Source organism: Sardina pilchardus, chromosome 5, assembly GCF_963854185.1.
Source record: "Sardina pilchardus chromosome 5, fSarPil1.1, whole genome shotgun sequence".
NCBI classification, from domain to species: domain Eukaryota; kingdom Metazoa; phylum Chordata; class Actinopteri; order Clupeiformes; family Clupeidae; genus Sardina; species Sardina pilchardus.
The window spans coordinates 18,778,014-18,835,513 of NC_084998.1; the positions used below are offsets into that span (position 1 = coordinate 18,778,014).

At 42.8% G+C, this 57,500-nt stretch overlaps 4 protein-coding genes and 1 long non-coding RNA gene across 7 annotated transcripts in view; 2 read left to right on the top strand and 3 right to left on the bottom strand.

The window, feature by feature from the left end:
- The window catches only part of adamts2a (ADAM metallopeptidase with thrombospondin type 1 motif, 2a), a 42,784-nt gene extending 34,265 nt beyond the window's left edge, over positions 1-8,519 (bottom strand). Inside the window, exons 1-2 of the mRNA XM_062536796.1 lie at positions 8,359-8,519; positions 4,887-5,362 (exon numbers count right to left, since the gene is read on the bottom strand). Of these exons, the coding sequence (XP_062392780.1) occupies positions 4,887-5,362; positions 8,359-8,443 (561 nt within the window). The 5' untranslated portion in view covers positions 8,444-8,519. The remainder of the gene's footprint in view (positions 1-4,886; positions 5,363-8,358) is intronic.
- Positions 8,520-18,752: 10,233 nt separating this feature from the next.
- cnot6a (CCR4-NOT transcription complex, subunit 6a) lies at positions 18,753-29,982 on the bottom strand. 2 transcript variants are annotated; one of them, XM_062536797.1, is made up of 13 exons: positions 29,881-29,967; positions 28,156-28,200; positions 27,804-27,925; positions 27,501-27,687; positions 26,484-26,569; positions 25,946-26,047; positions 25,592-25,660; positions 24,378-24,535; positions 23,891-24,045; positions 23,551-23,705; positions 23,108-23,341; positions 22,543-22,745; positions 18,753-22,044 (listed from the first exon to the last, which is right to left on the bottom strand). In XM_062536797.1, exons 3-13 carry the CDS (start codon positions 27,913-27,915, stop codon positions 21,832-21,834), a joined length of 1,674 nt encoding a protein of 557 aa, XP_062392781.1. In that variant the 5' UTR covers positions 27,916-27,925; positions 28,156-28,200; positions 29,881-29,967; the 3' UTR covers positions 18,753-21,831. The 2 variants fall into 2 exon arrangements, with proteins under 2 accessions (XP_062392781.1, XP_062392782.1); XM_062536798.1 differs by lacking the exon at positions 28,156-28,200 and having other exon boundaries at positions 29,881-29,982.
- Positions 29,983-30,608: 626 nt separating this feature from the next.
- LOC134080383 (uncharacterized) lies at positions 30,609-34,382 on the top strand. Its single transcript, XR_009939200.1, has 3 exons — positions 30,609-30,740; positions 31,357-31,449; positions 34,303-34,382. It is a non-coding gene; the product is annotated as an uncharacterized LOC134080383 (long non-coding RNA).
- Positions 34,383-35,272: 890 nt separating this feature from the next.
- adra2db (adrenergic, alpha-2D-, receptor b) lies at positions 35,273-37,252 on the top strand. Its single transcript, XM_062537391.1, has one exon. The coding sequence runs from the start codon at positions 35,273-35,275 to the stop codon at positions 36,524-36,526; it is 1,254 nt and encodes a 417-aa protein (XP_062393375.1). The 3' UTR covers positions 36,527-37,252.
- Positions 37,253-51,037: 13,785 nt separating this feature from the next.
- The window catches only part of slc34a1b (solute carrier family 34 member 1b), an 8,803-nt gene continuing 2,340 nt past the window's right edge, over positions 51,038-57,500 (bottom strand). For both annotated transcript variants that reach the window (XM_062535649.1, XM_062535650.1), the window contains exons 4-12: positions 57,488-57,500; positions 57,212-57,323; positions 56,452-56,647; positions 56,129-56,224; positions 55,933-56,002; positions 54,452-54,619; positions 54,062-54,178; positions 52,414-52,538; positions 51,038-52,258 (exon numbers count right to left, since the gene is read on the bottom strand). The exon at positions 57,488-57,500 is cut by the window's right edge and continues 131 nt beyond it. In XM_062535649.1, the coding sequence (XP_062391633.1) occupies positions 51,716-52,258; positions 52,414-52,538; positions 54,062-54,178; positions 54,452-54,619; positions 55,933-56,002; positions 56,129-56,224; positions 56,452-56,647; positions 57,212-57,323; positions 57,488-57,500 (1,440 nt within the window). In that variant the 3' untranslated portion in view covers positions 51,038-51,715. The remainder of the gene's footprint in view (positions 52,259-52,413; positions 52,539-54,061; positions 54,179-54,451; positions 54,620-55,932; positions 56,003-56,128; positions 56,225-56,451; positions 56,648-57,211; positions 57,324-57,487) is intronic.

The window sequence follows — 57,500 nt, forward strand, 5'->3', positions numbered from 1 at the left end:
GCTTTTGTTTTCCTCTATCCTGAGGAGGGATTCCAAGAAGTGAGGAAAAGGCCTAAATGAACCTATCCATTTCCTCCCATGATAACCTACAAAGCGCAAAGCGAACACCCTCCACTCCACGCATTCCTCTCCAGGAAGGAGGTGAGTATGTACAAGGCCTCCAGAGACTTGGATAGGAACACAAAGGGCCTCTCTCTCCCTCTTCCTAAACTGATCGCTCACGTGGACACTTGCAGTGATTTCACAACTTCTGCGCGGCCAAAATGCTATTATTCGCTCACTGCAACAGAGGAGAAGCTGCAAATTCACAACGCTGGCCAGAGGAAGATGGTGTTATGCTGCTTCATCTCTTGTCATGTCAGTATCCTATCACTCGTTTTCACGTGAACCTGTCTGGGACTACAGTGTGGCTTTTAAAGGCTCAGCTTCAGTTCTTTCCCTTAATGCTTCCCCCCCCCCTTGAAATGTCAGGCTGATGGAATGTTAATGGCATCATCAAAGGCTACAAAAAGTTCCATGAAGACAGGTGCCAGAAGATTCTGGAACACCCTGCCATGACAAGAGTTCCTCTTTCATCCCACGCTACTGTGAACTGCGCCCAGCAAAGCGCTATCTGCTGAGGCAGAGCAGGAAGAACGACAGGCTCGTTGGCTTTGGTTCGTTACAACAGAAACCTGGGTCCAGTTTTGATGCCTTTCATGTCCACAATCACAGAGATCATAAGACCACCCAAACACAGGCAGACAGGCAATACTGAGAGATGACCATGGTCCAATGACTGAGCCTTAACATCCCTGCCATCAAACCCCTAATAAAAAAAAATGGCCACGAATACCTGAACAATAAAGCAATCGCTGAAGCGCTCTTTGATAGAGTTCATGTACTATTTATTGAGCGGAGCATTCAATTTCAAGTTATTGCTGCAGTTTTAGCACATAGCACAGAGGTAAACTGCAATAATTACTTAAAAGAATGAGCGAACCTTGTAAAAGTTTGGCTTCAACCGCATTCTAGAGCAATGATGTTTTATTTCAACTCGTTTGAGTTAATCACTAACGGGCCGCGGTGACATTTAAAGCGATGATTTCCAGATGTTTTAGACGAGCTGTTTATCCTGTTATCATTGCACAGGAATGAGGGAGACGTTCCCCTGTCACCTCTTTCATATTAATCAAATATGTCATCAGTCGGGGTGAGAAACGGCTCGGAAATAAAGAAAAAGGACTCTATGTCTCTCACATTTAACAGACCCTCCGCTTAAACATTATAATAATGTTTTGTAATGTCACACGTTGTGTATGTATCAAGATATATTTCAGGAGTTGGAAGGGAGTGACGATGCACTGACATTGACACGGGCATTCTCTACAGTCTACAGGATTAGATGATGACCGTGGTGACAACCTGTCACCCTGCTGGACACCTGAGGTGATCTCCCACACATCCCTCACTCCGAGCGAGCGCCTCAGGGCAGAGAGATGGCCACCTGCCCCCTCTAACGACAGCCCCTCATTTACAGAGTCTGCAGGGCCTTACCTGCTGCTGGCAGCAGGGACACACCTATGGCTGCAGTGCTTGCAGACCCTGCTTACAGGCAGGAATGCAGAAAATAGCACTAACACCACTGGCAACTAAGACCACATGCTATGGCTTGCTTACAAAGGATGTTTACAAGCAGAAAAGGGGAATATAGCAAAGTAAAGTCAATTGACTGGTGTTGTTTAGCAGACACCATCCCAAGCAACACAGATCCCACATCAACGGATCGGGGAATCTAACTTTGGGGATTCTAACCCACAGCAATGCTACCGTTGCTCCATCACACTCAATAACACTGAGAACTCAGACCACTCGGTATGGCTTGCATTGCATGGGGTGTGACTGAGGAGTGGACAGGATGCGGCTCTTCTGTCTCTATTCATGACTACTCTCATGGAGCCAAATGTAAATAAAAATATACTGCAGGACACAAGCACGGGCGCATCGGCCAAGTGTTGGGTGGGAATGACAAGCCTGTGCAGTGTGTTGTGTTCGAAACCCCAGATCCAGTGCAATCCAGTCATAAGTTGATGTCAGAGTTCATTAACTTGGTGTGGACTTATGTGCAGAAAATGGAAAAGGGAAGTGGTTCTTTTGGCTTTCTGGTTGTGAGCCAGATTGAAGGGGAAAAACCGGCCATGTTTGTGTCAGTGCACACTGCCAGTTGAAGACGTAGTCTCCAAACTTGTGCTCTAACTATCAAGAGTGTTCCGGGACTGACCACGCTCACCAGAGAGAGATCTGGTCACATTGAGGAGTGTGATCCGGCATGAACGCAGCGTGCTGAAGCATGCACGTCTATGCAGAAATCATGAGGGACCCATGAAGCTATGAATTCTTTCACCATGATGCACAAAATTCAAGGTTATAAAGATCACATCACGTGAAACAGTGAAACACAAGTGATAGTCACGCACCAGTACTACATGAGCACTACAGATACTGGTCACGCCTATTGCAACATGTCAAATTATGGCAGCTGTGAAAAACATAGTTACAGTGTGTCTTATACAATGTATGTAAGTATGTAATATGTATGTAAGTCCCAATATGATAGAGAGCGAGTCTGTTGGAATCCTGCCCATACATTACATCACCGTTTGGAGGAGTCTCCTTGTCATATCGTGTGGAATGTGTGGACATTTTGGTGATTTGACAAGCATAAAATAATCCGTTTCTCAACTCCTGCATCAATCCTTGGGTGCCATAGTGGTGCCTGATAGTGTTTTCTATCATCTGTTTGACACCATATCATGGATTAGGAGAGAGGAGTCTTCTCTGATACTACACTCAAGGAGTTATTTTAGGATACACTCAATGCTGGTTGAAATACACTGGTATTATGCTGACGTTTCTATTTTGGCAATTACCTGTATTAAAATAGAATCACTGTTTATTCAACAGCGTAAACAAAATGAATTGTGTTTTTGCTTGTCTTTATTTTCTTGCAAGGATTTCTGTTCGATTTACTGTCAAGATACACAGTATAGAGGGACTAACCGATTTCTATCAGAGGACTAACTCAGACATACATCACCACATGTGCAGACAAAAGGATTTCAGAACACATGTACACACATGCATGCTACAGTTTACCTAGTGACACCAGTAATCTTAGTGATGAATGGAGGCCCTCAACATGTAGCCTTGCCTCTTAACATATGGCAACTCATAATTGTATTCAACAGAAGGCCTCTCTCCGCCATAAGGATGCGTTTACGGCCTTGCTAATTCCAAGTGAAGTTTTGCAACGAATCGACGTGATGGCAACATATGCCCCCCTCCCTTCCCAGCATGCAGTGCAGCGCTGTGAGTTCACCGGGAGGCTATCTCTCCTCAGGATGGGTGTGCACGGAGAGAGCAGAGCAGAAGTGTGAACAGAAGCCTGTACTTGTGAGGTCATTAAGGCAGTGCACTCTCTCGCTCGCTAGCTCGCTCGGTTTGTCTGGACATGCTTTCCTCTGCACTTTTTTCCCATTACAGAAACGTGTGGCTGTCCTTGCTGAGGAGCCATGGCAACCCGACGTACACAGAGACACCGTAGCCCATGCCTGCCTCAGAGGGCCACAGAAGGCCATTATCTTCGCCATTCTTCAGGAGAACAGTCGATTCTCTAAAGTAAATTTAGTGTCCTTATTCTAGAATTTTTTTCTTCTTTTTTTTCTCCGTTGTTTGTGCTTGGCCATATTTAAGAGTCACACCAGCTACATTTTTAATCTACTTTCAAAATGAGTTTCTTTGACGTCTTAAAGCTACCTGGTCAATGGAAACTCGGTCATGCGGTAAGATGGTTCTTTTGATTTGCTGCTTGCTTGCTTGCTGCTCCTCTTGTAGGTCACTTTGCAAAGAGTCTCTGCCAAACGCATTGATGTAAATGTAAAAACCAAAAGACTCTCTGATGAACGTGACTCGGAGTGATCAAGCCCTAAATTATTGATTAAGGTCAGCATAATCAATTAAATGTGGCAATCTGAATTCCACTCCATGTGCCGTTACGGACAAACCATTTTCAGCACCTAAGATTTCCACAGAGACAAAGATGAAGTGTTAGCCGTTAATAACAGCCGGAAACACATTAAGGCTTATCAGGAACTCTGAGATGACTCCAGCCCCATCATGTATCTCTGTCTTCGAGACTTCCTAAAATAAAACCTCGGCAGAACTGTATGGTCCCATGATCAATTCATCACTAAGGAAAACTGATTTTGCACCCTCCAGCAGAGAAGCTGTCGCTGCTTATAGACTGTCAAGTCACATTTGGGCCCCACAGGAGTCCTCCTCTTGGTGGCTCTTCAAAACTGTTCTCCCTTCACTACAGTACCACTAACTATCAATTAATGTGTATGAACAGCATCATCAGTATTACCAGACTTTCAGCCACCAAACACTAATAATGTCCGCCACGGGGGAAGATTCTCTGTTATACAACAGATTGTATAATGACCAAAGCAGACCTCCATTTGGCAAAATGACCAGGAGTCTGCAACCCCATCCCCAAACTCATGTGGCGTTCATATATCAGTGCTCATTTTTCAGTGTGCTTGCAAATTTTTATAGCTGTTTGTTTCTTTTCAGTGAAAGCTACAGCTGTTTCTTTTGTTATCAGTAATGTCAGTAAAAAACTCTTACTTCATTAGTAATCGTAAAAATAAAAGGAAAAAAAGAGGTTGGTATTTGGTTATGCAAGAAACACTGAACTAATTTAGTGTTGGAACATGGGAAATGCAATAAAAGACCAGTTATACAATATCCTCACAATTAAAATAAAAAAGTTCTAAGTATTACAAAAAAAACATTCTGAGAACATTCAGCGCAGGAGGACAAAACGCTCGGGACGAGGGACTCACCAAGCCGTCACAATTGCTGATGGCCACTGAGGTGTCGGGCAGATTTGTGACGTGCCCCACGTACAGGCAGTCGCTGGGCAGAAGTGGCTCGTAGCGCGTCGTCGTCCCGTTGGCGCCGTTCTCGTCGTCGCGCCACTCCAGCGTGGCCCCCGGGGCGACCAGGCGCGAGTTGCGGCGCAGCTGCATGTGGAGTTCGCGCCCGAACACGGTCACGTTGTAGAAGAGCGTCTCCATCATCGTGGCGTGTGCGGCGGGGGGGTCGGCCGCGTGGTGACCCCCCCTCTCCTGCTCCTCCTGCTCCTGCGTGGCCTCGCGCCTCCTGCGCCGCCGCTGCTGCTGCTGCTGCTGCTGGGCCACCGCGGGCAGCTGCTCCCGGAGCCGGCCAGCCGAGATGGCGTGCAGGAGGAAGCGTCCGTCGGCATCCGTGCTGACCGGATACACCAGGCTGTACTCCCTGAGCTTACCCTGGAGGGACTCTGCAGAGAGCAACATGGCAAAACACACACACACACACACACACACACACACACACACGCACACACACGCACACACACACACACACACACATGCACACACACACACACACACACATGCACATACGCACGCACGCACACACACACACACACACACACACACACGCACACGCACACGCACACACACACACACACACACACACACACACACACACACACACAGTCACACACACACACACACACACACACACACACACACACACACACACACACACACACACACGCACACACACACACACACACACACACACACACACACACAGATGAGTTAACATGCAAGAGGCAGCCTCCATCACCACCACCATCAACCCTCAAGGACCAACTGAGTATATGAGGCTGCTTACCATGTTTCCATTTCCATAATTGAGGCATCATGTCATATACAGTATATCCTACACATCTAGATACAAATGTCTGATGGCTTTGAACACATCAAACAACGCATGAGAGATACAGTTGTGGCAATATCAGTGTAATCTTACAATAACAATATCACGAGATCTGCCATGCCAGTTCTATGGACAAATATACAGTATTGTGATATACTACTGAGACACACACTGCAGCAATTCATTGCAGATCATGCCCAAAAGCAAAAGGGAACCAAGAAATCTGCAGTACCATATCAGTGCCATTAGAAACTACAGTAATTACCTTCAACTTACTGTAGTACATTACACTCAAAAGACTGAAGCAGTCCTTTACATCTGATATACCATAATGGGATATTGCACATATTCTAGGTGCACTGTCATTACCGTACACACCCTACTCCATATCTAATTCTCACTTCAGTGGCACAAATGTCATTGCTTAATTTATAGAACCTTATAGGTAGAACCTTATATAGAAAGACAAAATCATATCATTCTCTCCTCCATTTCTCTGCATACACATGTTCTCAAACAGAGAGAGTGAGAGGGGCTGTGTGTGTGTGTGTGTGTGGGGGGGGGGCATTGGGACAGAGAATATTAATAATGGTGAATCTGACAAATGAGTTGACTTGCTAATCGGGTGTAGGCTTTATATAGCTGCTAGTAGCAATGGCAGGACCCACTGCATCACTGTGTCCCTGTGACTACGTATGTTCCCATGGGAACAGAGGAGGGTGTCTGGGACAAAACATGCTTCGAGCTTTGTGAAGATTTGTCTCTCTGTGGAAGAAGTAGGACTCAGGTCATGTTTGCATTGATAACTATAACATGAATTCAGGCATATATAAAGCAGATACTTCATTGCGCTTTGAGGTTTGTCAAATGTGTCTGGGTTACATCTAAAGGTTAGGGATTATATACACAGCACCTCTCACTAAACACCATCTGTGCACCCTGCACATAGGCTTACTTATCTCTGAGTGCCATGGCTTTTACTTCAGTATTTGTCTCTTTCTGGCATTCCTCCTGTCTCACTCACTGTTGCTCCTACATGACACAACTGCCCACTTGAAGGTAGAAATGCATGCCACGATGCAACTCTCTGTGGAATACTCAGGTGTGCTCAGGTTCAAAGGGGATAGTTGTACCAACTACCAAGAGCCTTTCAAGTCCAGGGGCATATAGAATGAATGCCTGAGACTGCTTATTTCCATATAATCTATGAGTCCCCTGAAGACGCTTAACAATGTAATGGTTAACTGTAACTGAGCATTTCATTAAAAAGTATAATTTTCAGGTTATATCCATAGGCTGTCTAAAATAGGAGCGACATTTCCATAGATAGGCCATGCATTCTATAAAAACAAAACAGTTGTATCTTTAAATAGACAAACAATTCAAATGCGTCTTCACCCTCCTCACTCAATTAATCTATGGAAATGAGTAGACTGACACTGAGGTGGCGTCTCCTGTCAATTGAACTTGCCCATTGGTGGCGCTAGAGGGATTGAGGGGCAGGTCCCAGTGCTAAACTTCATGTTGGACACACAGCAAATGAGCTTAGGGTCATTTAAAAAAAAAAAAAAAAAAAAAAAAAAAATTTGTTTGCAGTATAGCCTACCTCCAGGGCTAAACAACAAGGGCATACACAAAGATGACAGTAGGTCTCTGCACCTTCATAGGCCCCCCCAAAAAAATTGATGCCTGTAAACAACCAACAACACCCAGCCGCAGAGTGGCAACTGACTATACGGTAAGTGATGGGCTACGTTGTATCCTCGGAGTTGCATACTGTAATCATCCAGATCTAGGTTGTGGCTAGTGTCAGGGAGCCAACCCTCCCCGCCCGGCTCGAAGGCAAGGCATGCCCTTCACCTCACTGGAGAGACAGACCATCGTGCAGCTTCATCGTTTATTTATTCATTTCTCAGGCATACCAGAGACTTTAAGCAATTATTTCACGGTTTCTATGTATTGAGTTTCATCGCTGTGAAAACGTCTGCATGGAAAATTGCATTATTTTCCACGAAACCTTTAAAGCATCAGAGGCAGCAACGTTATGCATGAATTTCAAGTGGGATTCTTATTTTTCCAGACAAGAGGTGCTTTGCCTGATGGCACTCTAGATCTATTAAATAGCCTAACTGCAAACTGCAGTTAAATTTAAGTTAAAGCAGAACGCCCGTTTTCGAAAATTGAAAAATGGACAATAGTGGCATACTTTATGTCATTTAGGCTACTGTTTTACAGGAAACAGAACACGCTAATAAATAGACCACAATATTCAATTTCGCTTCAGCGGATTGTATAAAAGTTGTCATAACGCGAAATAAATGGGCAAAGGAGGATGACAAGTAGCAGACAGAATCATATGACTGCCTTTATGAGCTATAATATCACTTTGATTGCTCCATAGTTCTCTACGAGCAAATACAGTGGAAAAGAAAACTTGGAATCACAACGTTTTGCCTCGAAATGTGTGCCTGTAGGAACGTCAGTTGATACGCTTTGAACTGGCTTTGCAATAGTATCAAAGAGTAAACAATGACGAACAGTACTTCTTACCTTTTGTATTGGTGAGATATAAACCGTTCGTGTGTTGTAACCGCAATAAAACAAAAAACAAAACATATCCCAGCTTAACATCCATGTCAGGTCCGACGAGAGGTAGATCGCACGGGAGAGAGGCGGACTTTGAGATCTCCGATAAGCGATCTAACAGCAAATGCGTGGTCCCCTCTCCCCTCTTCTCTCCCTCCCAACCCCACCGCAAAGTGCAGCATGGAGGATCTCTCTCTCACTCTCTCACTCTCTCTCTCTCTCTCTCACACACTCTCACATACTCTTCCCCTCCCTCTCTCCCTCTCTCCCTCTCTCTCTCTCTCTCTCTCTCTCTCTCACTCTGCGTTGCTGTTGCTCATTCAGCACTTGAAGTTTTGGTGGAACTTATCCCAACATTCTTTTTGCATGATGGTGAGAATGCCTATTATAAAGCTTCTGTTTGTGCTGACAGTCATCTGAGCATCATCTCTAATGTGTTCCACTTTGCTTTAGGCTACTTCCTCTTGTAATTTAATGTTGTTTACTAATCTGTTTACTCTGTTGACAACAGTAATAGGTGAGATGCTTGATATCATGTCTCTCTCAAGTCGTAGATGACAGTGGACAGGATATACTTTACTGAGCAGAAAGTCACTGCCCACCTCGCCCCCCTTGTCTTATAAAATCACCAACCCATTGTCAAGGGACCATGCGGCTATGACCAGTTGCAGTCCTTATAGAAATCCCTCCAGTTCATTTAGTGAGGTACTCTCTGTCCCAGCACTGACCACAGGCTCATTGGGCTCCGCGCTCAGTGAAGAGATGGCCTAGCCTGCCCAATCGGTTCATTATTGGATATTTCAGTATCACAGGTATCAGTTACATGAGCCAGTGAAGCAACAAGAACAACAAATAACCCTAGTAAAAATTCAATTGTGCATAAAACCATCTCCCTAAAATATCCCTAGCAGAATGCACTAAGCCATAAAAAATACTGTGAGGAATCACGTGGTAAGTGTTTGTTAATCATGCGCATAGGTAGTATTTCATGAAAGTGACTCTAACGTAAATACTGATAAATGAAAGGAGAAATTACATGGACCATGGTAGTGATAACTCCTTCATAATGTAACTTCCATGTAGTGAAGTACATTGCTGGGTAAAAGTGTTTAGAGGCATCTGAGGCGGATAGGCATCATTAACCATGCACATATCGCCAGCAGCGATTATGAGGTGAAAGAGTAACGCTGCATATTAAGGCTATGCATTTTACATAGCCTGCCATCGACGTGACTGTAAAAATATCTACAAATTGAACTTTCTGACCTCTAACGCAGGGAGGTCTGTTAGGCAGATGGTCATCCATTTTAATCCATGATACTGCACTCAGGGAACTTTCCGGGGTGTGCGTGTGCACTGTGCAGTGTGTCTTCCTGAAACTGAAGGAAACAACTAAGGTAAAGAAGCTCATGCTGAAAAACAGATCACAGTTGAAAAACAGGAGATAAACCAGAGGCTAGCAAAATCTTTAAGCTTTATTGTTATGGTCATGGTTCACTTATTAGCAAGGGTGTTGGTTAGCCTGGTGTTGGGCATACAGAGATGGATATGATGGCGTGGGAAACAACTGTCACAAACACACCAAACAACTGAGACAAACACACCAACTGTCAACAGCTGAAGAGAGCCGTGGTGTTGACCACGTATTGTTGTGCTGTCATACTCTCCTGGCTGAATTCAAACGTTCAATTACATCTAGTTTCTATGGTTCCCATTTAGAGGCTATAAAAATAGCGTAATGTATTTGTAAAGATAATTACATTGCACACTTATATAAGAAAAACCTCCACTAAAAGCTGTGCTGGCCTATTAGGTTGTCACTTATTGGCGTGCATGCAGAGGCTCTTGGCATCGGGCTCGTATAGTACTCTGCTGTGGGCCATCAGAGGGCTCCGAGGAGAGTATGATGGTCTGGAAGGACCCCAGCGCCCGGGGCGAGACGGGCTTGAAGGACTAGTAGTGGTTGAGGTGTAATGGAGACAGGGGACTTGTTAGCGGAGTGTGTCTATGAAAGAGTGGAGCCGGGCTCACGTCATCGTTGGCCCTTAACCGGAGCACAGCCGAGCCAGTGTGTCCCGCCAGACGTGTGTTTCACATTTGCTCTCCTCCTCCTCCTCGTCCTCCTCCTCCTCCTCATCTTCCTCTTTCTCCTCCTCCTCCTCCTCTCTTTTACAGGGGAGATTGCACCGGGCCTCTTATATGACATGTGCAGCTGCAAGCCAGTCTTTTCATCACTGTAGCTATTTCACTTTCTTTCTCTCTAACCCCTCCCCCCCCCTCTCTCTCTCTCTCTCTCTCTCTCTCTCTCTCTCTCTCTCTCTCTCTCTCTCTCTCTCTCTCTCTCTCACACACACACACACACACACTAAATATACAGGATAACTCACACCCAGATAGATATGTAAACATTTGAGTGATTCACTGCATACAGTAAACAGTTGGCAGTTTTTTGTTGCACTGCTCTACGCTGTCAACATAATGTCCTCTTTTCATTTTCATAGACTGAGAACGACTGAAGTAGCCAGTGATGTAATGAATCGCCATATGGTAAAACTGCCATATACAGACTTCACCTCTGGCTATTATTTTACTGGGCAGACATGTTTTTCTTTCGCTTTGTGCGAGCTAAATTAAAATGTTAACAGCTTAATAAAGCGGTGCAGTACAAAACAATGAACTGAAACAAACAGACCAGTTTGGTCAGTGGATGGCTTCCAGGGAGCCCAAAGTCCTCTCTCTTAGACATTATGGCATTTACTGGTCCGTAAAGGAAACACATGGCTAGTAAAAAAAAGGGCAAAACTGGCATCCTTACGAAAGCTGTCCTGCTTTTCCAAATGCATGATTTACATACACATATGGTCACCCAGGCATGTGCTGCGTTGCCCGCGCGCTGCAGATTCCCACCGACAGATCAGCACATGCAGGCCCCAACTCATGATGTATGTGCAACTTTTAAGGCAGCACAAAACCCTCATAAACCAGAAAAAGCCATATCTTCAAAGTCTCCCCCTCTGGTCGTCTCCCGTCTGGTTCCGATGCTACCTGACACACATAGTTTTCCACCAATAAAATATTATGTCTCCGACAGAGACAGCAGGCACTGACACTTTAAAAAAAAATCATGTGGAAGGGGGGAAAAGAGAGCGAAAGAGAGAGCGAGAGAGAGAGAGAGAGGGGTAGGTTGATGTATGAGAGGCCTAACAAATGTCAGAGCTCCGCTTAACAGGATGGAGACGGTGCAACGCGGAGGAAAGTGCAGGCGCGGAGCCGGCGCACTTTGATGGCGCAATCCTCAGGCGGTTCACGTGAAGGTTATCGGCCACGCCACGCCACGCTGCAGACCGTCAGAGAGGAGATGGGAGGTCATCAGCCTCCCTGCCGGAACCACCAATAAATCCCACCGAGCAGCCATATGCTGGATCAGTGGCATTCCTAAAGAGGTCCAGCAGGACCTCAAGGCTAGCCGGTGAGACTGGTGGAGGAGCCAGTTCAGCAGAGCTGTTTTCCCCCTCGTGAGGAAAATCCTTGCCTCCCTCATTGTGTCAGCGTGCCTCAGATGACAGGGACTACAATGGCAATTATCCAGCACCTCAACGTATCCAGGAGGAGGAGGAGGAGGGCTGCCAAGAGACACAGGACGTAAATCTCATTAGGGTCTTGTCTGTGAGACGGGCGTTGTTTTCTTTTCTTCTTTTTTCTGTCTTGAAGCCTCCCTCAACACAGTATCTTTGATGCCACTGAATAGGAGAGGAGAGGAGAGGAGAGGAGAGAGGAGTGGTTGCACAGAATAAGGGGGATGCCTTTTCCTCTCAGCACACAAACAAAACCATAGCACGCTGAGCATCAGGGTCTGGAGCTCTGGCAGGCAGACAGAGGCAGCGGCAGCAGTGCGCGCCACAGAACCTCGCAGAAGCCTGACAGATGCTGAGAGAGAAAGAGAGAGAAAGAGAGAAAGAAGAGAAGAGAGGAGGGAAAACGAGAGGAACCAGCTGCAGATTAACTCCTCAGGCCCCTTCGTGCCCTTCAGCACAACGCTGGTCACCACCCCTCTACCCTCCGATGAAAAAAGCTGCGAGTTTCGTCATGAAAATGGACCACACTTCACCGGGGCGACGTCGACCGCTCTTTTCACCTCCGGTGGTGATGTGCGGCGGTGCAAGGAAAAGTCGCCGGGGCTGTGATCATGCCTGGGATTTAACCAGGACCAGCCTCCAGGCCACGGCACTGGCAAACGTGTGCCAGGAATGCTGTCTCCCGTTCCATGATCAAAAGCAACGGGAAATGTTGGAGAGGAATAAAATGGAACGGGGAGGAGAGGGGCGAGCGTGTTTTCCTAAATAAAGGCTCCAAGAGTTGAACGAGTCCCAGATTTTTGTGGAACAGTTTGTTGTTTTACAGCTTACTCGGGCACTGAAAGTGTCCTGTTCAACAAAAATACGGGGAATCTGCACAGCGTGTGATGTGTGTTCAGCATCACTTCACGTCAGCAACCGAGCCTCTTCAGTGGGAGAAAACGTGGCAGTGTGACCCTTCAGAAGTCAGCAGTTGGCACAGCAGAGAATGACCGGCAGTGTGATTGGAACGACACCACTGTGGAGAATGCAAACCCAAAATATGACGAGGAAATAAATGATTTAGAGTAAACACACGTCTCAGTTTCTCATCTGCATGGGTCATGTATTTCAGATGATCTATAACTAGGTCCACACCCTTCCCCTCATTACACCCTTCCCCTACTATTACACACACACACACACACACACACACACACACACACACACACACACACACACACACACACACACACACAGAGAGACACTCACACACACACACACACACACACACAGACCCATTCAAAACCTCATTGTTTCACTGTTGTTCCACTGTTGTTCCACTGCGGTTGCTACGTTTCTGAATTTAGCGCAGCATCATGCATCATCTGGAGTGCCATTAACAGAAGTGTGACACAGGAACACATTACTTCCACCAACTCATTGGAGACCCTTAAAGGCAGCTGTCACTTGCTCTCAGAGTTAACTCCTCGCAGGTCTCTGCCGCTACATATTCTCTTAGACTCATATGTATGTTTCCGTGATACACCTCCTGAAGTAGACTGCATCTCAGGGGCCTTCGCTATACATCTGAGACCCCAGCAATGGAGCATGGTTTGAATCAAAAACACATGGGTTGACACTAGCCCTATATTCATTGAAGAGGGAAAGCAAGCCAAAGATATAACCAAAATATAGCCTTTGCGCTACGGCTTCAGATTTCATGCTCTTCAAGTGGTTCTAGAAGATTCCTTCATGCTCTCACTGCTGGGATGAAACACTTACCAATGCGCGCCGTGCCTGGCTGGGCCGCACTCACAGTGACACTGCCCAGTTCCTGCAGGTCCCTGTTTCCTGCCTTGTCCACTCTCTGACGCATAAACCTGGAATCCAGATTCTCTTCATCACCTGAAGGCAAAAGGTGGAGTCTCTGTCATGTTCCGGTAGTACAAAAGCAAAGTCGAAGCTGCAACATGGAAAAAAACTGCAGACAGATGGCAACAGTATTAACCTGCTGAATGAATATGAAGAATTAACAGGATACAACAGTTCACTAATATGTGGGCATTCACCTTAAAACTATATGTGTTTTGTTTAAGTTTTGAGCTGGTTTGTTCACCTTAAAAGTATATAACATGGTCATGGCGTTGGCCTGAGAGAGTTTTGCCACCACAGTCATTTGGGAAGACAAATTCTCTTCAATTTGAATAATTCAGGGTCTCAGCGACCTCACGGTTACACAGATAGACAGCCCGAGTCGTGGGCTGGCACAGAGGAGGGAGAGAGAGCGAGGGGGTGGGGGGGTGGGGGGGGGGACAGCTCTGGTGGGAGCTGGGGGCGTTAGTGTTGTGCTGACATTCCCCTATCCGAATGAGTGTGACTGGATATATCACTTTAAAATGAGCTCCCATGTAGCACAGGTGGCGTCAGAAGAGGCGCCTAGCTGATTTAAGTATGAAGCGCACGCAGAAGAAGGCAGAGCTGTCAATTGCTGTTAATGTCAGGTTGTCTTCATCCCCACCATAGTGTGGCCTGCTGTTCCGTACATCCTGAGGGAGTGTGTGTGTGTGTGTGTGTGGGAGAGAGAGATAGAGAGAGCGAGACGGGGAGAGAGAGAGAGAATACTGAATAATTTCAGACATCTATGGCTCCATCTTTATTCAGATTAACCAGAAAAAGAAAGACATACACAAACAAACACAAATACACAACAGCAGATGTCGGAATCACACTATCAATAGGCCATTGCCAGTTACTGAAATGCCAGATGGGCCCTGAAGACAAATCTCGGCTCACACACGCCTTCACTACTTTTGTGTATCTCTTCCAAAACTAATATCATATCAAATCATGTTGCTGCAGCCATAATGTTTAGCGTAACACTTCATTGGATGCCAAGTCATGGAGGCACTCTCCTGTAGTGCTAAGGTGTATTGAAGTGATTGTATGGAATTTCTATATATCGGATGCATGACGATTTATCTTTTTCAACATATGAATAAATCAATAAATGAAATGCAGCTGTGAAGTGTGCGCACACACACCAGACTGCTGTTACATATGTTTCCTATTAGTTTGCATGGATTGTCTGAACGCTGAACTTCCTTTATGCAGGCAGACAGATACTGAACTCTTTACTGATGTGGTTTGTGTCATGACTAATGAGGTGAATGGCAAAACTTCTAAATATACTTTACTGGGTTGTGGGAAATGCCATTAGAGACTGCACAACATGAAACAGAAGTTGTGTCAATGTCAAAAACAAACGTTTTCTAGACGGATTCATGAATAATGAGTGCATTCGAAGATTCAAGCTTCGTCATGATAGCATTCCAAAACACACCTTAAATGCTGACTTCAGGTTGCCTAACGAGAAAGAGGGATTGCTACGATAACAGAGAAAAAAAAATCTAACGCTCTGTCCGTCTGCTAATGTCAATGGAAAACAGCTGCTACCATCCCTGGCTCTCATTGGTCATGCTGTCTTAACAGTTGCAGTATGTGTGAAATGGTCACTTCTGCCTCTGCGTTTCATCAACAGGTGGATGTATCACGGTTTATTTTTAGATTGTGAGAGGACAATTCTGCATCAGCTTAGCATTCTTATTTTAGATTGTAATGACTGTAATGATTATGCCTATTGTCAAATTCAAACCGTATCCTCAGCATTTGCCACATGCGATTAATCACATGTAGTCACAACTGGGGCAGTCAGTGAGAAGGTGGGTTGGGATTTGGAGCATAATTCACTCATAGCACAAGCTGACACATGTTGGAACAAATCAAGATGTCATATCCATCCCATATTAGCCCGTGATTGTCATACAGAAAGCGTGTGCCTGTGTGGCTCTCACCGCTGAGCTGTAACAAGCAACCTGCGGCATTCAGCTGGGTCTCATATGACAGAGAACATCTCATACCACAGTAGAGCCTCACGACCAATTACTTGTAGAATAGAAGGGGCGTGAATTCAGGGTGCCATGGGACTAAGATTGCCAAGGTATCTAATAAACCACACTGTTCACAGGGCTGTGAAAATATAGCATACTCACATGTATGGCACACTTATACAATTACAGTTCTGGACCTTGGATTGATACATTGTTGCAGTATAAAAATGAGAAACCGTAAATAAGTGAATCATATGAAAGTGTCTATTTTGAAGTTGCCAACAGTCTGGCAAACAGAGCTAACTTTGAGTGTGTACTTTAATGACAGCACTGATAGATTAGCCTCTCCTCTTGTCTTCGGCCTGCAGTCAGGGGATTTCACTGACAGATGGGACTAAATGGCCTCTCTGACAGTTCAGGAGGGACATTAATATCTTCTGTACATAACAGTGCCAAGATAAGACCAGCCCCGGAGTGAAATGCATTGACTAGAGGAAATTTCATAGGGGTGTCTCCATTACAGGTTATTTTCTTGCCAGAGAGTAAGTTAAATCAGTTAGGATCTGTAGGGGAAGTCTTTCAGATAAATGTAATATCACTCGGGCCCGAGGAAACAGCGAGTCGGCTATAATGTATAAAATAAGACAATAAAATAATCAGTAATATTAGTCTTGTTATTACAAATGAACCTTATGAACTAAGCACACTTTATCACCCCATGTCTCTAAGTCAACTGCCTCAGGGTACTATTCATTATAGCGAATCATGAAATCCTTCTCCATACACAATTCAATCTCGGTATTTCAGGGAAAGCAGACATGTCTGGTTTGAATCATACCACACCGGATGTTCATTCAAATAGGTCTTTGCAGGGACAAGTGTCTAAACGTTACCATCTCTCCACGTGTGTACCGGTATGTGGACCCTTCGTTTTCTCTAATCTACTCCTGTGGGTTCTTTTAGCACTGTTATGCAAATGACGCTCAGCTAAGCTTGTCCTTTCTCCCATATGCCTTCATAACTCCAGCTCAAATCTCAGCATGCTTTTTTGATATCTCAGGTTGGTGAGGGACTGTCACCTTCAGTTCAATCTTTTATAAATGACTCAACGAGCTCCTGGTATTCCCAGCCAATTTGGCTATCTCACATAATATTAACATTCAACTAAAGCTGCAAAAAACTCAAGAGTTGTCTGCTAAACCTTCAGTATACTTTTTAGAGTTCTTTCTCAATAAATTATCTTGTTAGTTTAACAGGAAACTATCAGTCACACTAGGAGGGGGAATTAGCACTGTAAGGGAAGACAATTTTATGCATTTTTTGCCTTCAAAGTATTGATTGATGCATTATTTCACATCCATCAGTGTCCAAATCTTTCGCAATATCTGATATTTCCCTCTTGCTGCCTATAGTCATCCATAAATCATTCACTTTATCTTCTCTTGCTCATTCTGTCCATGTACCTTTATCTACGTATTTGTTACCATTTATCCATCAACCCCTTATCCTCCATTTGCTTGTGACAAGAGCTAAGCCCCAAGAACTAAGCACAAATCACCGCTTGGTCTTCTCTCTCCTTTTAGAACTTGTGGCACTGGCAAGACGATACTTGGCCAGTAGGTCAAAAACTGGGACTTTCTGGAGAGTAATAGATGCCACATGGAAGCAAATCCCTGTGGTCAGTGTGCTGACAAAAACATACCAGTAGAATCCCTCACTTTCCATACGGACAATGACCCAAAGCGACAGTGCAGCAGCAAAAGCAGAAGAGCAGCAGAAGAGGACGCCAAAGGTCAAAGAGCAAAACAGAAAGTGAAAAGATGAACCCAAAAGTAGCTTGATAAGATGTGTCAAATTCCAGGGAACTCCAAAGGGACACAAATCTATCAGGCATAACAAATAATACTCTATGTCCTGCAGGGCAAAGTCATTTGTCAAGGCAGGAGACAAAGCAAACACTTCCCAGGGCACAGGTCAGCAGTGATGTTTCACAAACCTTGAGAAGTTAAGATGCATGCAAAGCAACCCTTGTGTCAGAGACTAAGCCTACAGACTAGACTCATCCTGTCAACCCTCAAGCTCTGAATCAGCCCTCGATAACATAAGCTATGGGGCCTGCCTGAGCAAAGCACTGCAGAGGGGAGAAAGACAGGGTGGCCTGTGATTTTGTGCCCACACTGAGATCTGTCACTGATACTCCTTCATTGCCACAGTGGTGGTCCTCCCATCCAATGGTTAAAGCCTTTCACTATTTAGGCAGGGAGTCAGAGGAAATCTGAGACATTAAAATGCTGAATACATTACTACATCTGTGATAAAGAAGTGTCTTACCTTCGTTTCCCCTGGATAGTTTGGCTTTTGTATTTCCCTTGAGTAAATAATAGCTCACACAACAATAAACCAGGGGTTTGGGCACTGTTCAAAACATTATACCATTCAAGCACTTATACTACTCACTGAGGAAGCAACTCTAAAATTGTCTATGTACTTAGTTGTTCAAACAAGCGACCTATTGGGACAAAGTAAGCTTAACAAAGCATTAGCCACTGAAAGTAAATCATACATAATCTCCAATAGACAAGGAGTAGTATGGTCATCCAAACAGAATACTCTCTATTGCCACTGTTGAGTTCATCTGCCAACTGGAGTTTAGCAAGGATTTATCAGCCCCAGTGGATCCTGGCAGTCTGGTATGCACTTACAAATGCCAGTGAGGTGTGAACACCACCTGCTGGCCACGTCCATGTTTGCAGCTGACAATGACCTTAGGATCCCAAAGACTCTCACAAGGCCTAGTCATCCTCAAGAAGCTGGAGGAACTAGTAAAGGGGAGGGAAAATCTCATGCGAGACTAGCACATGAAAGACTGGCTTTCACAGTGGATAAGACCAAGCAAAATGAGGAGAGCGGGAGCTGAAACATATAGAATTTATTTGACCAAGAGTAGGAAAAAAATACAGAGGAGTAGAGGAAACAAGCTGACCCTGTTATAAACACATCACTACCAAGAAAACTGGAGGGTAACAGATTGAAAATGCCTTGTTCACCATTAGGTCTCTTTACAATTCCTAATATTCAATTTAAAAACAGCTGCCATTTTTTTTATATCTATATTCTTTTTTTATATATATTTATGTAACATTCTTTCAAAACATTGTGCAAGTGTTTTGCTGGTATTCCACAAATGGTAAACAAGAGCTTGGTCCAGTGCATTATATAGTGACATTACTTATGGAGTTACGGACTTTCAGCTGGCCATCTATACCATTCCACGACTACCTCTACTAACAGAGAAAAAAAAAACGTCAGTCAAATGGCGTATTAAGAAGAAAAAGATCAGTGGCAAAGCTAGGCGTTTGAGCCTGATCCAGACAGAAATTAATCTGTTACATCTTGGGAAATGGTTAAAAATGATGACTATTATTGCAAGGTTTTTCTGGGATGTTGACATGATAGCCTGACTCCAAATGATTTTAAAAATTACCACGTTTGCTGCACTTGATTACACCTTTAAGCTTGGTAAGGGAAGGACTGGATGATTGATTATACTGAGAAGCAAGAATACTGCATAGGAGCTAGTGTGTTACAAGAGGTCAAGCGTGTCTGCGGCTCAGGGCCCCTATAGCTCTTCCTGCCAGTGACCCAGAGTGCCCTCTGCAAAGCAGAGAGAACAGCGGGACACGACCACTACCAAGGTGCCCTCTATGTTATACCATCAGACAGGGCAAATAAAGCGTATGGGTTAATAAACAGATGTTCTTTCTACTTTGACTTTACGGTCCTAGGCTTTTTTTTTTTTTCTTTTAGCATGACGTGGGTGCATTCGAAACATCACAAAACTACCACAAACTTGGTGCTGATGCAATAGGTTCTCATCACATAAAGCTTAACGTCAAAAATGTTGGAAAATTTCTTTTGGCGACAATGAGAATTTCTTGGTGACTTTCCTCTAAGCTCTCAGTGAAGTTTTTCCTTTAAATATGTTGAGTCAAGTTAGCGTCCACATAAGTCTAATATTCAGTGTGCCAACAACTTACAAAAATTTGGTTTGAGTGTAACAAAAAAAAGAAAGAGCATAATGAAAAGAAAAAACACTTTGACTAGTATATCAATCATGATGCACACATCAACACAATTCATGTCAAAGAAAGGAAACAAGATACATAATTTATTCACACTTTACAAAAATCTCTTTCTGCTACCACAACACCACCAGAGTCAATATAATAACCAGACAAGTTGTATTGAAATGAAGCTAAAACAGAAAAGGGAGGGGGGAGGGGGGGGACAGAAAAAAACAAAGACACCGGAGGGGGACAGGAGTACCCCCCCTTTCACCATTTTTTTTTAAAGTACTCGGTGAAAAAAAATCATTCAGTTTGCTTTTGTTTTGTTGCTTTGTGGCAAAAAGACCCACACAACTTCAAAAATAAAACAATGAGTAGCTGCACCAGTGATCTGCATTAAGTGCTTGTCAATCCATTTACTTTTAAAATAACCTGACCAAGATCGAGAGACAGACAGGGAGATTTTGAGAGGGAGGGGAGAAGAAAAGGGGGGGGGAGAGAGAGAGAGAGAGAGAGAGAGAGATAAAGAGAGAGAGAACGATAAAGAGAGAAAGAGAGAGAGAGGCATGTGCATGTGAACAATTGCTGCGAATCGGAATTTTTGGGTGGCTATTTACTACAGTGCCACTATGGTGATGCAAAATCTAATAGCTTCCAAAGCAAACGGTAGTCAAAAACACATGGACAACAACCAACGAAAAAGTCCATTTTAGTTCCTCTCAGCCTCAGAAAAGATTTTTTTTTTACAGTAGCAGATGGACTGGGAGCTTTACACTTGGCCTTATGGTAGAATGCATAGGATGGCACTATATGGAAAGGGAGGGTACAGCTGAGATTTAGCAGTAGTTACATATAACAGACCAAAATAACACATTTTCTTAAAAAGAAGAGATTCGCCTGAGTCGGGGGGGAAGTGGGCTGTGGCAGGGGTGAGGGACAGGTCAGTGGCAGTACATCCAGAGAATCATAAAAAACAGCTAAGGACAAGCATAAAAGACATCAACCAAGGGCATGATTTTAGCATGATAGGGTTCTTCAATAAGACAGAAAAAGGAGGATTAAAAATCAGACAAAAAAGCGTTTGTTGTTTTTTTTTTTCTTAAAGAGACAAAAGCAGATCATAGAAGCAAACTCAAGTGAACAGCAAAAACGGTGACTTTTATGATCCCGATTACTAAATTCTGGGCCACTACTCCAATTAAAATCGTGAGCGGCAGCTCGCATAAGGCCTGTAGCACCCGAAAGGTTGGGCTCAGCACCAGTGTGTACGTAAAAACTGAACAGGACCAGCGCCTCTGGGCCTCGTACACTACAGATGATCTTCAAAACGGATTAGTGTGTGTGTCTGAGTGCGTGTGTGTGTTTGTGTGTGTGTCTGTGTGTGTGAGAAAGAGAGAGAGAGAGTGAGGGGGAGGAGGGTTGACTGGATGTGATAAAAGACGGTAAAGGTTATTGTTTATTTCAGTCACACGGCTGGCTTATGGTCCCCCCATTTAAAGTAGCTGCTTGGTCTTAACTGGCCTTGGGATGGCATGTTCCAGAATACCTCATTGTTATCAGGTAGGTTGTGACTGTAGTTATGAAAAGCCCTGCATGTGACTTAAGGTATTGCCTTATGTTTTTTCGTTTTTTTTCTTAAAAAGCTTCGATTTCTGTAAGTAAACTTACACGGAATACTCAGGACCCCTACATTTACATACAGTGTGAAAAGTATAGAACATTTTTTTCTCTTAAAATTGTGCCCCAGAAAAAAGGTGATACAGAAAAGATTGACCTTAGCGTCCATTTCAGTTAAAATCCATTGGGAAATTGACGAGTTAGCCATACCACACCGCTCTTGCAAGATTCAGATGTCTGCAACCCCTGGCCCAGCGGCAAAGGAAGAGGCCCCCGGTGTGGTGTGGCTCCCCCTGGTGGCTCGGAGAACTACCTGCGTCCAGGCAGGTGGATTCCATTGACTGAGGGTGGGTAGGGGAGAATCAGCTCCAGTTGTGCAAACAGCGAGAAATGATCGGAGGGGACGTGGGGGTGAGGACAGCCGCTGATATTGTTCTCAGAGAGCCACTGGCCATCAAGGGCCCCCAACACACCCAAGACATTGAGCAGAGGCTGAGAGAAGAAGATGTAGTCAATGATGCCCTGCAAAGACATAAGGGGAAAGAGGGTTAAACGCACCGCTGGTTAAGTACTCAAAATATCTCCGTGCCATTTAGCACACGAGGCCCAGTGATGTTGGATTGGATATATACATAAGATATAATCTACCCATGACTCAAGGGAAATCAAATTATATTAAAAACAGATCAAAACAAAGGGTCTCCTAGTTACGGTTGCTAGCTCCAAGACATTTTTACAGAGAGCTGGCACTGATGACATGACTCATAACTAACCAGTCATTTAGATGAAAGCAACTTGATACAAGCTTTAAGTGCCAAGAGAGTTTGGATACTCGACAGAATTGCAATCACACTTTAATGAGTGTACTATGAAGCTAGACTATTAAGTATTAGTATCAAATATTAAAGACTTTCCATCTTCTGTTGCTTTCATATTTAACAAAACAATGGCTAATATCACATTTCAGCAAATACCATTGGTCTTTACTGAACAAGTGTGGCATGATCTGTGGGGTCTCACCTTGAAGTCAAACGTGTAGTTGGTGTAAGGCATCAGACCGTTCTCATAGGCACTCTTCAACTTGAAGCCATGGGTGATCCTGCCGTTGGACGTGCCGTTCTTGCCATTACAGTTGAAGTTTGTCAAGCAGTCAATGTAGCGCAGCTCCTTGAAGTCCTTGTGTGTGCTGTCCACTCCGCCTGTACTCAGGTACTCCACCACACCTGTAAAACACGGATTGCTCGGTAAGGCCACGCATGCCTCATGCTGTAAGCTGCGCAGGCCAAGAGACCAAAATACACACTCACTGTAAATACGGAAGTATATTATACCCTAACACTCAGCTACTTTCATAGGTTTTATGGAATATATTTGTCTTGTATATATATATATATATATATTCTACATCTAATATGTCTGATGTCCATTCATGAATGTGCCGCAGAACTTACTACACTGAACTGAAAACCAAGTTCACCGGCCTTAGTTATGTGCCTATTAAACAAGCCACCTGTTACAGGGGGGCAAACCCGAGGAAATCTCTGCCTGGGCCCTGAGCTCACACACAGAGGTCAGTGCAACTCACCAGAGTCGGGCAGAGAGTTCAGGTCAGCACACAGGACGAGGGGGATGGGGTTGATTTCCCCGGAGACGGAGGAGAGCTTGAGGCTGCGCGTGGCCTTGTCCACGATGTTCTTCACCTCGGACAGGAACATCATGGTCTGCACCAGCTTCACGTCCGAGTACTCTGGATCCCAATGCATGTGGGCGTTGGCCACCAGGAGCAGCTGTTTCTCTATGCCATGCAGAGACTTGCCGGCTATGGGAGCGGAGATTATTTTAGGAGGATGCCGCTGTTCTGTCAGCCGCTAAGCATACCACAGTTGAGACAAACGTGTGCACTCAATGCAACGTTTAGTATCGTTTGTAAATCGTTATTCTTTAAGTGGTTTTGAATAAGAGAGTCTGTTAAATACCATAACCTTATTTATATCCAGGAAAGGAGTATGTGGCAAGAGCAATTCTTACCAGACTGTTCCATCACTTCTTTGCGAACATCCAAAAGAACTGCCACACCGATGTTATCCTTGGTCATCACTCGGTTGATCATGACCTCGGAGCCCTCCGAGTTGGCCATGGCCAGCTGGTTGAACTCCACCGTGTGTTTCTGGACCAAACTGAACCTGAAATCATTGACAGGAAAGATAGATAGATACATTATTCCATGGAAAAATAAACACCAAAAAAACACCTCCTGACCCAGGCTCTACAAGAGACCAGCTACAAATAGAGCTGGAACCAGACGGCATAAAAAGAGCCATGTGTGCCACAGTGGAGGAGTGTAAGAGTAGACGGCATTGGGACTCACTTGTCGGTTTTGTAGAATATCGCACAGCCGTCCACATGCTTGCGGTCGGACTCGGACATGGTCCTGGCTCGTGACTTTGGACTGAAGAAGCCCTCGTAGCCCTGCTCTTTCAGCTCCACCAAGAAGTAGTTGTAGTACTGCTCAGTTTCAACTTCCTGTGAACGAACCACAACACACAAGATCAACATGAGACTGCTTGCTTAGCCAGTATCCTTTCACCTACATCCCACCTCCATCACTACTGAAGTAGCAACTGAACTGGCACATCCAGATGCACTCAGTGCCATGTGACTATATAATATTTCTATACTAAATTGAACCAGTCCCCCCCCCCACTTCAACTCCCCCTAACCACTTATTTTTAAAAAAGGTTTTAATTCTTATATCAGTTGTCTAAATATAAAATGCCAGATTCCATTTGTTCAGTGATTTAAGAAAAATGCCACAACAGACTCCAGCAGAACTTTGATCATAAACTTGAGCTTGCCTGCAAGCTGATGATGTCTGCACTGCAATTCATGATCTCCTGCATGATGGACTTCTTCCTGTAGTCCCAGCTGAGGGCCCAAGGTGGGCAGTAGCCGTAGAGCTGGCGGGTGGCGTACTTGTCACAGAGCACATTGTAGCACATGACTGAGAACAGGGCTGCCGAGGGAAGAGGGGAATCAAGTGATTAATGTCATAACACTTATCATCCACATCAACCTGTACTTTCATAGAGTGGTGTTGGGTGGGGCAAGACCACAGAGCAAAACCGCTATGAGTTAAGTTCAGGTGGGCTATGACTCGAGTCATGAAAAGAAAACGCATCCATCAAAAAGTAATAATTATACAACAATTGGGTTCTATGGAGCCAGTTATTTATTTCTAAATGGCGGAGACGTTCCATGAGTTGAAATATCCCAGGACATTTCAACTCAGACTTTTCACAGCTAATAATAAATCACTCCGCGATACAATGTGAAGTTGTGAAGTTCAAAACGAATCGTCACGTACGTTGCATCAGCTGAAATACAGACGCTCAGAACATAGTATATGACGGAGATGAATTTTAGCTAGTTGGATGGTGTGTAGGCTAAATAAAATAGTGTTGTTTCAAAGCTAAAATCATGTCAGATACGATGCGAGCTAATGTTTAATTAGGCTACGCTTGACAACGGGAGAGATAGAACTAACGACTGGCCTTTGGCCATAGCTAACATCCATTTAGAACTAGTAACGCCAGTTTGTCCTGCACGAAAGACATTTGTGGTGACAGTTTTAGCAATTTAAACGTTTACATTATAATGGAAAATTAACACAAAACAAGAGGTATAGTTGTTTGTGGTAGAATTGTTGGTATAATTGTTGTTTCCATTACCAACCCCACTCGTGATCGTGGGCTTGGTAATGGATATTCCCACGGCTGTTGTTGCCTGTGGCACTCGGCCTCCGGCCTCGTGGCTACAGCCGAACAACACCCGTGGGAGTATCCATTACCAACCCCACTCTCACTCGTGCTATATTGCTTAAATAGTTCAGATTTAAATGAATAAATCATCTGATCATGAATCCTTTCCCTAAGCAGGACACTAACTATAATTTCCAAAAAAAAAATACTGTTTAAATGTGCAAACAATGGATCAGTGGTTATAAACAGATCTCCATTTTTAACAACATATTTTCTAACCAAAAGAGCAGGAGACTGTCTACGAGTAGTACCTGTTGGTCTTGTCCTATCTGGGTCCTGCAGAGGTATCCAGGAGCGTGGAGGTGGTGGCTCAGTGGACACTGAAGGGAGAAGGGAGAGGGGTCAGTCACTTTGTGCTGTCCAGCAATATCAACACATACACTCTTCCAGCACAAGCACCCACTGGGAGGATCACAGAACCACCCAATGGCGCCAATCTGATTCCCCCACCCAAAACCGTAATACTGTTTCAAGGTAAACAACAACAACATCATCAACTATGCCTTGTTGAGAGGCTACACTGACACCTCCAGCAAAGCCATACATCAGACACATGAGCCTTCACGTGACACACGAGGAAAGAAGTGCAAGGCTAAGCAACTCACCACGTTTAGTGCCTGCAAGATTGTCCAGCAGGTAGTTCAAAAGCCGGCGTGTTCCATCAGGTTCCTGGTAGAGGTTTAGGATTTCTTGTGCAAGTGGGTTCCCTGTACACACATGGTTCAACATAAGTCGATTTCACTGACAAAATATACATTATGTTATATGCAAATCATCATGATAACCGCGCTTCCTACTTCAAGTTCAGACAGAGACAAATCATTCAAATCTTCAAAGCCTGAGAGCCATGAATAGCTGGCTCATGTCTCTGCTAATGTTTAAACTCAACACAAATTCAGAATAACACTTTGCTAAGTTGAACAGTATTACACTATTCATATTCCTAAAGAGAACACACATCAAAGAACAGTGCAGTTTAAAAATTAAAAATAAAACAATGAAACAATTCCATAGTCCCCAGGACAGCACACTGTAAACAAAGCTACAGACACAATGCCAGAAAAACAGAACTAATAGTTATCCTTAAGAACCCTCCACAGGGTTTTGTGAGGTGTACAGTGGCCAGAGGAAATAAACACCCACCTTTCAAGCCCAGTGTGTGTAGCTGAAACAGCTTTCCAAGTTCAAAAGGTAGAACCCGCAACTGGTTGTTATTCAAAAGCAGTTCCCTATGTGGGGAGGAGAGACATCACAAATTGAGACATGGGAGCATAGACACTTTCGCAAAAAACGAGACAGAAAGAATAATTAACTGCAATCAAGTCAAGGGGCTGTTCTAATCAACAATCTGAATGTGGGTATATTATAATTTAAGCTTGAGTTGACTTAGAAGCTACAGATATATTTGATCACGATGCATTTCTCTAAAAGCATGGGAAAACAAATATTGTTTGTGTGTTGGCAGGCCAGTATTCAAATTGGTACAGCCAAGAGATTCCCCTTCGGGATCAATAAAGTATCTATCTATCTATCTAGATGCAAAGGGTCTCACTGATTTACTATGAGTGTTGGATAACCTGTGTTCGTGTGCCAATCACCTAATAAACATTCAAAACGATCAAACAAAAAAAGTAGAACCGAAATGAAGCCGAAAAGAATTAACAACTAACAACATTCAGTCAGTACTGTCTTCACAGAAACTACATATAATCCTCAATGGAACTGGCACACCTATACACTGCAGAAGTTATTGCCTCTCTCCCTCAAGTTCAAGTTCTCACAAGATATCCCCTCAATGCAAGTTAAGTTGTTTTCGCCCCTTTCGCCTACAGGTGAATAGACATGCTGATTTACAAAAAAACAAAACAAAAAAATAATAATAATTAAAAAAAGAACATGGGGCAAGGACCAAGATTGAGATACATCAATCCAGAGAGACTCTCCTAAAACCCCCTAGTTTGGGCAACTTGGGTTTGGGTACTGTGTTCTCTTGCAATTGGCTGAAAACACCCAGAGACAAATCATAATGTCCAAACACCTGTTTAGCTCACTTTAAAATATGCGAGGACACAGGGTAGGACTAACCCTCGTACAAAAAAATGCCAGAGTGTGAAGCTGTCTCAACTGCATCTGAAGGTCATGGCAGCAATTTTGGCATACCTGAGAGACACCATGTTGCCAAGCTCGGCCGGCAGACTCCTTATTTTATTGGACGACAGGTCCAGGTACACCAGGTTTTGTAGTTTGGCAATGTCAGACGGGATGCGTGAAAGGGAATTGTCGCTAACATACAGTGCTGTGAGATGAGTCAAGGTCCATAATGACGGACTCAGATTTTTCACTTTACCTGTGAATGACAACACACACAAGAACAAACTTTTAACAGGATATATCCATAACCATCATCTAAGAATAAAAATGAGATAATCCCACAACAAACACTCGACAGTGTCAGTGACTAACCAGTAATTTCCAACTCAGCCCAGTATGACTTCTTCCCGTTTGATGCTTCTTCACTCGACATTATTGTATACATGCGTCTTGGATCTGGAGGATCATATTTCTCCTTGGGCATCCCTGCAATACTGCACACAAAACAGAAAATGGTTGTGAACTTTTCTTCTCTCTCCAACTCTTCAGTCAAAGATGTACACTGAATGAAAATCCATAATCAGTTACAAAGTCTTAACCATCAATACACGTATGATTATAGCAACCATTCCATTACAATTTTAGAGATCATAACAACAGAGAAATAAATAAAACTAAAACAATTCTAGACCAAGGACTGTCAAAATAATACAATAATTATCACCTGACTAAAGATTAGACACTCTGCCATTTTTGTCCCAAGTTGACCCTGCAATAATTAACAAGATACAGCCTCAAGGACCCAGACATAAAAATCCAATGGGGATTCAATTTCAAGTTCAGTTACACCAAGATCTTAGTTTATTACGAATAATCCTTAGTGATATGTAACATGAAGAGGCCATCTACAAAAATAAATCTCAACACAAAGGTGGTTAATGTCGAAGACACCTTTCAGTGGCCCTCTTCATAGGACACGGTTGTATCGGAGATTGTTCTGAACCGTGGATATTAACGCACAAAGTGGTGCTAAATGGCTTACTTTCATACATAAACATGTTAGCTAGCTAGCTGCCTGGCACATTAGCAATCAGCAAAGAGCAGCTGGCTAGCCGTACTACAAATGGAAACCTCTTTTGGCATCAAAAGGCCACAAGATAGAAAGGATCTGAAAATTGACTGCGCTTTATTGCCTGTTACCTGCCTGTTACCTAATGGTCTCTAACCAATGGGCACCTAAGCCTTATTGTTCCAGCAATAAAGCGCAGTTTGATAAGGTAACAGATCATTCACACGTCGATGATAATGTTAGGAATAAGCCAAGTTAACAGTATGAGACGCGAGGGGAAGTTTCATCTACAGGAAAACAGGCGTGGGTCTGTCTGAACTTGCTAGCAAACGCTTTTTGAACGCCAACATACAGAACGGCATGTAGGCCTGCTTGTTACATACCAACCTAGCCGTGTTATATAAATCACCACTATTACCTTCACCAACACAGGGCAATAAACATATCGACATGACGGCTCTAACCTCGGGCTTCATACATATTGAGTGGCCAATTTAGCTAGCAAGCTAGTTATCGCGAGTTACCCTTGCTACATATCTAGGTTCACTGGCTAGCAAAGTTAACAAGCTAGTTAGCCGAGCTAGCTAAGCCTACCAAACTGGAATAAGCCAACATCACTGAATGCGTGTTACTTACAATAAAACTAAAAATCATTCTAAGCGATGTAATGTTTGATGTAACGTGGTGCCTAGGTAGGGGTGCCAATGCAACTTGTTTATGAATGTCTACGCGAAGCATAACGGCTCGTAGGCTAATTTCACTAGCTAGCTATATCGTCCATAAAGTGATTTTAAAATGATACTAACAAACTGCTAATGTTCAGTGGCTAATGTTTTGATTAAATGAGCTACACCACTCAATCACAAACATCCACTAGCTACAGATTTACCAGTTAACAGAGCTAACTGTAGCGGAGTTATGTAACATTCACCGTGAGCCATATATTGCTAGCTATCTCGCTCGCTACGTATTAACTTCCGAGCTAAATAGCTCGTTAGCCCATCAGCTAATGTTATCATAATCCGCATAGATTGCTAACAAGATTCAACACAGGAAGTAATGTTCTCGCTCGTAAATCATAAAATTATAAAACAGGGCCGACTGCAAAGCGGCAGCTAATCAACTCGAAGCGGACCAAAATAACGTTAATCCTCTAAGGTCTTATTGTAAAAGAACACGCTAGCCAGCTGCTAGCTAGCTATCCGTATTCACTTGCAAACAATATTTCGTTAACGTCAACTCTTGTGCTAGCTAAATTACCAGTGGATCTAAAATAGTCCATTAAACGCATCAATACCGAACATTGGACGTGTTCAAACCCAATAACGTAATATAATCAAACAAAAGGTGCCCGTTCTCGGTACCCTATGTTGCTCTTACCTGCAATAGCATAAGTTACCGATTCAGAGAGACGAGTGCGTGTTTCCTTTGTTTCTGCTCCACTTTGTATGCGTTGTTTCTCACTGAAAGCAAACAAGAATCATGGCGGCTGCAGGCTTTTCGGTCTCTGATAACAAAACTTATGGTCATTGGCTCTTCCTGAAACCTTTCTGAAACAAACAACGCTATTGGATACTCGGAGCGCACAACGCCTACACAGTGTTTACGCTGGAAAATCAGATGAGCCGTGCTGTGAAGCGTCAAAATAGGTCGCTTGTCGGGAAGAATAATTCAACAGATATTTTCATCAAGTTATGTTTGAATCGACGATTGCTTTGTGACACTATATGCTAAAATTGTAGCCAATGCTTTTACATTTTTTCCTTCAACGTTCGAATAAAGTTGTCCTAATTTGTGTGGAACATTTGGGCCCCATGGACTGACAGGACATTACAACCTAGGTTTATTAAGAAGGCTATTGTTTTGCCATACTGTTCAGCACTAGGCTATAGCCTAGTCCTATGCTATATTTATTGGAGTGCTAAACAGGTGCATGTCAGCTGTCAAAAAAAAGTAAGAAACAAGTGTGAACCCCCCTCTTTAACAAACAGTGCCTTCTGTAGGCCAAAGCTACAGGCCATTTGTTCCGTTTCAGCAAACTATGCCTCCGTGTCCAATAACTAGGCTACGGTGCTCGACGGCGTTGCCCTACATGTCATAGACTACCACGGAAAGATTGTTGTAAACTTGAACATGAACAGTTTTCGCATTTGCAAAAGAAAACATCCACAGTGCAATTTAAGGAGTCTGCGATAGAGGGCACATGAAACCAACATGTGGGGTGGTTACAGACCCGAAAGGTGAGGACCAAGATCTGCAAATGTAGTCTTTTGATAGGAGTGCTGCGTGCATCATGTCTCTCCTGTCTTTTGACCGAGCTAGGCCTTCTTTTGTCCAAGTTTGCTTTCTGTATTTCATGATTTATTTCGAGGGAGGCATATTGCTGTCATTTTATAGGCTACAGGCTAGTAGCTTGTAGACAAACGTGGATGAAAGCCATCTACATTTAGTAGCTAAGCCTCTATCATTACATGCCAGACTAGGCGTAAGCCTGGCCCTTCTGCTTGTTTACCTGGATCAGTCTGTGCTATCAGCAGAGTGTTTTAAACCTATAGTCTAGCAACCACATGGATACTGGTTAAATGATGACAAGAGTATCCAGAGATAATTGAATAATGAGGCATTTCCAGCATACTGACATCATTTAAACAGTATTGTAGTAGGTCCAACCAAACGGTCCTAATTAAGACATTCTGGTCTCCTGAGGGGACCACCTTGTGTCACTTCATCTCCATGAGGTCACAGTCAAGACTCTGTTGGTGATTCCTTTATGGTGGAAAGAATTACTGTAATGTTCTAAATTGTTGTGATTTTGTAATTTTCTGTTCACGTTGCACTTAATTAATTCTCTTCCAGATCGGTTTGTATGGTGAAATGGTTCAGGCCATGGTTCTTTGCCAACTGGACTACTGCAATGCCTTGTTAGCTGGCCTACCACTTCCAACTGAGGTAGAGTATATATGTAGCCTACACTGTCTTTATTCACACTGGTGATTACAGATGATTCAAAATGCAGCATATATGATCATTAATCTGTCAAAGAAGACACATGTAACTCCTCTCTTCAGTGGCTTCCCATAGTTACCAGAATAAACCCCCCTCACTCTGGCCTATAGGCCACTGGATCTGCACCTTGCTATTTTAATTCCATGATCCAGTTCTGCCTCCCCTCTCGCCCACTGCGGTCCTCTGATAAGCATCTGAAGTGTCGACCATCCATTAACACCAGAGGAAAAGAGTCTTGACTGTGACCTCTTCCAAGGCTGTTTGAAACTGACTTAAACTTCTGTTTTTATGCTCAGTGAGTTTTAGTCACTACTACAATGTATAGCTAAAATACAGGTTCAGGGATCCAGCAGTGTATTTCATGCTAATTAATTGGTTAAATGCTTTACCCTTATCCAGGCAGGTGTGTTGATGATGTCTGTCTAATGGAAACACCACAGCACACTTGCTGTAGGGCAGGCATATGGAATTCTGAAAGAAGTCTGAGCCACTGTAAACCAGGTGTACACAAATAGTGAAATGTACACAGCTGCATCCACAGATGGCGTTCAAGTTCACTGTTCACAGTCCTATTCAAAACTATAACAAATGAAAACATGTAAGGGATTATGGATTACACGTAATGCGGTACCGACGCACAGGGGAGGGGTCGTTACACCTCTTTGGAGTCATACTGATTTACTTGTTTAACAACACTTCAAGCTGAGGTACACATATTCATTCTTGTGATTCTGAGGGGCACAATCTCAAAGTTAAAGCAACTGTTGTGTGCCTTAGATTTAGACTTGAACTCTCCTATGAGTTTGAGACACATTGTCACAGTGGTTTTCTCCAATGAATTGATGCGAGTGAGTGGTATGCCACTAGGCCAAATTTACTTTGGTTCAACATTCTCTTGCATTACTTTCTACCTGTCATGAAGTCTACAAGTTATGTTTATTTTGTAAATCTAACAGATTGGACACACGTACACCGGTACTTACATCATATGTTCACATTTACAGGGTTCTACATAACTACACTCTGTCACACATCTGAACTTTAGCATACAGACCCTGTCACACATAAGACACATTCACATATTCACACATACACTAACACTAACACTAACACTAACACTAACACTAACACTAACACTAACACTAACACTAACATTAACACTAACACCAACATTAACACAAAAATACGTACATGTAATTTATAATGTGTAATCATAGAACCGAAGCAGCAACAAATTATGCAATCGTAAATTACAGCCACAAATGATGGAAATGTAAATGGTAGGCATGCCATGAAATCTCATGTGCAATAATAACCTGTGATAAAAACTGATTAGAGGGGAGTGAAGGCATATAAAATGAAATCATTGTTATTCTGACCAAAACCCATGCTGTTGACAGGGCTTTACATGATTACTCATCATATTTGGTTTTCTCATGAATGATTATCAATGAATGGTTAAATATATCTGACACATCTAGATTAAGCTACAGGATCATATCGGCTCTGCCGCTGCAGTGATTGCACCTAATGAAGAACATGTTCTATCGGCAAAAGCACAGGGTACTTTACAAGGTCTTTGCAGGCAACAATATGGTTAGTATTCTCGTCTGACTATTCCTTAATTAGAGATAATAGGCATCCAGTGACTGAGAATGTTTTTGACATTGGAATGCTCTCTCCTTTTTCAGGAGATATTGAGTTAATGGATCATTCAACTGAAACCCTTTTCATTCTGTAGAGGAAACTTATTTTACGTGACCACTTTATTTAGAGATTTCCCTGTGACAAGACTAAAAACAAGTCAACTGAAAGTCAAAGTCTCTAGAGTTAAGAATACTAATGCACTTTCCAAAAATAAGAATGCAGAAATATGTCCTGTCACTCCAATCAAGACTTATCCGCTGACATTTATGGAATGGAAGGGAAATTTAATGGTTGCTTGATCTGACTTCAGAAAGAGGCCTTTTCACTGCAGATTTTCATTATTATGTATTTATTCATTAATTTATGTCGTTGGTCAATTTCTGGAATACTTCGGAGAGTTTACTTTTAATTGTTAGAATTTGGGTTACTTTTCCAAAACTAATTGGGAGTGAATGGGCTATAGCTATATTAATTTTAATCAGATATTGTGTTGTTTTACAAAGAAGAGCTTGTGGATTTGAAGGCTTATTTGTTTGAACCTTTTGAGTGTGGTGTGATGATTCCATCCCAATTTCAAATTAAAAGTGCAGTCAATTTTGCTTGGCTTGATTTATTTGAATTTATCATCAGAAGCTTACCAGGGAATCCTTGAGGCAGTGGCCTTGGAGTTGGTTTCTCTTCGAACATCTAACAAAACCACACAAACCACCACCAATGACATATGAGCATGTATTTCTGTATAAGTTTTATCCAATAGGTCGTTTTTGTTACTGATTCATATTCAAGGTGAAGACACTGAAGGGTTCACAAAGCACACTTCACATGGTGCTATATATAGCTCTCCCTACTGTGTAGCACTTAAAAATACTCATAGCTCTGTGTGTTTACACAGACCTGCCGCTGTAAAAATGGGAAAGAGCCAAGGCGGTTCAGACCAGGCCATATACTATTCCAGCCAATCATCATATCGTTTCAGGAGCACAGAAGGGAAGGGCATGATTTGATTTGCTGTTGAGCTCGAGTATAAACAACGCTTTGTCAGAATTGAGGACTGTACCTTTAATAGCCTGTCAAATTTAAGACCACCCAGGTTAATAGATGGTCTTCAGAGGTGTGTTTTAACAGCCTTCTCTCCACTCTCACTACCAGAGGATGCCCAAAAGAAACGAGGGAATGCAGAAACAACATCATATGATGGAAATATACTCCAGCTGATAAAAGTGGTAAAGGTATGTCTAAGCCTTTCAAATATCAGCAACTTTTTTTTTTTTTTACATTTTTGCAGAAGCGACACATTCAGTGTAACATGACAAAAACATCTCACTAACAATGAACAGTGGAGCCATGCATTTAAAATGCACAGTTGGCTATTGCATGTCATTGAAGCATCCGAAAGCTCAATAAGGACACAATAGGGCCCTGTACCTGTGTGTATTGAATCAGGAACTTCTGGCATCCATCCCATTCAATAGCCTGTTTTTGGACATGATCATTGACCGCCCCCCCCCCCCCCCCCCCCCAAAAAAAAAAAAAAACATGGAACAAAACACTGCAGTTTTTCTGAATAATTTGACACTTGAATCAGTGCATATCAACAGAGGCATGTACGAATTTCACTGATATAGAAATACAGTCCTTTTTGTGTTGGACATATTCTGATAACGGGTTGCCCCCCGCCCCTTCTGTCTATCACTCGTGCTCAACTAAAACCTCCCTCCTGGCTGCTATAGTGATGCTGGGGGATTCATTTTCAGTGCGCAACGAGTGGAGAGAACTGGGACCACCTGAAACTGCCATCCAACTGGAAGTACCATCTACTCAATTAAAAGGGACTTCACATAAGGCGACTTTTCTTTTTTCTTTAGTTTTCTATTTCAATGTCGTTGGGATTGTTCAGCATGGAGGTAAAACATTGGAACCTTCATCCGAAACCCTCATGCGTTTGCAGCAGAACCGAAGACATGTACTTGCGTTCAGTTCGGACAATGAACTACTTCTATAGGTTCAATAATGTTTGCATATGAAGGGTTTTTAAATGTAAAGCGTGGCTGTTTGTCTGAAATTCATTACTGTGTGGGGTGTGTCACGCCATGGGGAAAGAAATACAAGCTTGTCCATTATGGATTTAGTGCAACGAACTTTACGAACGTCCAATGCATCAGGTGACGCGAACGAGACCAGCACACGGATCCCAGCACCGCATTCTCAATGTGTGGCTGTTCTCATAATTGTTGTGGTCGTTATCATAATTTTGTTGACAATCGTGGGAAATATCCTGGTTGTTGTGGCAGTGTTCACCAGCCGTGCGCTTCGCGCTCCCCAAAACCTGTTTTTGGTTTCTCTGGCATCCGCCGATATTTTAGTCGCTACCTTGGTTATCCCCTTCTCTCTCGCAAATGAAGTTATGGGGTATTGGTATTTTGGCAGCACCTGGTGTGCGTTGTACCTGGCCCTGGATGTGCTCTTCTGTACGTCATCAATTATCCACCTCTGCGCAATAAGTTTGGATAGGTACTGGTCCGTCACCAAAGCCGTGAGATACAACCTTAAGAGGACCCCAAGACGAATCAAATGTATGATCACGGTGGTATGGGTCATATCTGCCGTCATATCTTTCCCACCCCTCATCATGACCGAACATAATGAAATGGAATGTTTGTTAAATAACGAAACGTGGTATATCCTTTCATCTTGCGTTGTCTCATTCTTTGCGCCCGGTCTAATAATGATTCTTGTGTACTGCAAAATATATAGGGTTGCCAAACAACGTGCCGCCACTGTCTTTGTGGCTAAAAACTGTATGGAGAGGCAGCCCTCACAATCAGAGACATTCTTTGTGCGAAAGGGCAAAGTCGAAGAGGACATCCCCAGCGTCAGTCGCTGCAAAGTCAGTGACCAGCGTAGAGGGGAATTGGATGACATCAATCTGGAAGAGCACTATGTCTCCAACAATAAATCAAAACCTTTTCGCTTTTCCAGCAGAAGAAAAGTGGAGGGAGCTAACGCGTGCCCGAAGAAAAACGGTCGTTTGTCTTGGGCTTCCCAGCGCAACTCTCACTTTCTGCATGAGCCAAGGGCTAGACAGTTGTCCATTTCCAAAAACAAAATCGCCCAAATGCGAGAGAAGCGTTTTACTTTCGTGCTTGCAGTGGTCATGGGTGTGTTTGTGCTGTGCTGGTTTCCTTTCTTTTTTACTTACAGCCTGCATGCAGTTTGCAGAGAAAGTTGCACGATACCAGACTCTCTTTTCACACTGTTTTTCTGGATTGGTTACTGCAACAGCTCTGTAAACCCCATCATTTATACCATTTTTAACCATGACTTTCGAAAAGCCTTCAAAAAGATCATGTGCCACAGTAAGAGAGGGCCATAACCTTTGTGGCAACTGAGAAGTAATGAAGCATTTTGACTGAATATTATCCTGTATGTCTGCAGCAAACACATTTGATCTTTTGATAAATATGTAGTGTTGTTTTGATTCGGCTATGACAAACCATCACAAATTATTGTCAGTTGTGCTCTATTATGTGTTGAATAGCAGGTAAAAATCAATCCATGGCCATTATTCAATTTTGTCAATGTCTGGAATTATGTCTTTGAATTGACAGAAAATTACACTTGGAAAGAAGCCCTCAGGATTTTTAATCTATCATGTGAAATTCGTCATTGAACCTCATGTTGTAGCCTAAATGAGGTCCAAATCCTCGTGAAGGGGTTATGTCTTTGTGAAGTAAAGATACTGTCAGCAACAGAACATATTAGGCCTATGTCCGTCTTCAGCGTATAGTGTCCAGTATGTGACTCAATGTCCATAGCACTTGTAATGTGCTCACCTTCTCAGCCATACTATAGCATAATAGGAAAACACATTTCAAAATTGTATTATCATTCACTGGGTGTTAGCCCTATTGCGTGGTATGCCACCGTGAGCAGTATACATTGTATTTAATTAATTTAAAAGAATATTGTGCTTGTATGAAACTATTGTTGATGTTGGATTTGTCCTGTCTAGGCAACATAATGCAGTCTGCGGCTTTTGTTATAATATTAGAAATCATGAATGGCTTCTGAATTATGTTTCAGAAGTGAGATAATCTGTCTGACAGGATATTGAATCTCTCCTTAAGGGATAATATTTTGGAAAGTGAATGATAATTTATTTCAAATAAAGAATAAAACTGCCAGAAAACCACTTGAGGTTTCAGGCCTAGTATTTTGTATAACATTGTGTTGAACAGTATATGAAGCAAAACCATTTTTATTTCTGTAGCCTATCCTTATTTAACTAGGTGTGTCCCAATGAGGTTGATATTTCCTTCAAGGGAGTTGAAAAAAGTGTACAAAACCAAAATATATCTGTGCCAAAGACAGGAGATGGATTAAACAGAAGAGAGAACATAGAGCCGGAGAAAAAGACAGAAATTGCCGTTTTACAGGATTACGGGATTGTGGTTAAGACATCTTTAAAGTCATTCGAGCTGATTAAAATACTAAACTCGGTACCCTTCCTATTAAGAAGTACTCCACCTACACGCTTACAGGAGTCCCGAAATACAATTGAGGAAGAATGCAAACTTATTTGTTGTTTCATCTTTTGGATGTGGTTTTGGGGTTGTCACGTGTATCGATGTCATCTCCATGACATACAGAATTCTGTCTCTCTGAAAACAGAAGAGCCCTCAGAATTCTGAGCATGAATGCTTTTCTATATGAAGGGAAGCTCCCTGGAGTGGTACAAAGAGTAGCTTTGTCAGTATGTGTGGGATGGCATTTGAAGCAAAAACTTATTTTTTGCTTCCTATCATTTTATGTCAGCTTATGGATATGTCAGAAAGTGGTGATGTAAAAAACTGTAGGCTATTGTGTTTACTTCAAAGAAATAACATCAATAGCAAAATGGACAAACACATTGATTTCTTATCAGTCGTGGTTTGTGTTGTGCCCCAGGGGGGATTCAATAGAGAACATACTCTTCTGTACAACTTGTATTTATGGAAATATTTACATGAACATACTGTATACTTGAAAGAAAAGAATAGTTAAAGATCCAGGTTTTTTCCCCCCAAGTTTATTATCAGGCTAGAAACATACATAATTGTGCACTGGTGCTGAGACTGAACAAGGATTGTGCCCATGGTTTGTTTGACGAAATAATCTCTATAGATAGTTTTTTTCAACCAAGAGTACATACAAAACTAGGTATGCGTGTGCACTTATTTCTAAAAATGCATCTTGGGTGATACGGTCACGGTGGATAGCTGAGATCAATGTTTACGCATATCCTTGGTGCAGCCAATTGCGACATTGCGGACTGGAGTTTAGATTCTGTTACATTGCTGTCACATCCATTATAATTCTCATTGTTGGGGATGCATCAAAAGAATATGAGGTCAAAATGTGTCAAAATGCATCTTGATGGTTATTTATACTTCAACATGTATTTAGAACTATCCACTTGTGATGAGATTGTCTATTTTAAAAGCAAATGGAGATAGGATGATAGGGTGTTATTAGTCACGGTGTTCCATTGTAGTCCTGTCAGAGATTTGTACCATAGTATATGGCGAACAGAGTGCAAATCTATGAGGAGTACTATGGGGACCGAATGCATTTGGTCACAACCAGTAATGATAATGTTGATGAAGATGATGATGATGATCATAATGATGATGTACGTCTGGGTCTCTTTCCTCTCTCTGCCCCGGGGCTACCACTGAAATGAAACAGCATGTGATAAAAACTCCAGACAGCAGAGGGCTGAGGATCAGTGTTCAGGGGTGAAATATGATGGAGGGCTGACACACAGACCCACCACTGCAGCACAACCCAACCCAACCCAACCCAATCCAGCCGGCTGGCTGATCCTGAGGGCAGGCTGGAGCTGCACCTCACCCCAGGCCCCCATCACTCTCTGTCTCTGGCAGGCCACTTGTCACCAGGGCGGCAGCACAGACGTCCGTCTCAGCAGGCACGCCATGATGGAGAGAATCATGATCCATTACTGCATGCCTTGCCTCTCGTGTTTGTGAAGAGTAATTGAGACATTATTTTCATCAACCCTTGCCAACCTCGGCCCTAGATCACCATTATCGTTGTCATCATCAAAATCATCATCATCATCAAAATAGGCAGAGCTTGTGCAATATCACAGAACTACGAAACTACCACTGTGAAAATATTTTTGATATTCTGTTCTAGTTTTGGTTTAGCACTGAGAGTTATGGACTGAAGACTTAAAAAAAAAAAAAAAAAACTCCAGCAGACCAACATGACATAGTCGAATAGATTTCACAGATTGCAAAGTAACCATACAATCTATGTTTTGCTGCAGAGAATAGAGCTCACATCTTCCCACACCTCTCACAGCATACAGTCGCCTCCATCCATGACAAAGGAATCATTCTTTCGAGGAATGTTGCTTCAAGCCTTTGCGCTTAAAGGAAAGTTGACACAGAGAAGGGACATATTAATCAAGCAGAATGAAAAAAAAAAAACCTCTGCCGATGCCAGATGCGATAGCTGTATCATACTCAGGCACGTGTGCCGATAGATTGCCAGGGGGGACAGAGCTCAGTCTTACGCTTTTGATGGAGATGGGGGGGGGGGGGGGGGGGGGGCGGAGGATGGGACGTAGACAAAGGGAATTTTTGGGGAGCTGTTTGCTTTTTGCCAGTGCTCCAGTCTCCAAACATTGTCTGCTCCTATTTATCGTAGCACAAATTAAAGAGAGCACAGGAAGATTGACTGGGTCAAGACGTGCTGGGAAGACTCAGACAGGGGAAAGAGGAAGACAAATAAGTGAGGAGTGAAGAACTTGGGAACAGGATAGCTGACAAGGCGACAATGAAAGGAACAGACTTACAATGGTAAATCCTTTAGAAGACTGTCATTTGTGGATAATCCATAGCAGCGGTGGCCCAATAGGTGTCTTGCTTCTGCTCAAGCCTTTGAAGTTACTGCTGCTTATGAGTGGTATTTGGTGCTGTGTGTCACCTTGAGGTTTTACTGTTTGTGTGTCCGAGGGAGAAAGAAATAAGGTGTCTTTAGATTCCATAATCCTGCCAGTCAGACTGTCCCCTGTCTGAAGGTAGGGCGTAAGATAATGGGGTTTCAGCTCTCGCAAGTAATAGATGGCGGAGGAAATCTCAGCTGCAACAAAACAGAGTGGAGATTACGTGGCTATATGTGGTTATGTGCTTACATATGGTGTCACCTAAAGGTAGACATATAGCCCCTTACATGTGTAACCCTCAAAGTCCCGAAAGAAAATTAATCTTGGTCCTGCAGGATATTGTAGTGGGCACAGCGGATGATTGAAGACTGTTTTCACTATAAAGGTGATTAAATATTTATCTTCACCATCAGTTTTGTGGACATGGGGTAAGGCACAGGGGAGGTGAATTGTATCAAATTGATCTTTGTCTGGGTAGAGCAGGCAGTGAGGCCACTTCAAAGCAGAAGTGTGATCAGATAGCCAAGCTGGTCAAAGTGCTTATAACACTTAAAATTAGGTTTGGTCACATAACAGTTCAGCTCATCAAACTCAGTTGTTATTATGCCATTACCAAGCTTTTGTATTTAATCATGCATGTGAAAGTGGTCCTAAAATGGATCTCTAAACCCCACAAAGTATCTTGTAGGAGTCCATTTTGTTTGATGTTTTTTTTCACAACATTGTGCTTGGTGACTGATGAAGATGGGGTCCGGTGCTTTAACTATACAGTTATTTTATAGCAAGTCATTTACGTTAACTATCAGAATAACAGATAACACAGGAGCATAATGGCATAGGCAAAGGCATAGTGACATTTTGATGGAATCTTGAATAAAGTAAAAGGAGTTAAAATAGTGCAATCTCACTAAAGTCAAAATAGTTTAAACTGAAATGAGTTTTTGTCATTGGCAGTGGTGTCTGTCTTCATCTTCAGAAAGCCAGACAGACCCACTGCATTGGAACTTTGTGAGCTTTTGATATAAGTTGCGGATAGCACACTGGTTAACATTTAATACTATTACATGGTGTAACAAATTGAGATAGAACATTTTTTTATCATATTTTAATTTCACAAAAAGTATTTTTGCAATTGGGCATAAAATAGAATATTGAGGAAATTGGGATTTTATGTTTTCAATGGTCTCCCGTAGCTCAACAGCTGCCCCCCGATGTCCCATTTACCATGAGACATGAGATCGTATCTGTTGCTGCGAAATGGAAGAAAACATAAACAGATCGATCTCAAAGAGAGAAGGGGGAGAGCGAAAGGAGAGGGAACTTGCCATCCATTCTCCCATCCAGCCCTCTATTGAAGTGAGCAGTAAGTGGCCTTATGGCCGCCCAGAGGCATGAGGAGAGATGGAGTGCAGCTGGGACTTCAGAGCTCTGCAGCACTCAAATTATATTTCAGCTGTCATTTACTCCCATATACCCCCTTCAAAAACAGCTTGGTGGGTATACTGTGTGTGTGTGTGTGTGTGTGTGTGTGTGTGTGTGTGTGTGTGTGTGTGTGTGTGTGTGTGTGTGTGTGTGTGTGTGTGTGTGTGTGTGTGTGTGTGTGTGTGTGTGTGTGAGAGAGAGAGTTTCAAGAGAGAGAGAGAGAGAAGTGGGGTGTGTGTGTGTGTGTGTGTGTGTGTGTGTGTTTGTGTAAGAGAGAGAGAGAGAGTGCAGGCATTCTCTATCCTTTTCTTCCAACTATCACAAGGATCTCTTCCATCAAAGCCGTCAGTTTGGGGGATTCAGGCAAGTCGCAGGGTAAACAGTTTATAGGCTAGAGGAGCAGTGTTGGTAGTGAGTGTTAAACATCTATGTGGCTTGAGTACTTTTAGGCTATTTGTCTGTGTGCCTCCAGTCCATGATGTCTGAGAGGAATTCACATTGTTTGTGAAATATTCACTATTCACTTGCACATTATCGGTAAAATAATTGCCAGTTTGCCACCACAATAATTGTGCCTCTAAGATTTATTGATGCCTTCTTTTTTTAGCAATCCTTTGTTCTATGGATGTGAAAACACAGTCAGTTTGGTTCTGGCAACTAACATAGGGGCTGCCTGTCAGTGAAGCAGCGAACTACACAAATCCAACTCCACTATCCTCCTTAAATTTATTGATTCAAAAGTTGTGTGATATTCAAATGAGTCACCTCAACAGACATTCAAAAGAAAAATGGAAGTTTAGTGATGGGGCAAAGATTGAAGTTGAACTTCTAATAACAGTGCAAACTAGAGATCCTAGAGCCTAAAGAGGCTAGTCCACAGCCAGTAGGGCATATTTGGATAACGAGGAGGACAACGCAAGCTTAAAAGCACAGATGCTTGCCTTTAAAGGTTTAGGTATTTCTGACTACTTTAGAGCTTCCTCTGGAGTCGGTGAACGATTTGCCTAACAAGTTCGTTTACCATCAAATTGGCTTCGTAAAGGTTATATTAAGGTGAAAATCTTGCATAGTGTACCCACTGATTTATAAAGAATAACTTCTTTATAGATCAGTGAGTGTACCTTTAATTATGGATCCATCAGAGATATTATTCAAATTCAAATTCAGGCTAAATGGCATCGGGCCTTTGAAGTTTATATTTATGTTTATATTTAAATGTATTAGCAGACGCTTTTGTCCAAAGCAACCTATATTATATTTTAACCAATAGGACCAAACTAGACACGCCAGAGAGATAGCTCACCCCTCCCTTCAGCATTCCCAGAGAAACTCCACACAGGGTTTTGTTTTTGTTTGAGGGACAGGCTGCCGCCACCTTGTTTATTTCTACTGTTCAGACCCTGGGCTGCCTACACTTTTATATATATATGTGTATATAAAAACCGGCCTCTGTAGGCAGCCCAGGGTCTGAACAGTAGAAATAAACAAACAAATATATATTTATAGTGTCACAGAATGGGCAGCTAGTGAACCATGAGGAGATAACAGCTGAATGTGACAAATATTTTTATATCACCGACTGCACCTTCCAGTTAAAATTAATATTTAACCAGGGCTGCTGTTTGTGTTTTTTGCCTGTGGAACTGGTGTGCAGTGGTAAAATAAGAGGTGGATAAACTATAAATTCTATGATCACAGTAAGGTGGACTGAGCCATGCGGTGTCAGATTTTTAAAAAGGCTTTAAAAAAAAAAAAAGGTTTGATGATGGTGGAGGTTACTGTCCCTTGTTTATAACAATACCAGTGTTTCCTAGAGTGCTGATGAGTGTATTGCGAATGTGGATAATACAGTGAGTTTTGAATGTTAAAAGTTGCATTTGGCGAAATAAACTCTTTTGAGAGGTGGATAAACTCTAAAAAGGAGTTGGATAAACTCTATTTCTGAAATGTCATACTCAGTCCTTGCATTTAGCCTCCATTTAGCTCTGCTATGGAAGTAACAAACCAATTGTAGAGTGGGACAAACTCATATCTAGCTATGGAATGTCAGAAAGCCGAAAATTAATGAAAACCTCTGCTGCTATAGCTATGGGGAATGAGGCTTCCATGTTTTAAAATACTATTTTTGCTGCTCAGCTGAGACCTCTCACATGTTGGTGCAACCCTGGTTATATTGAAAGGTGGAAGGAGCTTGAGTTGGCAATATCTATAATCCCCTTTCAATTGTGTCAGATGAAACACTAACCAAACGCCTCCTAGACAGAGTAAATCCACATTGTTAGTCTATCCCTAAAGGCTTGGAAGCAAACATGGAAGTTGTGTTAAAACTTAAGATTTTGGACATGGGCAAAGAATGGTGTTGCTGCAGTGTTTATTACAGTGTATGTATGTAATAAATCGTTATATATTAGGGAGAAATGGATAGGGAAAGTGTTAGGGAAAGTGGCACTCTGAGGCATAATGGAAAGCTACTAACTCGGTGACCTGGAGGGACTTTTGTTGGAGGAATTTCTTCATTACCTCCCAACAAAACGACATAGCACCACTAACTCAGACTGTTGGAGACGCTGTTAGACCAATAATGTGAATCACTATGATATATTTTGGTCCTCTCAAGTCCTGGCTGCCTAATGTAGGAATGTTCATCAGATTCTACAAGAGGTTTTCAGAACCACTATATCCACAAAAAAGAAATGCTAACGCTCATGACTGTCTTGATAGCTGCATTTAAAAAAGCCATTTGCTTGTACGGTAAACGACTAAAGCCCGCAGGCCTCACAGATTGATGATTGCGTGGACACTGTTTTACAAACCATACAAAATGAACATATATTCCCTCAGTCCCAAATACACTGGGTCCACATATGTATTTGTCTCCTTTCTGTGAATATTAAACATTGCTGGAATATAGAACTGTCAAAAAAGAACAAAGTATCTTCACTGTACATGTCCTGTGATAAATCCTCTGGTTACCAATGAAAAAGAAAGAAAACACAATTTTACGATTTTAAATAACAATGTACTGAGATCCATACAAGTTCCATTCACTCTCAATAAAAGGAATCTGTGCACCAGCAGTGATAGGATTGAAGCACGTCATACAAAATTCATGGCTGCATTTTAAATCGTGTCATAAGGTGGCCTCCGATGGTCTCGTTGGTTGTCTGCTCTGCTGCCCTCTTTTCAAAATGAAAAAGCAGCGCAGCCTGCGACACTGATAGCGATTCAGTGTCACCTCAGTTCACCCGTCGATGAATAAAATATTTTCATGAGGAAAACTGCCTATCAGATAGGTCCCTCATCTTGATAAGGCCTCTTTAGAAAATATTGCAGAGGATACAGATTGGTTTCTCTCTCTGTAGCCCAAAGCCTCTCTGAGAATCAAGCTAACACTTTTGTGAAAGCATAGCCACGGTAGTCTGCAATGGAGAACATGGCAAGGCTCCTCTGACGCTCTAACCCGTCATGAAACATGCATCTTGTGCCAGGAAATACAAGCCCACTTCTTCTGCCGGCATGATACACCTGAAACATCCTATTTCCCCTCTATGTGACCTGAAAGCAAATAAAAGAGTAAGTGGATACAGATAAGAGGGTCGGTCTCATATGGGCCACGTATCTCACTACTTCTCCAGGGCCCAAATAACAACATCCAGTTGCGATGGGCATGTGTTTTCCCTGGAGAGCGGATTTTTCGCTCTTCTCCAAGCTGGCATTTTCCAGCTCATTCCATGGGAAAAAATAAACTAGATTTCGCCAGGGCAAAGCACGTGGAGAGCTAGTACCATGGGAGTATGGGAAAGGAAAGCTGATTTATACAGCTGCAGAAATCTGACTCCGGACCTTGGTCCCTGTCTGCTCATATACTGTATCTGTTTACCAACACTGTGGAGAAAGAACCAACAGCAACCTATATAATCCCTTCACAACTTGGCGTGGCCTGAGTATTTGATTTCAACTCTCTTTGTGCAAGAGCGACTCTATTAATCTGTCCTTCATACAGACATGGCTTCTTCTTTCAAAGTATCTAATCAGCTCAGCAACAGATTATTGTGTGCTGTGTTGCTTGTGTTTAGATTTGTTTTGCGTGTGTGTGTAATCATTTCAGCTCTGTAGGTCTTTGTAGTGACTGTGTGGAAATCTATTTTCCTATTTGCGGTACAACAACAAAGACTCAGTTGTTCTGTTGTTTTCCCATTGCACACAGTTTTTCCTTGGTAATATTTACATTCTGAATACACTTAATTTTCATTCCTAATACTAATACAAAGGCCATAAGGTTGAAAACCTGCCATACTCACCTATATTTGCTCTGTTACGCATCAAACCAATATGATATAATTATAAAATTATACAAACTATTGAATTGTATTAGAAGGAACGTAGGAAGAGGTTGCTGCAGTGTGTCTAAAGATAACTGGAGACTATATAAAGCCTTTGTCTTGTGTTCTGCACTGATGCTGATGTCACTGCTGCAGAACGGATATGTTGCCTCCTCGAGTTAAACACCAAAGCAACTGCAATCCATAATGACACCAGGCGAGAGCTGGGTATTCGTGGTTAATTAGGGGGTGTGCTTCTGACATATGGTGCTGAACGGCACCAAAACCTTATAAGAGTTGAGTGGGTGGAGAACTGAGCCGTGGCCAAGACTACAGCAGTTAAATGACTTCACTGAATACTCCACTCACAAAGCCCCCGGATGGTGGCAAGTACTGCAGTGCATGGGAAGCTTAACATTTCAATATTTCTCCATATTTCTATGTTGTCTTTTCTTAATAGTTCTGAAAAGAAACATTCTATTTATGGAAAATCACACTTGTGAAGTGGCACCTGAACGTGATGAGCCATCCCTTAGGATTAAGAGCTGATGAACCTTCTGCAGAGCAGTGGAGCCAAGTGGCCTGAGTGTCTGTGTGTCGGTCTGGGCTCGCGGACAGACGTGCAGCATGACCACATCATGCCAGCTGTCAGGTGACAGCGCCTGACATCTGCACCCCCATCATCTGTCAGTTGACCCCATTGAGAGTGCACCGTGCAAAATGGCAGATCTCATGTTCACGGCATGGATGTTGGTCAGACTGGCGCGCATAAAGCCAAAAAGCTCCATCCAACGAGAGGCGCCCCCCTTTTTTTTTGCTTCCCCAGTCTTCTGCTTTCTGTCACGAATGTGGAGAAATTAGCATAGCCTTAATCTGCGGTGAAATTAAATTAGTCCACCTCTTTGCCATTAAATATCTGCATGTAGTTTTCCATTGCGTTTTGTTCATTAAAAAATCACAGGCTGTCATCGCAGTGGAAAAATGACACTTCACCAGTGGTTAAGAGCGGTGTATTTGTGTGGGAGGTAGATGGAGGGTCATTTTTATCAAGGTTTCTCAGCGCTGATGAACAAGTTGTTGTAATTACAGACCAAAAGGAAACTGAACCACAAGCAGAGTATTTAATCCGGAAATTATTCATCCTTCTCTTTAATTGTATGTATTGCACTGAAGAAAAAAACACTGCAGTTACTGCATTCATTATGGGATTCAAGTCATGTATCCACACACATCACATTAATATGCAAACTCATGCAGCTAAATGCTGGTTTCATATAAAGACCTTGGCGAAGCGGAAAACCTTTACCCCCCTGTTGAGGTATTTCAATATTGACCAAATCTCATTATGGAAGCATTATTTTGTGAAGATTGTGGGGGGAAATGTGTACTTTCAAAAACACATCAAAACTGTCTATGTCCTCCTCTGCAGAAAGTCTACTCTCACCCAAGCCTACTGATATAAGATTGCATTCCAGTGTTCTCTCTGATACTCGAAGAAACCTCCAGAAGAAACGATATTGAGTGGAACTGTGTGAGGCTTATCGGAGCTTAGACGTTCCCATGTAGACGGGTCCACTGATATGCACCAGAGAACATCCATGTGCAGTTCGATTCTCTTGATCCTGGAGAATAGATATTCCCATGGGTACCGGGGAAATTAGTTTCCCAGTATCTACCATTAACCCTAGAACTCCCTCCCAACACAGACCAGGGGGGATCCAGCTACTGCACGATAGTTTTCATGTGAGCTTTATTGGCGTTTGTGACAGCTAGCCTGAAGACATGCCATGTTGTGTACTGAAGAAGTACACAAAGTCAAAGAAAACATAAAGGGACCTGGCTGTCTGTACCATACTTGCATATCAGTTGCGTTTTAAAATCTAACACACAAATGCTCTGCAAGGTTGTTGGTGCTTGATGCAATGCTTTAGTTGTGTGTGTGTGTGTGTGTGTGTGTGTGTGTGTGTGTGTGTGTGTGTGAGAGAGAGAGAGAGAGAGAGAGAGAGAGGGTGTGTGTGTGTGTGTGTGTGTGAGAGAGAGTGAGAGAGAGAGAGAGAGAGAGAGCATATATATAGTGTGTGTGAGTGAGAGAGAGAGAGAGAGATTTTGTGTGTGTGTCTCTCTCTGTGTGTGTGTGTGTGTGTGTGTGTGTGTGTATGTGTGTGTGTGTGTGTGTGTGTGTGTCTCTCTCTCTCTCTCTCTCTCTCTCTCTCTCTCTCTCTATCTGTGTGTGTATGTGTGTGTGTGTGTGTGTGTGTGTTTGAGCGTGGGAGGCAGTGGCAGCTAGCACATAGGACTGAGGGGGTGGCACCCAGGGGATAGAGAGCATCAGAGGCTCCTGTGGGGGCTCCTCTGAAGCCGCAGCCAGCAGACAGCAGATCCTCTCAACATGGAGGAGACGAGGCTCCTGACTGCACCCTAGCTGCTGCTACTGCTGCTACTGCCGCCGCCCCGCCATAGAGAGGGCTTCCTCGCGTCGTCGCACTGTTCGTCACGGTCATTCCATTTTCCGTTATCTATGGAAATGTCTTACCCAATGATGTCAGTAAACAAATATTAAAATTTCAAAGAATGATCCAGCCCAAATGTCAACAAGGAATGTGTTAATAAGTGCCTAAGGGAAGAGTAGTAGAATCGAGAGATGTTTTTGGTTCAAAACAAAAAGTGCATTCAGCTGAGAGGCTTAAGCATGTGATGAGCTGTGACAGGCATGTGATGTGCCAACTATTCAAGAGGGTTCAGGAGACCGACTGACTGCATCTCTGACTTCAGCCGTGTAAAAGTTACCAGTCAAGAAGATTCTCACGATTTATAAAATAAACATAAAGTTTGCTTTCAATTAGCCCACTTTAAATAACATTGTAGCGTTTTCAGCAATCTTTTTTTATATAAACAGTAGCAACTACTGGCAGACCAATTAGTTGATTTGAATATGATTAAACTCAGAGGCTTCTCTCAAACTATCATTTTGCCACCTTGGTAGTATTTACTTTACCTACTCCGAGCTTATTCTTGTCACTAGAGGTTAATGATGCTACAGACACTCTTTGCTCTACACTGCCATCTTGTCTGAACACTACATGTCCTCTTTCCACATGACCCACTCATTTTAAAGCCCATCAGCTCACAAACAGTATCCAAAAAGTATGAAAGGAATGAGAGAAAACAGAGATGCCAATGACCCTGGTAACTACCAGAAACTTGTCAAAAAAAAGTTTTCTACCAGAGAAATGTTTTTCAATCGAATGAAGTCACGTCTCAATCCTCCACCGCCAACACCACCTCCATTCCCTCTACCATTAACTTAATAACTGAATTCAAAAGTTGCTAAGATAAGTATCCAGTTCAATGAGAAAGAAAGAATTACCTTGTGTAGACAGCATTGTTTGACTCTTTTGTAACATTTTATTCGAAGGGGTGTGCATACGATGGTAATGACACCACCATAGTCATGATATGACCTGCTGAGAACATTAAGGTGCCTCTAATGTTTAAGGCTGTTGTGATTATATGTCACTTGTTTTTTTAAAATATATATATTTTTAATGTCAAGTTGGCATTACTTGGGATGTCTTTATTAAGACAACCATTGACATTAACCAAGGTGTAATAACCTGTCGATGACTGTCTGCTGACCGCCTGCTGTCGATGATCTGCTGAGATAAACAAAAAACATTGAAACAGCTCTAGTTTGACAGTTGGATCAACTTGTGTTGTTTTTCCAATGTTTGTGTATTATGTATTATGTTCATGTGGCATATAACGATTACTAACTTACTATTTGCTTATATCTACAACACACACATACAATTATTTTCTTTTTCATGTTATATTTTGGTGCCTCATTCTGTTTGTGTCTTTTTTTCTGGGTGAAACTGTGGAGAAAACGTTTCGTTGCACAGAGAGAGCTTTTTTAAATGTTTTAAATGAATCTTGTGCTGATGGATGCGTATAAACATTTGCATAAATCTCCATTCTGAGATGGAGGCTGCTGGTGCATAATACAACCTCCTCATATTTTGAGGTTTGCCCAAGGTCATGGGCAGGAAGTTAAAGGGAGACGAGTACCTGGCAGTAGGAGGAACCATCTGACATAGAGAGCAATCTGCTTGGCAGTGGGAGAGGGCAGACAGTGGTGGTTTCATTGCTAAAGCTCCATCTCTGTCTAATCCATTGCTTAAGACATTAATCCTCCGCCTGCAGTAGTGTTCACAGCTGTCAAACGTCAAGTATCAAAACGGTCATGTGGAAAATGAGTCATGGGTGCAACACTGTATGTCAAAAATGTGCATGAGTATGTAAAAAAAAGTGGCGATTATTTACTATTTCCATTGAAAAATGTCAATATACTTTGTTACCTTTCCGTGACACTGGAACTACTGAAGGAAACTGAATAAGACTAAAGCAAAAGTTGACACTGTGATGGATTTTACCCATCAATTGTCTAAGATGCTCAGAGATTCAAGTAAAACATTTTGTATTTCAGTGTGTGGACAATTTAACCGGGGAGAGTACCATTTATGGCTTAAATCACTTTACAGTTGTCTTGATAAGTCACTCAAAACACTAAACTATATACAGAAATATTATGTAAAATATCTATACATAGTTTGATAAAGTACCCTATTTATTATTGTACCGTTACTTTGCAGTATGTCTGCACATTGTCTATTGAAAGATAGAAAACACAAACAGCTTGCATAACAATCATTGAGTTAAATAATTATATTTGGGAATGCTAAACAATGCACCATTGTTGCTTCTACAGATAATGGCGCCATCTCTTGCACTTAGATGAGAAAGTAGGTATACAAAATGACACCCACACACATCTGACCCGCACATTATGGACAATCATTACATGTCAACAACAGCACCAAACCTCATCTTTCCTCCATAATAGACACTTACTCAAAGCACGTATGTTTCGCAAGCACATACATTAAAATGCACAATAAGTGCAGAGCACTCGGAAAAAGCCACTTCAAATTGTGTTTTCACTGTATCAGGCCATTTATTATGTTAAATCCTCATCATATTTTCCATTTTAATGGAGAAAAAACTGCTGCCAAACTGCTGCCAAAGCTGCTTACCTCATACTAAATGATGTGTACTATTCCATCTGCATTGCCATTTTGGAGAGACGTTTATTTTTAACCAATCTGAGTCCTCCAAGAGAGATCATTGTGATGACTATGCTAAAGAGGTCTTGTTATAATGAGAGAGGCACGCACAAACTAGAATTGGTGATTGTCGTAGAAAAGCTCAGAGAAGATTTCTGATGAAGAAGTCATTGTGCTCATTGCCGCGTAATTATTTCTCTCTGAAACGGTGATTTATTTAGCACAGTGAGGGTCTTCCACGCCTTTGAAGAAGACTAATGAGTTCATTTCCAAGAGAGAAAGACTGGATCTAATGAGATGCTCTTTGTATGTTTATTGGAGAAATACTTCACCAACAATACCACATCTTTCAGAATAAAAGCCCTCTCTATAGATCAGGTCTAATAAGGCTACATAGCAGTTACATAAAACATTCATGACAACTGACAGGAGTAGAATATATTTTAATGAAGGTTGATCTGATGGTAGATATTTCAGTGGGACCTATTTTCATCTACATACAGAGGTAACTTTGTTATACGAAAGATCATTCATCAACTAGTCAGTAAAATTGAAAATAAATCTTAAACAACAGACTGGGTCATGGTTAGGGCCATTCAGAGCAGGCTCCTTGCATGCACAAGGCACCCCACTCACCACACAAATGCTAATTTTGCCTCAAAGCCCCTGTCTTTTGTGTCGCTGATAGCCAGTGATAATAGAGACTTGATTCGGTCCTGTGCCTTGATCTCTGCGGTGGATCATTAAAGCCTTGTGCTCCTGCCAGCCTCTATCGTCTGGATGTTGATATGACTGGCTGCTGTCACCGCGGGAACCTCAATCAGTCCATCAGCCTTTCTTTGTGCAGGGCATAATTCCCCAAATGGCTGTCCACGGGTCTGTCCCCGCCATGTTTTCTGGGTGCAGCTTAGTGTGACTCTGGTGATGAAGGCATCCATGGGCTGCAGGGAGCGCATCCACATTGGTAGGAAGGCCCAGGTCCTGAGCCCTGCTGGCAGGTACCGTGGCCTGCGTGCCTGCAGCAGGTTAACCACGGCAACAAAGAGAACAGCTGTGACGAAAGGGACGCCGACGGCCACCATCACGCGCCACCCTGCCATGGAGAGGCCGAAGACGACGGAGGGGAAGAGGAGGAAGCACAGGATCAGGTAGAGAACGGCAAACCAGCGGTACGCGGCCGTCTGCTCTCCCAGGAACCTGGCCATGCGGATGGGCAGGCGAGTGAAGGGCACCGGGTACCACAGCAGGATGCCCAGGACGTTGAAGAAGAAGTGACACAGGGCGACCTGAGGGGCACGGCAGGCCAGTGAGAGACGTCCCAGTTTACTTCCGTGATACACAGGAAGACTTTCACAATATAAACACACTTTTCACTGTTAAAGTTTTACTGAGGTGTAGAGTTAAAAGTCAAGTAAGGAAGTAGTAGGGAGTCAAAGGTCACCTGGAAGGCTGCTGCTAGCTTGTCACCTGGGCTAGCGAGTGCAGCTAGTATTGCTGTGGTTGTGGTGCCCATGTTTGAGCCAAGGGTTAATGGGTAAGCACGTTCAAGACTGATAACACCAAGGCCTGCAACAGAATTACCGCGTGTTTTCTTTAAAGGGGGGGTTCTTCTATTTTTGTCCTGTTGTTCTGTTCACCAGTGTTTTCACGTTTTCGCTTGGCAGAGGTCTGCACTCTCTGAGTGCTTTTCTAGATGTTTCTTTAACAGTCTGCCTGAGAGGACAACATGCCATCTCTCCACTAGAACTGATGGAACTGTATCCATTGATGCTATCACTTGAGAGCCTGGTATATATGGTATCTGTGTACACTAGTACTCTCCACATCTCTATTTCTCTATAGAAGTTAGATTACATTAACCCTCTTCTTTTGAGACATGTACACACTTGAATGGCATCCTTTTGGCAATTTCATGCATGAGTAGCCTTCATCTCTCAGAACTACATTTCTGGAATAAAAGTTGAGATTTAGAAATGCCAATGTGCAAGTTGCTTTGCAACTAAAAGTAATGTAGGGTATTGTGGTTCAGGATTAAATGTAAATGTCTTGGCTCTAAGGTAATGGTATTACATTTTCCACATAATAGTCCATTAGCATGATTTCACGTGGTTGTATGCAGAGTAGCATAATGGCTACTGATTTTACAGCCCTATTACTTACTTACTTATTCATCAGGCTGACCCTTTTATCCAAAGTGACTTACATGTCAATTATTATGAGGGCCAGTCTCCCCAGTGCAATTTGAGGTTAAGTGTCTTGTTCAACGGCACAATGGTGGCAGCCGGGAATTGAACCCACAACTTTTAGGGCCACTGCTACTGCTTTTTTACAGTCAAATGAATAGACTGATAGACTGATAGAATTAAGACTGTCTTCAAGTACTCTAAAATGATGGCATACTGTACATGCAACGCATCAATGAGATATTCTGTCTTGCCCACAGAGACAGTATGTGCCCTTATTTCCTCGGCTCATTTGAAAAGTGGGCTATCCCTTCACATGGATGTCCGAGATGTTTTCACTTTGAACCTCAGGGATTAGACATCTTTCCCTTTTCCTGCGTAATTAGCATTGAAATTGCCAGAGGGGCTGAACTACAGTCCATGAACTGCACAGTTAATTATTAGCGCTCACGGGATGCAAATGCATGACTAAATCATGTTCCCTTGGCTACTGGGAGGATTATAGTGAACTGAAGCCATAGGATAAATGTAAACCGTAGCCGGGTCATCCACACTGTTCCATTCAATGTATACTAGCATCAGGTCAAGGGCACACATTCTAAATCTAGGGTGGTTGAGACATGAATCCCAAAACACATGAGGCATCCTATACACGCATACTTGTTACGCAGACTGAGCCGTGTAACTGAAGCGGGAGGCGCGGGTGGTAAAGTCATTGGGGTTAAACAATGCAAAGCAAATGCTAAAATATTAACCACTGGTGCTCTCCATGAACGCAGGGAGGAGGATCTCTGAGTGGATTCACCATTTCCTGATTCTCCAGATGACATGGCCTCAAAGACAATCTCACCCACACCCCCTCCACCCCCTTTTTTTTTCTTCTTCTTTTTCTTTCCTGTGACTCACCTATCAAGGGAGTAATGGCAGAGGTGAAGACTGAGCTGCTCTGAACCACAAAGGTCATCCCTGCTCCCACTAGGATAGCCAAGTATCCCGCCAGCCAGCCGAAGGGGCTGGGGAAATCTGTGTGGGGGAAAGAGGTGAAGGTGAACTGAGACGTGTTAACATGAAAGAGCCCCATGAATTCAACTATGAAACAACTATAGCAAGCCACGGACGGGGGTTGCAGTCTCCATGATTACAGCAATCCTGACAAAATGACGAAACGATCTCATCTTACATCTCATTTTGGGAGACCGATTTCCAACGTGACCATAATCACAATCCAGACTGGCATTACCAGGGATCGTTCAGCACTGCCCTGCAGTGATACTATCTCATCTCCCGTTATCTCACCTGTATTGATGATCTTCTGGATGACTTTGGCCACTTGTCCCTTGAGTAAGGAGTTGAGCAGCTTCACCAGCAGTATCAGGCAGGTGCAGAGGACCAGCAGAGAGACGGCCAGGAGAATGATCCCCACGGCCAGGTCCGACAGAGAGGAGTCCACAAACAGATGCCTGCCTGGACACCACAAGTATTTTTTTTTTTATTATTATTATCATTATTTTTTTTTTCAATTGGACAGGACAGTAAACAGGAAATGAGTGGGAGGGAGAGATGGGGAAATGAGCTCAGATCAGACATAAACTTGAGCCCCTCTCAACAGCCTCATGAAAGCAAAAACTAATACCAGCTGTTTACCAGCCCAAAAAACATTGCCAGACATAGAGCTCTTCTGTCAAAACATGATTTAGAAAAGCTCAGCCATGCATTTATCTCCAGCAGGGTTGATTACAGCATTGCCCCTCCTAAAATGGCTATCAAACAGCTGCAGGTGAAACAAAATGCAGCAGCATATAATGGTTACGAAAACGAAAAGAGGTGACCTTATTTTTATACTTAAGTCTCTGCACTGGAATGACTTTAAAGCACTGCCTTTTTTTTCTATATATAAATCACTAAATGGGATGAGACCTAATTGCCTATCAGACATGCTTCAGCAGTACCTCCAGACCTCTGAAGTCACAGCAGAAATATTTGCTGGGTAAAACCCGCTGTCAGAACTCAACGTTGAAGCAGCTTTTAACTGGTGGTTCAGCTTTGGAACCACCGGCCGGATAACACAAAAAATGCCCCAGATGTGCCAGTTTAAAATCTAAGACCAAACTGTCCTCAGACGCTCTGACTGATCAAATGCACACCACTTCCTATTTATCAGTTTTATATAGTTTAAAAAGTCAAGTAAAGTTAATATTATATTTATTCAATGTACTTTACTTTTTAAACTACTTTTTACAGCTTTTTCCCTTTATGTTTTTATTTGCTATTATCTACAATGATTTGCTTTTGTTTATGTTAAGCATATTGAATTGCCCCTGTGTATGAAATGCACTACGGTAGCCTGCATAATGCACTTGCTTCATCTCTCCTATTTATGGCATGAGATGCCACCACTGCTGCTGTGATAGGCTCTTCCCATGTGAATCAGTTTTGATGTGCATTGGTCAACAAGTTCTGAACACAGTGAGTGTGCGTAGCAGGAAGTCTAACTGGAATGAACAATTTATCTGACCCCTCACCCTCTCAGAGCATGTTTTGCATTTGATTATGGTTACCTGGATCTGTTTTTGGACCCGAATGCTGGCAAACTAATAGAAGTTGATGCAAATTTGAAATGCTAATGAATAAATGAAACAGTGACTGACTGGAAATATCCTGCTCAACTGGAACATCACTTCTCAAACACATCATTAGTTTCACACTTCAAATAAGATAAATGACACAAATTGCCACAATTATGAAGAAGACATATTTTTTTGTGAAGCTGAGCTTACATTTTTGATGATATCTTTCAAGAGTCACATTTTCAGCTGTGCCGTTTTCTGAAGATATATTTGAAGTAATCTGTCATAATTTAGATAAGATCAAGTTTAATATGAGCACAGCAACATGAATCCCGTCATATAAGAAATATGTTATGTGTTATATGTGTGCTATAATGGAGGAAGACTGAGGGGTTCGCTCTCTCACTCTGTGAATGCTGCCATGACACCACACCTTCACCAGACTCCTGTTCCTCATCCCTTCATCACCCATAGCAAGGCCGGTGATGACAGACTTGTCCAGCTGTGGGCAGGGATTTTTTGAGTAGCCTATTACAAAATGCTTAGAGCGGGCAGCAGTGTGATGTGTACTGTATGTGTGTGTGTGTGTGTGTGTGTGTGTGTGTGTGTGTGTGTGTGTGTGTGTGTGTGTGTGTGTGTGTGTGTGTGTGTGTGTGTTTGTGTGTACCTGTGTGTGTGTGTGTGTGTGTGTGTGTGTGTGTGTGTGTGTGTGTGTGTGTGTGTGGTCACCTGTATGACGAGTTTGGTGAGAGGCTCAGTGAGCACCTTCAGGAGCTCCGGCGCTTCCTCCCCGCTGTGCAGGCTCAGGCTGGTCACGGTGACGTGGGAGAGGCGCCTGACCAGCCCGCTCGCCGCCTCCAGGGGCAGGAGCACCAGCACCGTCAGCCAGTTGAAGCAGTCGTGGACGGTAGCGCCCGCAAACGCCCTGCGGCACAACAGCTGTTCATCAGTTATCAACACTTTGGAGTTATACTGTACTGTAGCTTCTTTGTTGGTCTCTGGGAGTGGGCTAGACCAGTTAGCATATATTTCTCTTCTTCGATACATGCTAGCTGTAGGCAAAACTCTTCTAACCCACTTCCAATTCCAGGGCTAAGCTAGGTTATCCGATTGGGTTATTGTAGGTGCAGAGAGGAGAGGGATGTGTCTTTTCTTATGTAACTCTGGGGTAGACTGCATATATAAGCTAATTTCCCCACAAAGTTGTGTTCCCAAAAGTATTTTCCTTGAAAGGTTGAATGAATGACCCTAGTGAGTCATTATTTGCATGGCACTTGTGGAACCTTTTACCTTTGAAAAAAGTAGCTCTTTCAAGATAAAATAGAGAAAAGAAGAACGCCTAACGGCTCTAAGAGGGGCCTTTGACTTTAAGAGGAGCCTTAGGATAGGATACGCTAGGGGAAAAAAAACGTTTATGTAGATGTGTAGAGTAAAATGGTGTGATTTGCATAGATTTATGAAGCAGTCTCAAAAGAGACTGCTGGCTCACTGTCTGAACTCGTCTCGTTCTCCCGCTTGCATCAGAGCCACAATGGTATTGGTGACTGATGTCCCAATGTTGGAGCCCATGATGATAGGAATGGCAGACTGCACTTCAAGCACTGTCCAGGGAACAAAAAAATTAAAAAAGCATATTCAGAGTCCACTTTTCACATAGCCTGAACTGAGTTGCAGAGAGCATTATGTAATGACCTAGTTGGCATACAGTAAAGCCTACACGCAATGCAGCTCTTCGCTACTGTCTATACTAACTCCCGTGACTCACATCCAGATGAGAC

Bases quoted from the DNA above. Each gene is read 5' to 3' on its own strand.
- cnot6a (XM_062536798.1), bottom strand. From the start codon at position 27,915: ATGCCCAAGGAGAAATATGATCCTCCAGATCCAAGACGCATGTATACA. The intron at 26,570-27,500 runs GTATGCCAAAAT...CTCCCCACATAG, and splicing joins GGCAACATGGTGTCTCTCAG to GGAACTGCTTTTGAATAACA. The intron at 24,536-25,591 runs GTACTACTCGTA...TTCCCTCGGCAG, and splicing joins AGATAGGACAAGACCAACAG to CCCTGTTCTCAGTCATGTGC.
- adra2db (XM_062537391.1), top strand. From the start codon at position 35,273: ATGGATTTAGTGCAACGAACTTTACGAACGTCCAATGCATCAGGTGAC.